Here is a 63,974-nt window from a genome sequence, read left to right as displayed (position 1 = left end):
AGTCAGAGGTGTGCAAAACCCACCCCCCAACCAAATTGTGAAGCTGGCAAAAAAGCCCATGTCGACACAGCTCTGTTGATGGAAGATTGCTTACGTCGTTTGGGCTGGTGGTGTTCCTACACCAACCGCCTATGCCCTTCTGTCGGTGTAGGTGGCATCTACACTAGCTATGCCATATAGTCTCAGTAGCGTACACATACCCGGTGAGTTCGAGGGTCTTTCAAATAGCCTCTTCTGTCCATCTGACCCACCCAGTTCAAAGGGATGTCAGCTGGAGCCATTGAGAAGGCTACGGTCTCTGACAGTGTCTCATAAAGCCTCATTCAGTTTCAGTGGCTCGTAATCGCTCCTCTCAGGACTATGGTTTTGTCTTCACTGCCCAAGAAAGGTGTGTTTTTACTGTCTAATGTGTATTAGCTCCTCTGCTGCAAAATCCTAGTGTAGACAAGGCCCTGTCGTGTTTACCACAAAGTAGCAAGCTGAGGGCAACCACGCGCAGGGTGGGCCCCTCATGGCAAAAACCACAGGTGCCTTGTTTCCACTAGGATTTTACTGCTAGAGCGTGAATGCACGTGAGTTATACCGTGTAACCCCTCCCTGCATCCACCTCTTATGCAGTGAAGTCCTTGCCTGTCTCTGCCTGTGGGATCAGGTGTTGCAACTGTCTGCTCCCCTCTGCTAGTCTAACATGCTGTCTTAGAAGTTAAATCCATCAATCACAGGTTGGGGTACAGGTCAGTAATCCTCACTGAGGAAGCCCACAATTGTCCCACCGTCACTATAGAAACAGCCGTGTCCCCTGGGAAAATATCCAAGATCTTGTCTACACGCACAAATTGCACCCCTTTAGTAGAGTGATAGAGTTAAAGCACAACTCCCCTGAGTGTGGACACACTACTAGCAGAACTAGTTGGACTGGTGTAAAATCTGAGTGTAGACCAGGCCCAACTCAATTACTCTCCCACCCTCCCTTCCACAGAATATGGGAAGCAGCAAGGCGGTTTAAAGCCACTCCCATCCAGCTCCCCGCCATGCCCTGGAACAGGGGTACTGAGAATCAGGTCCCAAGTGTCTCAAATTACACTGCCTATATCTACCTGGGTCTGAGTGAAATCTCTCCCCAAATCTATCATAATTAATTAGGATAAAAAGTTCAGAAGGGATATTAAACCTCAGGCTTCAGGGCTTAAGCCAGTTTCTAACTATTAGGGGACAGGATAAGATCCAATGAGGGGGCCAGATTATCCCAGATCTGCTACTGTGGGGTTCTTACACCTTCCTCTACAGCAGTGGCTCTCAATCTTTCCAGACTACTATACCCCCTTCAGGAGTCTGATTTGTCTTGCTTACCCCAAGTTTCACCTCACTTAAAATGGCTTGCTGATAAAATCAGACATAAAAATACAAAAGTGTCACAGCCCACTAGTAGTGAAAACTTGCTGACTTCCTCATTTTTACCATATAATTATATGATACATCAATTGGAATATAAATACTGAACTTATATTTCAGCATATAGTGTAGAGAGCTGTATAAACAAGTGATTGTCTGTATGAAATTTTTTAGTTTGTCCTGACTTCACTAGTGCTTTTTATGTAGCCTGTTGTAAAATTAGGCAGATATCTAGATGAGTTGACGTACGCCCTGGAAGACCTCTGCGTATCACCTGGAGGTACGTATCCTCCGGTTGAGAACCATTACTCTATGGCATCTGGGGCTGGTCACTGTCAGAGATGGGATACTGAACCAGATGGACCTTGGGTCTGATCCAGCCTGGCAATTCCTGTGTGCGCACTCTGTCTGGCTCTGTCCCCTTAGGATCTCCAGGATTTGATCTGCTGGGAATTCCTCAGCCAGTAAACCCATGCCAAGCTTATCGATTATTTCCAGAGATAATTCACACCTAGACACTGATCATTTTCATGCATTTGCTAAACGCTGGAGCTGTTTTTCTCAGCCTTCTGTATTTTATGCAGCCAGCCCCCTGAATGATTAGACTTTAGCTGTGAAATACAGCTCTCAGCTCCCCTTGTTACCTAGCAGTTCCATGGTACCAGCTGTACTATTCACCCTGGCTTTATAGGGATGTTCAAAGTCTACTCTGCATCCCACGCAGCCCCCCTACTGATGTGCGGCTGGCGAAGTTCGCTAGTCATGTGTGGTTGGAAATTAGCAGAGTGTCAACTTCCGGGCATGGCAGTTCGTGTGGCTGCCTCTGTCACCTGCCAGCCTTTCTTCTGATAGAAGTTCTAGGTAAAGCGGGGCACCAATACACAACTAATTCTAGAGGCCCAAAGCTCGCGTTGGGAGAGCAGCCGTCTGGACAGAACCATGGGCCACTGTTAAGGCTCAGGAAACTCTGCAAAGTAAAGTCTAGCTGAGCCTTTCCCTTTTGTGGTCCGAGTGCCTACAAAATGTTGGGATCTGTCCATAAACTCTACATCAGGTGGGAAATGCTTAAGAATCTCTTCTCACCTGTCTGTTTTCTCTGCTCTGCCTTTACAGCCCATGCAGAACAGGTCCCACCCCTCTCGGGTTCCAGTCAGAAGTGGTAGATGTGGGACGGGGATTGTTTCTGCAGTGGGTATCTTCATCCCTGCAGAACACAGTGGAGTCCAAGGGAATTAACTGTTGTTGAGTTGCCCATGTGGTGGAAGGAGGGGACACTGGATCGTGGACAACAGACCCTAACTTGAGAGGAATTGCCCTAAAAGTGGGCTGGAGGCCCAGCATGGCTGGGACTTAGGAGAGCCTGAGTTGTTAGCACCAGGCAGTACAACCCAGGAGCCAGGGAGCAATCTGGCGTCAGTCTGTGTCCAGCAGCCTCTGTAAAGAATCCTTTGTCACAGGGCTGGTCCTTTAAGAGGAGATGGGGCTCAACCCCACCTGTGACATTCTAAATCTGCCTCTCTGGATCATGTGACTCAATCAGCCCTCTGGGATAGATAAGGGAGCAGACTGGGGAGTGCAATAGAGACTTTAGCAGAGAGCAGGCAGGCTCCTGCTGTGGGAGACCCTTTGGATAAGTTTACACTGCATTAAACCTGGATCTGTTGGAGCTGGGTTCGTAGAGCTGGTATTTCCAAGCCTGTGCTTGAGCATTCACACTGCATTGTAAACCTGGGCTTACCGCTGCTGGACCCGTCTCTCACAGCCGTGCCAAGGCATCCACTCTGCACTGCATGGCCCTTCTGACTCAGGTCTGTGGCTTGAGCTGTAGCCACACTGCAAAATGACAGGGCTTGGACACAGCAAGACACAGCAAGACTCGGGCTCTGACCCCTGCCCCCAAGCAGGGTCCTAGGACCCAGGTCCTGAGTGCTTGCTGACCCAAGTCAGACTGAGTTGTGTGTGGATGGAAGCGGGGGGGCTTGGGCTCAAATCTGAGTCTAACCCGAGCTTAGTGTGCAGTGTAGACACAGCCAGGCGGACAGGACTCGCTGAATAGTGGGGAAGGACGAAGGGCTGAATGCTGAGGGCTTTGTTTTGAAGGGCTGTGATAACCCAGGGCTTTATTGGCCAAGCGGGTGGCATTTATGGAGGAGCTTTGAGGAGAGGGAACTGCAGGTGGGGCACCAGCTGGGCTGCCCCATACCAGGAGGGAGGTGCTCTGGAAGTGGCTTGGCTACCCCCTGTATAATCACTACAGCTGAGACCCAGGGACCAGGCGCGCTCTGTGGATAGATGGGGCGAAGGCCGTGAGGGTGGAAACAGCTTTGCACACTGCACTGGGACCACTTCCCCCACCTCGGAGGCAGAGGGGGGAACAGCTGTTTAAGGCCCTGAATTGAACACTAGGGGTCGGCCGGTCATCCCCAAACTCTGGGCAAGGTCAGATCCAAATCCAACCTTTGCAGCTGAACCCTCGTCATCCCAGAATGGGCTGACCCAAAGCCTGGGACAAAGACAGCGCTGATCTGCACAGGGGGTTGGATATGGAGCCCAGTGACGTGCTTGTCCCGAACGGCTTAGGCCAGGAAGGGAAGGAAACTCCTGTGTCCAGCTCAGCCCCCTGGGAGCAATTCAGGAGAGGTCGGGGTAATGAGGCCGTTGGGAGTCTGGCCAGGATGCAGCTCTGGTTCCCTGGGAAGTGGGATCAGAGCCTGTAAGAGGGAGCTAACTACCTGCCCTTCTGTGGTGTTCGCAGGACAGACGAGAGGAAAAAGCACCTGGCGGCTGCAGAGCACAACTCCGGAGCGTGGGCGGCTCTCCCCCAACCTGGGCTGTGCCCGGGTTGCGCAAACCCAGGAAGCTGCTCGGTGATGCTCAGCAGAAGAAATTGCTCATCCCTGGTAGTCTCCTCCTCTTTATATTGATTGGTCGGGGCCGAGATTTACTCCCCACCCTCGCACCCAGCCCTGCTGCTTTAAACCTATAGTCTGAGAAGCCCCCTCCTCACTGTCCCCTGTGGGCTGCATGTGGGGGTATTTATAGAGGGAGCCCGGCAGCCCCAGCTCAGGGGCTGCAATCTCCTCTGTTGGGGGGACACTGACAACTCTACCCAGAGAGCAGCAAAGGTAAGTGCTGCCTTTAAACCGACACTGTCCACAGAAGAAAGTGTTGGCAGATCCAGGGTGTGAGGGATGCAGAGCTCGGGGCTAGGAGCTCTGGGCTGCACCTGCCAGGAGAGTGTGCAAATGTCTTGGTGGCTGCTAGAAAACGGAATGAATGTAGCAAAGTCTGTGAATGGGTGAGGAGGAGAAGCGAGGGAGAGAGTGTGTGTGTGTGTGTGAGAGAGAGAATATGGGTCTCTGTTAGGCACAGACATCCATTTCTCTTATTAGAAGTGTGGGTTACACTTAAGTTAAGGCTAAACCTCCATTCCTAAAAGGGTTGTTAAGGGATTCATCGCTCTTATAAATATGTAGCCAACAGAAGTCGGCTGTGGTCTAGCTGCTTATTGCCACATCAATAGAAAGTGTTATAGGCAGTTCTAAGCTGCGGTTATAAACAACAGGCTGGACTCCAGAACAGTTGAATTTATTAACCCTTCATGAACTATTTGTAAATGGCATGTCAATATCCAGTGTGACTGAGAGGGGGGTGTATTTTGGGAGCTGTAGGTGTGTATTAGGTGGAATGTGTGTCTCTAGTAGGAGAAGTATGGGGGGGTGTTAGAAGAGGAGGAAATGATCTGAAACTTAGTGGTTTGGAGTTTAATTAGAAAGAAAGAAAGAAAGAAAGAAAGAAAGAAACAAACCCACCGTTGAATCTGGCCGCCTCCCTGCCCCTCCCAAGTGCCCGTGGCCCTTCAATCTCTGATGTTTGCTAAAATGTGACTTTTGCTGGTTTGTTTCTCTGATTTCCCTCTGGCTGCGATCAGGGCTGCTGGGAGGTTTTCCTAGCACCGCATCCCATCCAGGCAAAGAGCACCAGACTCTCCCGAGGAATCTGTGCCCATCAGCCCCCATCTCCTCCCCAAAGAGCTCTGCCTCACTTAGAGACGCATTTGAATCAGCCCCCTCTGAATCTGCCCAATTCACCCACCCTTGTATACACCCAACTCCAAGCTACGTCTTCCCCAGATTGCCATGCCCCCAGGACCCCCATCCTCTGGATCCCCAAAGCTGATGGCCAGGGTCATTCTGCCATTAAGAATTACATTAGGTGCGGTTTATTGAGTAGGCACAGTAAGTCCCACCCTCTGGGGTAGTTATCTGACCCCCCCCCCCACCATAGTACCTGAGCGTCTCACAATATTTATCCTCCCAATATCCCTGTGAGGTAGGGCAGTGATCTCCCCATCATGGTACAGATGGGGAAACTGAAGCACAGAAAGGCTAAGTGGCCTGCCCAAGGTCACACAGGGAGTGTCTGTGCTGTTGAAGGACAGGGTTGTGGACAGCTGCTGCCCGTCGACTGCTAGGGTGGGTCTAGGTCGGATTTCTCAGTGGCTGATCATTGCTGTGAAGTGGGTGATGGTGTTTAAGGCTGCATCCCAAGGTTGAACTGCAGCCCCTGCCACCCCAACGGGGTTACCCAGGTATAACTGTGGGCAGAATTTGGCCCTGGCAATTCACCTATCTTGGGGTCTTACTCTGGCACCCATCACCGTGGTATCTGAGCGCCTTTCATGTAAAATCAATAGGGGGAGTTAGCATAGTGCAGCAGTTTCCTGCCACCTCTGAATCCCAGGGGGGCACCTAATGCTTCTGCTCATCTCAATGGGAATCCCAGGGGCTCAGCTCCTGTACACATTAGTCCTCAGCCGACACAAACTTCTGCGGGAGGAATAACATTAGGACAGAAACATCTCTCCATTCTCCTGCATAATATCCCTGTAATGTGCCTTCCCGGGCTCCGTAACCCCAGTCCCCGCCACCAGCGCTCCACATCTGCCCCCAGCCCACAGAAGTTTTAAACAGGGAGCATCGTTACCAGCCACGATTATCCGTTTGTCACAAAGCTGCGGATCCCAGCAGAGTGACTGAGCCGCCTTGTGCTTCTCATCAAGCTGCTGCCTTTGTAGCTTTATGGCTTCCGCTGAAGACTTAATCTTTGATTGGGGACTAGGTAATATCCTGCCCCAATCCTTGGTGGATGTTTAAAATTCGCTCCTCGCGCCGCCGCGTTTTAATTGACGGGGCTTTGTTATTGCCTGTCGTTCTAATTGTAAGTGATTTGTCTCTCCCCCCCCCTCCCCGGGCGGGATAGAAATATCAGAGTAGTTATTTCCTGGGGTTTGTATTGTTCTTTGTTGTGTGCTTTTCTTTCCCCCATAAAGAGGGAGGTTTGCTCATAAAAATGTAAGAAGCGAAATAAAGGGCAGAAAAGTAGCTTTAAAATCATCAGCAGTAGAATTGCTTCCACTGGACCTGGGGGCGAGAGCTCAGCTGTGTCACTGGACCAGATTCAGAGGGGATGTGAAGTAGCTCTTGGTGTGCTAACAGGCTGGTCTTGTGGTTAGGGCCCTGGGATGGGCTTCAGCCTGCTGGGGTTCAGTTCCCAGCTGTGCTACTGACGATGTGCCAGACCTTGGGCAAGTCATTTGATCTCTCGGGGGTGGGGGCTCAGTCCTCTATCTGCAAAATGAGGGACACCAATCTGTGCCTTCTGTTTTGACCATAAACTCTTCAGGGCAGGAGCTGTGTCTATACGGTGCCTAGTGCAATGGGGTTCGGCACTTGGCCTGGAACCTTGAGATGCTGGTATAATTCAAATAATGATCAGCTATGAGCTGTCCCTTGCATTAGGACTAGCTTGGCCATACTGACACCTGTCTGCCCATCCCCTCTGAATTCGTCCCTTTGCGTCTCCAGTGTAAGGCTCATCTGTGCAGCGCCTTTCTTTCCAAAGGATCCCAAAGCACTTTACCGAGCTGGTTCTGAGCAGCCTTTGATTGAGGGCTGGTCTCTTTGCACAGGGGCAAGGGCACACCCCTCGCTGGTAATGTCTAGCCGGTGAGGCCGCTCATTTGACATTTAATTTGTCTATGTCTAACTCTGGGGCCCGGCCAAGATGATATGTGCGTGGATTAGCCAGTTCTCATGTTACATGGCGTGTGCATCCCATTTCTTTTAATTTCCAGCAGCAAACCAGAGGGAAAAGTGCATTTGGTACCTGATGCTGTAGGATAATGATGGGAAAGCACCGGTTTTAGGAAGAACCCCTCCTCTCACTGATCCTGACTGTTCCTAGCAGGTAACCCCATTGGAATGGGCTATGGGAGAGATCCCACTTCTCAAAAATCAACCTTCCCCCAGTGGGAGGTCGGTGCAGGGAAAGATGCAAGAGCATTGGCTGGGGGGAGGGGGGGAGGCAGATATTCTGGTGCCATAAGGAGGGGCAGTAAGGAATGGCCTGGGAGTGCTAGCTATGGGGGAGCAACCAGCTGCTCCAACCCCAGCTTTACCCACCAGGTGGTGGTGTAGGAGGTGGGGCAGGATGCTGGCTGTGGGAGCGGTTAGAGCTTTTCCAGGCCCAACCCTAGGGAGGCTCGCTGGCGGGAAGGGAGCGGGAGCAGTGCTGTGGGGGTGAGGTAAGAGCGCTGGCTGCATCGGAGGGTGGGAGAGCACAGGGCGTTGCTGCTCCTCTCGGGACCGGTGAGTGAGCCTGTTGCAGAGCTGAGCGGCTGGGTCACGTCGCCGTGATGCGGAGGGGACGGCAGAGGGGCCTGGTGACCTGCAGTCATCTGGACAAACAGAATGAACCCAGGGCTTCCCCCTCCCTGGGGCTGCTCACTTGGGGCCTGATTCAAAACCCACTGAAGCCAGCTGGGGTCTCGTCTGCACTGGAATTTTCCTCTTTGAACCTCAGACAACGGCAGAAACGTTCCGGTTTGGGTCCCCCAAGGAAAGCCCCTCGCTCTGTGTTTAAATCGTCTCCGTTTTCCCTGGGTTCCTAAATCGCGTTTAGGAGCCTGATGTGGGGCTGAAAAGGCTGGCGAATGTTCTTAAGCATCCTGGAAGGGATACAAGGTGGTCTGGGGCTGTGGAGCGGCTGGGGCTGGGCTCCAGGGGCTTTGGGGTTTTATTCCTACCTCTGCCACTGACTCAACAAGCATCCTTGGACAAGTCACTTCCCCCTACTCTGGGCTTCCGCTTCCTTGTCTAAGAATGGAGTAATAATATTTCCCTAGTTCCCAGGGTGTGCGGGGGTGGGCAGTGAGTCTGTAATTAGTGTCTGAAGTGCTCTCCTTGGCAGAAAGGAGCCATGTGAGTGCAAACTATTATCATGACTACAGCTTCAATAGACGTCTGGGCTTAGTTGCCCATAAAACTCTCCTCTGTAATCACTCTTAAAATCATTGAAGAGCTAGTAACTTGCTGTACTAACTGGAGTTTGCCATTCAGTCAAATCTCCCATCTTCACAGAGCTTCCTTCTAATTAGAATTTAATTCCTGCAAGGAGCAGGAGAGCTCTTGCTTTTGGACTTGGATTTTAATCCCCTTCCCCCCCCCCCAGCTTTAGCACCCAAGGGCCAGTGCATTTCCTCTGCTTCCTGTTGGAGTCTGAAACTGAGTTTTATTACCGGCGGAGGGGAAAGAATCGACCCCAAATACCTCTCTGGGAAGAGACGCGTGAGCAGATCTTGTAGTGCAAAGAGACCAGAAGCCCAACGACGAGGCTCTCATCCCGAGCGTAGATCTGGTTTTCTGACGTCCCAGCTCTTGGTGGGATCTAGTCCCCGTGCAAGCTGCTGGAAGACCAAAGGCACTGAAGCGCCCAGGGGCTTGCTAAGCTAAGGGTGGCTTCAGTCCAGCCTTTGGTCTGTCAGTGCCAGTAGGAGAGACGCAGCCGCAGCATTTCATCTCCTCGGGCAGTGCTTGGAAGAGGCTAAGGGTGTTTCCAGCACTCCAGCCACGTTCTGCAGCTGCCTGCTATTCAGTGAAGGGAGGTTTAAACCCGTTGCTGTCTGAGCTGGGGATGTTAGTGATTCATTTAATTACAATAGGGATCCTGAAGGCATATGCACATCCCGGTGCAGGGTGTCAGGAGACCCGCTCCAGGCTTCGTTAGCCTGAGGGGAGCCGTCCCAGCACCATGGAAATGCCTCCTTGGCTGGCACCCAATTCCACGTGGCTGGTGGATCGAGGCAGCTGTGAAATCACTGTCCCTGCTTCCCCAACCCCCAAGCCCACCCTGCGAGACGGTGAGCAAGGAGCATCCCATGGGCCTGCGCTCCCCACTGCTGAGGAGTTCTGTATACTCCAGGGATCTCAAACTCGAATCACCACAAGGGCCACATGAGGACTAGTACATTGGCCCCAGGGCCACATCACTGAACCCGCCCGCCCCCGCTCTGCCCCCGGCCCTGCCCCCACTTCACCCCTTCCATGAGGCCCTGCCCCTGCCCTGCCTCTTCCCACCCCTTCCCCAAATCCCCGCCCCTTCCCTGCCTCTTCTCCGCCTCCTCCTCTGGGTGCACGGCTCCCTGCTCCTCCCCACTCCCTCCTGGAAAGCACTAAGTGCGTCCAAACAGCTGTTTGGCGGCGGAAAGCGCCTGCAGGTAGGCAGAGGAATGGGGACATGGCATGCTGGCGGGAGGGGGAGCAGGGGGAGGGGAGCCTGGCGGGCCACAGGAAATAACTCTGGGGGCGCGGGGAGCTTGGCAGGCCACAGGAAATAACAGCCGCGTGTTTGAGACCCCTGGTATACTCTAGATGTATTCCGGTAACACCCAGAGGCCCTAGTCAAGATCAGGGCCCCTTTGTACAAACACACAGTGAGAGACAGTCCCTGCCCCTAAGCACTTACAATCGAAACAGCCCAGAGAGACACAGGGTGTGAGAGAGGGAGGATTAGCCCCATTTTACAGGGGAAGAACTGAGGCAGACAGAAAGTGGCTATTGGATTTATTTAGGCTTATACCATGCCCATCATAATGGTATCTGGGTGATCCCTACAGGTTCGTGGCATTAAAGCTGCTTCTGTGTGTAACTTTCTAGCCCAGCTTATCCCAGAGCTGGGAGGCAATTCTTGCTGAAACCTGTTGCCTTGCTGATACGTCTGAAGCTTTCTGAGGGCCAAGGTCTCCTCTTACACTGGTGTGAAAGGGCGATAAGTTAACTGGCTTCCGTGGTGTTACTCCTGATTCACACTGGGCTAAGGGAGATCAGGATCAGACCCCCCAGGTCTCCTTTATCCTCTTTCTCTGCCCGACCCCCATTTATTTTTTTTTAAAGGTTTTCCACCAAAGCTGTAATTCACAAGAATGTGGCTGAATCTGATGCTGTCCTGGATCTTCTCACTTGGCATCTCCAGGTCCGGTAAGAAAGAGAGAAGGGAGGAGGCAAGTGGGGGGGAGGGGAAAATGGGAAGCAGAGTGTAAATTAAAGCAGCCCAGAGGTTGCTCTAACTCACACCGGCGGCCAAGCAACAAGCCCAAGGATACAGTAGGTGCAAAGGTGGCTTAAGGTTGTGTTTCTAGTGCCCTGGCAGTACGCAGAGGTCTTCCGGGGGTCCATCAACTCATCTACACATTTGCCTAGTTTTACAATAGCGTATATAAAAAGCACTAGCAAAGTTAGTACAAACTACAATTTCATACAGACGATCACTTGTTTATACAGCTCTATGTACTATACACTGAAATGTAAGTACAATATTTATATTCCAACTCATTTATTTTACAATTATATGGTAAAGATGAGAAAGTCAGCAATCTTTCAGAGTAACAGTGTGCTGTGTCACTTTTGTATTTCTATGTCTGATTTTTGTAAGCACGTAGTTTTTAAGTGGGGTGAAACTTGGAGTATGCCAGACAAATCAGGCTCCTGAAAGGGGGACAGTCATCTGGAAAAGTTGAGAGCCACTGGCTTAAGGCCACCTTATCTTTTGCATCCCCATCCCTTTCCCAAGTGCAGGAGTGGAGTCACTGAGACTCACATCCAAAGCATGGCTCAGGGAGACTGAGAAATACTCAGAGGAGCGCAAATATCTTGAACACAGGGAGCAATGAAGGAGGCTGAACCGGATGGACCAGGTCACCTCTGGCCCTAACACCTACTGACAGCCCCGTGAAGCTTGTTTTTCCTAGCTCAAGATACTTTAGTAATGTGATGGCTATTCTTCCACAGATCACTGCTATTTCCAGGACCTCCCTTTGCTGCTGATGTGTTGTTTCTCTTGGCCAATTCTGCTGTTTTGTTACATATTTTAAGCCCCCCCCTCCCCCCATGTCTTTCTAAACAAGAAGGTACATTGTGTACGTTACTGGCCTAGGGCCAGCCCTGCTCTATGGCTCTACAGGGATTTGCTTTTGATTAGCGCTGAAAGGTTTCTTCTTTTGTGGAAAAAATATGCTGGGATTATCATGCGGACCGGAGGTGGCATCCCAATGGCACCAGATTGGCCCTGACGGTGGGCAAATGAAGTCTGCCTTACCACAGAAGTCAGTTCTTCCCCATTAGGCCATATTGACATGTTTCCTGGGGGAAGGAATGCCATTCCCACCTACCCAGCAACGCATGGGATTTGTTTAAGCAATCACAATATTTCAGGAGATTTAAGTTCATGGTTCCATGCTCCATTGAAAGGAGGGGGGCAAATCCTGAGAGGGTGGAAATTGGTCTAGTTTGGATGTACCCAGGCTGAGAGTCCATGTGTCACTTGCAGAAGGTGGCCCACACCCTGTGCAGATGGCCATCACCAAGCTTCTGCCCCTCGTAAGTCCCGCAGGAGGGACGTAGATGATGCTGGAGCTTATGCCGGCCCTCTGCACAGGGTGAATATCGCCCCATAGTGCTTTACCTCTTCCAAGGCCAATCTCACAGTGCCCTTGTGAGTTAGACAAGTGGCCCTTGTACCTCACTTGTATAACGAAAAGTGTGCCTCATTCCAAATCCCATGAATGCTGAAGTGTCTGATGCGATCTGTTTTATGACTTCTTCATAATGTTAGGGCAGGTGCTGCTGTTACAGAGTCTTCCAAGTTCTTCACGTGCGAGCAAGGTTTTAGTCTTGGAAGAAATGTTTGTGCTGTTTTGATTACACACAGTGGAAGTGGAAGGAGCTGAGTGGGAGTTTGCTTTCAGCCGTGGGCTCTGGTTAACAGTCAACGCTTGAGGCAGAGTTACTCCCCGGGAACCTGTCCCTGGGGTTGGGCTAAGATGCCTGGAAGAATCTAAGCTGGGCTGGAGATCTCCACAGAAAACATGGGTGGTGCTTTTCTTTGGCGTTGGTACTGAACCCTGGGAGGATGCCATAGGAGGCTCTGTGCAGCCGGAGGGCTCTCTCAGACGAGAGGTAAAAGTACGGCCTGGACCATTTGTGCTCATTACAGATCCTGCAGGTCTTTTTGCAGCAGAGGGCAAATCTTCCCTCGTGTTGTGTCTTGTCCCTGCAGCCTCTTGATGTCAAAGGCAAAGCGCATGTCAGAACCTCCTCCTTCCTGTTCCTGGTCAGTGCTTGGGATGTTCCCACCTGCACTAGGAGTTCCTGGCTTCCTCCACCTCTGCAGGAGGCTGTGGTGAGTCCCTGATCCCGCTCTGGAGTCGTGTGGCGCTTTGGGGAACAGGCTCCTACCCCCATCGCTACCCATCCCTGGCAGCAGGTTGTCTCCAGTCTGTTGCTGTTACCCCTGCTCATTGTTGATGGCTGTTTCCCATTCCAATCCTACCCTCGTAGAGCTCACAGAACATCCTGCACTGCTGTGAAATTCTCTCATCCAGGTGAGATGATGAGCCTTGAATCCAGCCGGCTGTCTGCGCCCAGGCAGGCTCGGCCTACCGAGGAGCAGGGATGTGCGTGGCAGGACCTGGCATCCTCTCTCCATGCTGAGATCAGCCCCACTCCCACACGGCCGGCTAATCCTTTCTCCTACCCGCTTGAGAGGCCGGGCACTCGCTGGGAGCCACAGGCAGCTGCCGTGAAGATGGACGGCAGCCTGGCTGTCATGGACACTGACGCCTGCTCTTGCTGGAGACAGGGTAGGGGAGCTGGCTGTCTCTGCCCCTTTGTGCCGCCAGGTGCAGTGGGGTCCCTTTGCCTTCTCTCCGCGTGACACCGTGGGAGCTGCCACTGTTCTCGATTCCCTACTGAAGGCTGGAGCGGATTGGCTGAAGTGAACAGTGCAGAGAGAGGAAAGAACGCCATTGTTGTTTCAGGGCCAGGGAACGCATCCAAACCACTCGGGCGCCGGGGATGTGTCTGGCTGAGGGTTACATTGCTCTGGCAGGCTGCGGGAATAGTCTATTTGTAGGCTCTGAAGGCCAGAAGGGACCATTATGACCATCTAATCTGAGCTCCTCTTCGAGCTAGATTCTTACACCATCCCCATCACTGCAGAGTCTGAGCGCCTTCCAGTCATGTCGTAAGCGACATCAATAATGGGGTTTGTTGTCTCTCTCATCCGCTCCCCAGGGGTGGATTGTGTGTGGGGGGCAGGGTTTTGTTTTGAGAGGCAGGGAAGCTTTTACACACCATCTATATCCCTTTGTACTATTACACACTCAAAAAAATTACAGTCAGGGAGTGTTATGAAGGTTACAGAGCCAAGCACGCAGAAATCAGGAAACACCAGAATTCAGGCCGCCTTAATTCAGCCCCCCGTGTGTGCGCTTTATTGGCCACACTTGGAAGGCCCGTCCACTCAACTGGATGACGTTGCTGTGTCGGTTTGGACGCGACCCAATAACTTTTCCACAACGCAGCTGATCAATTCCAAAGTTTCAGAGAATGAGCAGAATTCTGTTTATTTTGGGGGAAATGAGAAAAACCAAAAGAGGGAAGTGGGGGGACACTGGGAGCCCCTTGCATCTGGTTAACAGAGCCACAGCGTCAAACACCTCCGTAATTCCCTGTAGGCCAAAGAATGGGGTCGTGGCAGAAATGGACGCATTCCAGAATAACAGTAGCTCGGACCAGGCCACAGTTGAGCCGTTCTCTGGCCTATCCCTCACTGCTGCACACCTTCCAACTTCCTCAACAAATGAGACCGGCTCCTGCAGACAACAGCCTCTTTCACAATCCTGTGCACTGCATCCTGGGGCCTGCTGGGGGGGAAATATGATTGTTTAATTAAAGACTGTATCATATTACACGCAAGGGGGGCAAACTAAGGTTGCATTGGGTTAATGCTCTATTCTTGTATGACCTGCTTGGGATCTTTAATAAGGGCACGTGGTCACCCCCTTGGTTCTCCATGTCATCCAAACACTGGTTGCTTGTGAAACGGATGACTGCGCAAAAGAGAGCTGGGTGACTGTCGGCTGGGGTGAACAGACTAGCTCCATGGACTTCAACAGAGCTGTGCCATTTACAGCCGCTCGGGATCTGGCCCTGCTGACTTGAGTGGAGCCAGGCTATTGACACCAGTTTGCCCCCGGAAACTTTTTTCACGTGGTACACGCATGAGTCGGGGAGATCCCGGGCTTCGCCGCCAAGTGGTCCCATCCCAGCACTTCGCCCTCCACGTCCGCACCTCACTCAGCCCCGGCTGGGTTGGAGAGCGAGCCCACCCCGCGCTGACCCCGCTGTGGTGACTCCTGTCCTGTGGGGCTGAGCCTGGCTCCCCACTCTGGGCTCTGCAACTTGGCGAACTGGGTCACAGCACCACTCAGGTTCAGCTCGTCTGCTCCTCTGGGCAGGCCAAAGCGGAGTGGCGCTGCGACCCCCATGCTCCAGGTTGCAATGCCGCTCCCTTTGGGGGCCCTCTCAAATGGGAAAAAATTGTCCCTCCCCTGCCCCACAGTGCGCCTATTAGACATATGGCTGCAAGTGCCACTGGCTGGGGATCTGGCCCTCAATCTTGTTTCTTTTTCCTCAATTCAATTCACCCCCCTCCTGCCTCTCCCTCTCCCAGACGGCCTTGGTTGGAAAGATGGCACGCGTTAGCGGTTTGATATTGGACTTTGCTGAGCATCCTTTTGTGACGTGCTCCAAGACAGATGTTTTGGTAGCTCCGTGGCAGCACTGTTATTAAAGGCTTGACCGTGTGTCCTCTGTCCAGCCTTCTGCTCTCTGCCTTCCCCAGGCTAGGCGCATGCAAAGCAGGATGCAAATTTGCCTGACTCTTTGCTCTTGTAAATGGGTGGCTGATGCTTGGTGCAGGGGAGCTGGAACAATTTGCATAGCGGGGGTGCTGCTAAGAGCCATTGAACCAAACTGTAAACCCTGCATATGATGGAAACCGCTTCCAGCCAGGGGGGCAGCAGTACCCCTAGTTCCAGCGCCTATAGAATGATCAAAGCAAATATGTAGCATTCTTGAGCAAGGGTGTAGACATGATTTCACCAGCTTTTAGGCCAGTGGTTCTCAACCAGGGATCTGGGGGCCACAAGCAGGTTTCAGGGGGGCTGCCAAACAAGACCAGCGTTAGACTCTCTGGGGCCCAGGGCGGAAAGTTGAAGTCCTGAGCCCTGCCACCTGGGGCTGAAGCAGAAGCCTGAGAAACTTAGCTTCTTGGTGCCCCCTGTGGTTTGGGGCCCCGGGCAATTGCCCTGCTTGCTACCTCTTAACGCCAGCCCTGGCTTTTATATGCAGAAAACAAGATGTGGCACAGGGGAGCTGTGGAGTTTTTATAGCATGTCGGGGCAGGGGGCCCTTCAGAAAGAAGAAGGTTGAGAACCCCTGTTACAGGCCATAAACTGCCTCCATTTGGACAAATGCCCTCTTGAAAGTGAAAAGTTTCAGAGTAACAGCCGTGTTAGTCTGTATTCGCAAAAAGAAAAGGAGGACTTGTGGCACCTTAGAGACTAACCAATTTATTAGAGCATAAGCTTTCGTGAGCTACAGCTCACTTCTTCAGATGCATATCGTGGAAACTGCAGCAGGCTTTATATATACACAGAGAATATGAAACAATACCTATTCCCACCCCACTGTCCTGCTGGTAATAGCTTATCTAAAGTGATTTCCAGCACAAATCCAGGTTTTCTCACCCTCCACCCCCCCACACAAATTCACTCTCCTGCTGGTGATAGCCCATCCAAAGTGATAACTCTTTACACAATGTGCATGACAATTAAGCTGGGCTATTTCCTGCATAAATCCAGGTTCTCAAAGCAGGTCCTTGTACTTTGATTGGAGTAAGCAGCTGCTAGGATTTAATGAGAGCCTCAATGAAGCAAATTCACAAAAAAAGCTTATTGAGGCCTCTCTGGATTCTTCCCCCTGGCCCCACCTAGTGCCCACAAGCGGGTTCTGCATCTAGTAACTTCTGCTCTGTCCACACTGTTTAATAGAGTTGGCCGGATACTTCTCAGTGGAGCAGTTTTCACTCGGAAATGCCATTTTATTGAAATGTTTTGCAATGTGATTTCAAGGAAGTTTTCGAAGAACAAGGTAAAAAATCACTGATTGGAAACAAGCTTTTGACACTTGCAGACCGTCAGCTTCTGAGCAGTGAACAGACTGTTTCAGATCAGCAGGGAGGACGGTTTCAGTGGGCAGTCCTAGAGATGAGTATTTTATAATGTGAACTTTAAAGAGGGGGGAAACTGTGGCACCGATTCCCTATGCTGGAAACCTGTTGCAGGGAGCAGAATATACCCTGTCAGTTTCACCTCCTGTCCCAGTACAGTTTTGGTCCTAGCTTAACTCAACTATGGTAATCGGGGAAACCGACCGGCTTATCTGGTTTTAGGTTTAATAAGGGGTGGTGATTGCATTGGTCAGGGCAAGCACTGAGCATATCCCCACTGTTTTGGAGCTCCAGGCAGCCAGCCACTGCAGGTTCAGCATCCTAGAAACGGGGAGGAGGCTAAACTTAGCCAAGAACAAAGCCCAAGACAGGCACATTCTGGCTCCTCGGGGTCAGAGGACCCCCAGACAAAGTGCGTCTGCATGAGAGAGACCCCAGCTCCCCCCTTTTGAGCTGTTCTGCGTCTCTCCCCAGGAGCGAACAGCCCGAGGCCTGGCCCTGGCAGCAGAGTCCCTACACCGCAGCCCAGCTGTGGCATGCTAAGCCTGCACCCCACAGTGGCCTGTCTTGGCACCCCGTTGAGGGCCTCCTGCACCCTCAACCCCAGCTGCCTGCAGATCGGCCAGGCCCACCCGGGCGATATTGTCTGGAGACTGAATGGAGAGACTAGGCAGCTGCCACTGAACCAGAGCATTGTGGGAAACGGCACGGTCACTGTTGTCACCGTTCTCCAGGCAGAGCGGCCCCATGGGGAGCTGAGCTGTTACCTGTCTCACTGGAGCAATCTGCGCCTGCTGGGTATGGCTGAATACCAGGCTGGAGGTGGGTGCAGTTCCCTTACCTCCCTGGCTAGGGAAGGAGGTGCACTAGGCTTGACATTCACGAGGACTGGGTAGGGGCCCATCCTGGAAAGCCCGGAGGGTGCTCGGCTCCCATTGGGGGCAGTGGGAGGGAGGGGGGCACTGAGCCCCTGCCAAGCCCATTGGATCGTGCTGCAGTTGTGGGCTGGGCTGGTTGGATTTTTTCCATCCAAACGTTTTTTCCGCTGATGGGTCGTCAAAAGCAAAATGTTCCGGGGCAATGTCGGGGGGGGGGGGGGGGGGGAGAGGAATGCTCTGTTCCGGTGCCTTTTCAGGATGTGATGTTTCAATTTGTCATCTCAAAACCACGCTGAGTTTCAAGTTTTCAGTGTTACATTTAAGTTGAAATCCGAGTGAAATGTTTTGATCGACCCAAAACTCGCTTTTTCTGGGATTTCATTAGAGGTGTCAAGTTTTGCTTTGTTTTTATTCTGTTTTGGGATGGGGGTGGGGCGGGAATGGAAGCCACGGAGCTTCCCATGAAACGAAAAATCCAGTTTGCGCCCAGCTCTGAGGGTGCTCTGGGATCAGCACCGTCCCCTCCAGCACTGAACTCTGGTTCTATTGGCTGTTTCTCTTCTCGTTCTGAAGTCCCACCAACAAATCTGCAGGTGAAACATTGCGTCAGCTTCTGGGGCGGGAACATCACCTGCTACTGGGACCCCGGGCCGGAGACCTACCTTCCAACCACCTACACCCTCCACGTCACCGAGTGAGTTCTCCACCTGGCCGTAAGCGTGAGGGGGCAGGGGCGGGAGCGGGAGAGGATTGACTTCCCAACACCTGACAATTAAAAGGGACTGTCCCTATAGATGTAGCAATTGATTTTCTCCCTCCTCCCCCTGATGTCCCCGCTTAGAGCTGTCCAATGCTGGCAGGTGCGAGGGTGGGGTTTGATCTCCGCCACTCGTGTTCCTAGACCCGGCAGCTGCTAACCTGGGCTCTCTCCCTCTCAGAGAAGCAGGCCGCTGCCTCTGGAAGTTCAGAGACGCCGGGACGTGCGTCTCCAGCCGGGAGAGCCGTTCCTGCACCATCCCTGTGGAGAACCTCTTTGCCTCTTTCCAAGTCAGGCTAACGGCCGTGAATCTGCTGGGCCAGGCCAGCGCCACAGACAAGTGCCTGCATGGGATGAGCGTTGGTAAGACCCGCTCGCCAGGGGAGGGGAACAGTGGCACTGACATAAACTGAGCCTGAGCAGGTGTGTCTGCTGGACCAGGACCACAGGTGGGGGGGTTCTCAGGTCCGACTGGGTTCCAAGCTCGTCGGGCCAGCCAAACTGAGCTCGCCCAGCTTTGCCCAGGTGGATTTCCGGGCTGAGCTGGAGGTATCACGAGACTGACCTTCCCTGCGACGTGGCCTGGTGGCTCGCACTGGGCTCTCCTTCAGAAGATCTGGGAGCTAGTTCTGGCTCTTTCCCTGACTCTCCATGTGCCCCTAGGCCTATTGCCTCCTGCTCTGTGCTTCTGAGAGGGGGCTGAGTGAGGCTGCTTGTCTCTGGGCTTTGCAGGAGGGGCATGCAGAAATGCTGCCCACGCTTGTAGCTTTCCTTTCCCAGTGAAGCTGAGCCCGCCCGAGGTCAGTGCCACGGCGGACAGGAGCGACTGCTTCCACATGGCGTGGCGACAGCCCAACGAGGAGCTGCTGCGTGTGACGGACGCGCGGTATGAGATCCGGTACCGTGAGGTGGACGGGGCATCCTGGACGCAGGTGGGTGGCTGTTGGTGGGAGGAGTTAGTAACAGGACTGACACCTGCTTCATAGGTGTATCCCCTCCCGCCCCCCTTCTGGGGATGTGGAGGGTGTTAGGGATGCTGGCTGGCTTTGCCGTCTCTCTCTCCATCCTAACCACGCAGTTATGCAGTTATCTGTTCGTCCATCTAATCTGTGCACCTGGCCCAGAGCTCTTGGGCACGCGTGTGACACTTCCTGAGAACAGATCCATATGCTTGAAGCAGTTGGCCCAATGGCCAAAACGTGACCTCTTTAGTTCTACCCCGTACCCCTAGTGAAGGTCCCCCCCACCCCCCCGCACCTTCTGCTCAGCTCTCCCCACCCAGAAGAAACCTGGCTCATCCTCTGCTCTCCATCAGCAGCGGAGCAAGGCTAACGTACACCAGCAAAGGGGCTGGCCCAGAAGTCTCAGGCTCAGTAAGTCTGGGCTCAGAGAGATCAAGAGAGGGGAGGCAAGTTCCAACGGCAAGGAGACCCTGGCTGAAATACCCCTGTATTTCGCCACCTCCTGCTTAAGCTGGGGGGGCTAGTGTAACTCACTGGTGCTTGTTTCACAAATCCCAGCCCCATGGCTGACCCACAGAGGGATGAGCCTGTTACAGGCCTGCTTAGGGAGGCTTGACTCTTTAGCTCAAGCTATAGCAGCTCCTCCATTTAGCTTTGGAGGTCCCTGGTTCAGTCCCCAATGTGTCAGACAGGATGGCGGCCATCACATTGGCTCAGGTCAGCTTCTCTCAAGTGTCCTGTGAGAACAGAGCTGGTTTCTGCTGAACCCGGTTCCTGTGTCAGGGGGAAGCAGTCTCCTGTCATGCCCCTTGGCTGGGGTTACTGGGGAGGAGAGAGCCCAGCTTGAAGAGCCTCTAGCTGGTTTGAGCTGAGGTGGAGAGCCCCTGAGCCGCCCGCTCGGCTCAGCAAATCGGTGCTTTAAGGCAGAATCGGGGCGAGCTGCCAAGACAAGAGCTAAAAGGGACCCCGTCCCGCCCCCCATGAAGGTGAATGTTACAGCTGCGGAGGACGTGCCCGCGTCGAAGGACATCTGTGGCGTCTCGCCGTTCACCAACTACTCCATCCAGGTGCGAGCGCTATACCAGAGCGACGCCTCCCGCTGGAGCGACGGGGACCCCTCCTGGAGCGCCTGGAGCCACGAGAGATTTGTGAAGACTCTGCCTGCGGGTAGGGAGCCATGCTCACCTGTCCAGCCCCCTCCTGCCTTCACCCCAAGGCTGCTGCCCACCCTGCCATGGCAGGTCCTGTCCTCCTCCTCCCTCCTGTCTCCAGTAGACTGGCCATGAGCTGGGGAAGCATGGACAGGGAGGGAGACAGAACAGGATGGCAGGACCATCCACCACACCCACCTCAGACCCAAATTTCAGGAGCAGCAGCCCCACTCTGCCCTGAGGTCTCTCCCATGGGCCTCCTCCTCGTCCCCTGTGCACGTGCATAAATGTGAGTAACCCTGATTGTGCCATCTGCCTGCTGTCACCCCAATCTCTCCCAGCTTGTATGTTGCCCCTCTTCCCGCCACCCTGTGGGTGCCATCAGCCGTCCGCTCTTCAAGGCAGGGAGTGTGTGTCTCTGTGGGGCTGTGCAGGTCCAAGCTGAGCGCTCCTGTAATACGAATGGTATTCACCACGAAGGGTTAAACAAACTCCTCTGGCGCTGATGGCTGTGAGAGTAGCAGCGGTGGGTCTGGTACGGTCTCCCCCAGGTAGCGGCACAGAGCAATCGACACCCTCTTGTGAGGGGCTGGATCACAGAAACCCCCTGGGAGCTGCCACCTGATGTGCCAAGACTGCTTCTGCTCCTGCTTTCCTGCCCTGCCAGCTTAGGACTCCAGCACCCTGCCTGGCTTGAGCCAGACCCACTAGCCTGCTGCAAACCCAGACCCAGGTCTGAACCACATCCCCTAACAGCCGTAGGCTCAACTGAAAGCAGCTTACAGAAGTGTTCCCATCTTTAACACTCAGATGCCCAACTTCCAATGGGGTCCAAACCCCAAATAAATCTGTTTTACCCTGTATAAAGCTTATACAAGGTAAACTCATAAATTGTTCACCATCTATAACACTGACAGAGAGATATGTACAGCTGTTTGCCCCCCCCCCAAGTATTAATACATACTCTGGGTTAATTAATAAGTAAAAAGTGATTTGTATTAAGTACAGAAAGTAGAATTTAAGTGGTTCCAAGTAGTAACAGACAGAACAAAGTGAATTACCAAGCAAAATAAAACCCACAAATCTATGCTAATACAGTAAAAAGCTGAATACAGATAAAATCTCACCCTCAGAGATGTTTCAATAAATTTCTTTACAGCCTGGACGCCTTCCTAGTCTGGGCACCATCCTTTCTCCTGGTACAGTCCTTGTTCCAGCTCAGGTGGTAGCGAGGGGATTCCTCATGAGGGCTCCCCCCTTGTTCTGTTCCACCCACTGATATCTCTTTTGCATAAGGCAGGAATCCTTTGTCCCTCTGGGTTCCCACCCCTCCTTCTCAGTGGAAAAGCACCAGGTTAAAGATGGGTTCCAGTTCAGGTGACATGATCACAGGTCACTGTGAGACCCCAAGCCTTCATTCCTCCCGGCCTGACGCACAGGAAGGCCTGTCTGCTAACCAAGCCATCCACAGTCAATTGTCCTGGCTGATGGGAGCCAGCAAGATTCCAAACCACCATGAAAGACCCACACTTTGCATAACTACAGTAGGTCCTCAGAGTTATATTTCATATTTCTAGTTTCAGATACAAGAGTGATACATTTATACAAATAGGATGACCACACTCAGTAGATTATAAACTTTGTAATGATACCTTACAAGAGACCTTTTGCATGAAGCATATTTTAGTTACATTATATTCACACTCTATGTATAGGTGTGTCACACTTCTGCTGTCAGCTCCCTCCCTGCAGGACCCTCTCTCAATGACTTCATTTTCTCTCCTTTGCATCTCCCGCATTGCCCTTGCCTGCCCACGGCCACCTCCTAGCCCCATCCAGAGGGCCGGCTCTTTGGAGGCGAATAGCCACGTCCAACTCTGACGAGAGGAATGAGATCATTCTGATGTGGAAGGTAAGGGGCCAAGCAAGGATCCAGCGCAGACACACCACCTGGGAAGGGGTTGCGATAAAGAGTTGGGTTATAGTCCTTCATTGCACGTGTCATGGGTGACTCCAGGCCTGACTCCTTGTGGTTGCCCCTGCAGCAGTTAATGATCAAAAAAAAAAAGAACAAGAAGTACAATTAACAAGAACCATCTGCCGGAGAGTCCCTGACTGAGAATCCCCAGCTTTTAGGGCTCGGTCTAAGGCTTAATTCTGCTGGCAAAGCCATATTGACATCAATGGGCCTGACTTCTCCCCATTACTTGTTTCACTCTGATTTTAAGCAGAGCTGCTCCTGATTCATGCCGGCATGAGCTATTCATGCCAGACATGAGTAGCATCGGAACCAGGGACAAGCCCCAAGGGATAGACAAAGTTCTGCAAATACGATCAGGCCAGCCCCAAGAGAGATTGGATGATGCAGGGCACATTTGGCCTTTTCATTCTCAGATCGTTACTTGTTTGCCTGGGAAGGGTTGGGAAAGGATTTAGGAGCTGGGCTGTATGTGGGTTTGTGTCCCAGCTAGGGCTGGGTGGAAAACAAGATTTCCGGTTTTTGGTAAAACAAAAAAAATTTGAGGGTTTGAAGTTTGTTTTCATTCCACATCAGGAGTAAGCCACGACCTTTTGAAACTTTTCAAGAGAGACCCCCACCCACGATAGCCCCTGCTCTGCCTGAGTTAGGACGTGGGTCACACCTCCCAGCTGAGGGCCCTAATCAATTAGCTATTCTGGAGTGGGCACCCAACAACCCCATTGGTGAGGGGGACCAGGCACTTGTTACCTAGAGACGTCTCATAGGGCAACTCTCCCTGCCCCTAGTGGAAGCCCGAACAACCAGTCCATTGACTAGTCACTCGCATTCTCTCTCTCTCTCTCTGGTTTTGACTGAAGGGTTCATTGAACCATCCCACTGAAAAGTTTTGTTTTCAACAAATTGACATTTTCCGACTGGAGGAAAAAAGTTTCAGCAGCTATTTCTCCACCAGCAGTAGCCCCAGCCTGGACGCGTGGATATCTCCTGTCTCTTCAAGCATTATGCAAACAGGCACATTGGTGACACAGTACTGAAGCAGCATGGTGTGTAACTGCGGGGGTGTCGACACTGCACACTAAGCCTGCATCTCTCTGTCACCCAAGCGTGTGGACTTCAGTGTCCACGCTGCGTTGTAAACCTGGCTTTACGGTTACTGGATCCAGGTCTCACAGCTGTGCTTAACCTGTCCACACTCCACTACGCAGCCCTTCTGACTCAGGTCAGTGGGTTGAGTGGTGTGTCCACACTGCAAAATGACAGGGCTTGAACCTGAGTGACAGCAGGACTTGTGCTCTCACCCAACCTGTCCCCAGCAGGGTTCTAGGACCCAGATCCTGAGTTGCTTGTGGACTCAAGTTAGACTGATTTTGTGTGTGAACAGAGGGGAGCTTGGGCTCAAACCTGAGTCAGACTGTGGGCTTAGTGGGCAGTGTAGACGTACTGAGAGGGGCCATTGCCCTGATGCAGACTGCTCCATAGGAACAGGGACATCAGCATAGCTGATTCTCTCTCTGAGTCACTCGGACTTTCCATCTCCTCCTCAATCACGCTTTCTGTTGGCCTGTCTTGGTCCCTTGTTCTCTCCTGAACTTGCTCACATTCTTTCACTCACACTTTCTGGTTCTCTCTCTTTAACACTCACCTGTTCTTTCTCTCCTGTGTTTTCTGTGTATCCGATGCTTAGATTCCAAGGGCAGCAGGGACCGTTGTGATCACCTAGTCTGACCTCCTGCATGGCCCAGGCCACAGAACTGCCCCCAAATAATTCCTGTTTGAACTAGAGCCCATCTTTTTTTTTAAAAAAAAATCCACCTTTGATTTAAAAATTGTCACTGATGGAGAATGCCCCATGACCCTTGGTAATTGTTCCAGTGCTTAATTAACCTCATTGTTAAAAATTTACACCTTATGTTCAGTCTGAATCTGTCCAGTTTCAACGTGGAGCCATTGGATCTGGTTACACTTGTATCTGCGAGACTGATAATGGGCTCGTCAAATATCTGTTCCGCGTGTAGATATTTATAGCCTGTGGTCAAGTCACCCCTTCACCTTCTCTTTGTTAAGCTAACTAGATAGACTCAAGGAGCTCAGTCGCTATCAGGCGGGTTTTCTAATCCTTTAATCATTTTTGTGGTTCTTTGCTGAACCTGCTTGGATTTATCATTATCCTTCTTCAGTTGTGGACTCCGGAACTGGACACACTGTTCCTGGAGCAGTCACACCAGTGCCAGTAGAGGTAAATCTGACTCTCTGCTCCCTTTCTAGGTTCCCCTGTTTATGCGTCCAAGGGTCTCATTAGCCCTTCTGGGCACAGCATCAACCGGGAGCGCAGGTTCAGTCGGTTATCAGCCATGACCTCTAAATCTCTTTCAGAGTCCCTGCTCCCTGGGATAGAGCCTGTTGTAAGTTGGGCCGACATCCTTTGTTCCTAGGTGTAGACGTTTACATGTAGCCGTATTAAAACGCATATTGTTTGCTTGCGTCCTGCTTACCAACCTATCTAGATTGCTCAATATCAGTGATCTGCTCTCTTCATTATTGACCACTCCCGCAGTCTTATAGTCAGCTGCAAACTTCATCAGTGATGATTTTATGTTCTTGTCCAGGTCATCGACAAAAGTGTTTAAAGAGCATCGGGCCAAGGACCGATCCCTGCAGGACCCCACTAGAAACACACCCACTTGGTGGTGATTTCCTGTTTGCAATGGTGTTGGAACTGCTAGGAAATTAAACATCAGAGTGTTTTGTTTGGGACTGGTTTGTTTGTTCTCTCCAGAAAAAAGGGTTTGTCTTGATAAAATTTCCATTTTTGTCCAAAAAAATAATAATGGCGGCTTTTCATGGAGACTCTGAGAAGCAAGAGGGTTATTTAATGAAAACGTGTTTCATGGGGAAAGTCATTTCTCAGTCAGTTCTACTGCGTCCTTCCTTCAGTCCAGTCCTAGCAGGAGAGCTCAGCCATCCACCTAACTCCTGCACCGCCGTGAGGCTCGGCCTGATGCGGCTTTTTCCTCCCAGCCCCTGCAGCCAAAGGAAGCCAACGGCAGGATCCTGACCTACACCCTCCGCTGGCAGCGAATTGGGCAGCCGGCTGTCGTGGCATGCCTCACCCTCTCCCTGCAGTGCGCACTGGAGCTGCCGGCCTCCGAGGAACACACCTTCTTCCTCACCGCCAGCAACTCAGTGGGCCAGTCCCCCGCGACCAAGCTGTCGATCCCGGCGGGGCAGGCCCCAGCAGGTGACGCCCAGCCTGATCTCCGCGCTCCAGGCCTGGGTCTCGCTCCCGAGGCAGCGTTCAGCAGGGTGGGGTGGTGGCCGGCCCGGCCCTTGGTTGTGCCGTTGAGCTCATCCTGCAGGGGAATGTGGGAGGGGTTCTGTGCCTGGCGGGGTGAGGGGGGGTCAGGCACTTATCACTATGTGGGGGTGGCTCCCACCAGACGGGCCAGGAGCCCTGGGGCGTTGGGCTCCCATGGGGAGGGGAGGTGAAGCCCATAATGGGACCCCAGCTGGGGAAGTCTCAGCTGCACCCCCGGCAGGGGCTGATACAATGGGGAGCCCCACTAGTGCACTGCCCTCTTGGAGCACGTGTGGACAGCGCGGGGCCCTCAGCGCAACGGATGCTTGGGAGCCCCCAGGGACCCTGTCGGCTCCATCTCTCCCCGCCCAGGCAGAGGGACCACCGGGGGGGGGACATTGCACCACCTGACCTGAGTTCCCCTTCAGCACCGGGTCTGGGGGGAGACAGGCAAATGGTCCTTCCCCCCGCAGAAACGTGAGCACCTGAAGCCCAGCCCTGGGCATGCCTCCCTCTCTGCTATCCATGTGTTCCTTTCAGTGCCGCGGCTGCCCGTCCTAGTCTCTCCGGCGAGCGACTGCAGCCTCCTTCTGCGGTGGGATCCCCCTGGCTTTGCTGCAGTGGCCTATGTCGTCGAGTGGGGCCGGGCGTCGGAGAACCGGGGGCAGAGCAGCAGCTGGCGCTATGAGCCGACGAACATCAGCAGGGTGGTCCTGGCAGGTGACTGGCGGGTGGGGGAGTGATTCCAGAAGTGACAGAGCAGGGGGAGGGAGAGGGGGAAACAGAGGCAGGACCCTCCTCCACATCCTAGCTAGGACTTCACATCAGAGGTAGTGTCATGAATAAGCCCCTGCAGAGCACTGTCAATGCCCGCAGCACCGAGCCAGTGAGAGGCGGGTCTTTGTCCTCCTCTAGTAACAGACGAGGAGAAGAACCCACTCCTGCTCCTAGCTTGCAGAGTTACTCCTCTAGCTCCGGTGTTACGGCCTCAGGCTTTTAGTACTACTGCAGGTCCCAAGTTCAAACCCTGTCGTCAGCCCACGTCCCCCAGGCTGGGTGTGAGGTTGGATAGCCAGGCAAGGCAGGAGTATAGGAATTACCAGCGGGGAACAAGCAAGTCCAACAATAGGTGATGCTGACAGCTTCATGGGGCGGGGGGTGGATTCCTTCCTGATCCAGTATGGTGATCAGTGGATACCCTGAAGCATGTGGGCTGAGTCTTCTTGTCAGATGTGCTCCAGCTTAGAGAAGTGTCCATTCGTTTGTTTGGACCCACTTTGCCCCAAAGCTCTCCTGCAGCCTCCCACCCCATGGGGGACTGAAGCGGGAAGCAGGGAGGCTATGCTCTGGGGTGCACGTCCCCTGGGGCTATGATGTGGAAGAGACGGGAGGTTTCACCATCACTTGTCGTTGTCATGTCCCCGCAGAGGCAATTGAGCCGGGGTATCTCTACAGCCTGACAATCTTTGCCCTGAGCGATGGAGCCGTCCAGGCTGCAGGCTCTACAAGTGCTTACTCAAAGCAGATGGGTAGGTGCTGAGTGTTCGGGGCAGACGCGGCCAGATCCCTTCCACCCCTAAGAGAAACCCAGCAGCACTCCAGCCAGTGATGTGGGAAAAGGTGCAGGGGCCACTGGGGAAGCATTAGTCTTGTGTCTCCTGCTGAGCTCATATCTTCCCCTCCCTCCCGGCAGCCAGAGGATGGTTTGGGGAGCTCCTAGGAGACATGGAGTTGGTTTCTGTAAGTCTGGAACCCCTCATTCCTGCAAGGAGGAGGGAGCGGTGTCTAGTGGTTAGGGTGGGACTCCTGGGCTCTATTCCCAGTTCTGCTACTGACCTGCTGCATGGCCTTGGACAAGTCACATAGTTGCTCTATGCCTCCATTTCCCCATCTGTAAAATGGGCATTAATGGAGTTGTGGGGAGGGGATGGAAAGAGTTAATATTTGTGGCAGGCTTTGAGATCCTGCTGATGAAAAGCCTGAAATACCACAGCTGGGAATGAAGGGAGAGGGGATCTCGGCTTTGGGTGCCTGGGATGGGGCTGGTTAACCCTTTCCTCGCCACCCCCTATGTGGTTGCAGCTCCATTCCGTGCCCCAACTCTGCATCCCACCCGGGTCTGGCCATCCCAGGTGGAGGTGCAGTGGGAGGAGGTCCCACTGGAGGAGCAAGGTGGCTTCATCCGGAACTACACCATCTCCTACGAGGAGCAGGGGAAAGACGCCCAGGGTAAGGCACCAACCGGCTTTGTGACCCATGCTGGCTGGGCCTGGGCTCACCAGCTGGGACTGAGCAGCGGCATCTCCTGTCTTACAGCCGTGGTGGTGAACGGCTCCGTCCGTCGCTATCTCATCGTGGGCCTGGCTCCCAACTCCGTGGTGAGGGTGGGCATCTCCGCCAGCACCGACGGGGGAAGCACCCAGGGCTCTGTCCTCTCTATCCGTACCAGCAGCTTTGGTGAGGAAAGTGGAGAACCGGGTGCTATGCCCTAGACTGGGGGTGCTGGGAGGGGTCAGCAGGCACTGAAATGAGGTGGCAGAGACCTGCTTGGGCACATGTAGCTTGTCCCTTGGCCAAGGTAGGATGGATTCCTACCAGCATCTGCTCCAACCAAGCTATGGGGCTTCCACCGCTTCCCTGGGGCAGATGATTCCTTCGCTGGATCGCTCTCGATTCTGCACTTCCGCCTACATTTTCCCCTTTGCCCAGCTCCATCCCATTGCTCCTGTTTCCATCCCCGTACTGGTCCTCTCCCCCTTGGGGTGAGCATCTCCCCCGGAGCCCCTCCCCATAAGCTAGAGTTTCCAGGCTTCCTAAGGCTTGAGATTGGTCACTCCATTTTGCATCAGGTACATTCACAAGGCCTTTGTCCCCACTGCCGCCAAGTGTCCCCCAGCCAGAATGTTCACATCTTACACCCACCTTGCATGGGTGCAAAGGATCATGCGGGGCAGCAGAGAATGGGAGACAGTCTCTGTGGACTGCCGTTGGTCTTGGGCTTTGTGCTGTCCCTGGGCAAATCCCTAGCATGTCAGCTCATGCACCGTGGGGGGGGGGCTGCAATGCAGGCTCCCAAGGGCTCTTGCTCGTTGGTCCCCAGTGGCTTTACACCTAAAGCTTTTCCCTGCTTTCTTTACAGACAATGGGAAGGTTGAACTGTTGCTGTCCTCTTTGTGCATGGGGCTAGTTGTCCTGCTCATCACGGCTGCTCTGGCCTGCGTCCTCAAGCACCCCCTGTACGTATGTTTGTGAGTCCCATCCGGCCACCCGTCTGAGTGTCTGTGGGTGAGGGTGATTTCCCTCCCCCAACCCTCCCGTTGGATCCTGTAAGCTAAGGAGGGTCAGGCCTGGTTAGTGCTTGGTTGGGGGACCACCAAGGAACAGCCAGGTACTATGCTGCAAGGAAGTGGCGTTCGAGAAGTGAGTGCCCTCTACCACGTTGCTGAGTCAGCGTGGGGCTGGGGAGGGTGGTGGGTAACTCAGCGGAGGATGCTCTTCATGCTGAGACGGCACTAAGCCCCGTACCCCAGCATGGTGCTAGGGCAGGGGTCGGCAACCTTTGGCACGTGGCCGCGGGGGCTGCGGGAAGCGGCGCGGGCCAAGGGAGATGCTGGCCGCCACTTCCAGCAGCCCCCAGTGGCCTGGAACGGTGAACCACAGCCAGTGGGAGCTGCGATTGGCCGAACCTGCAGATGCAGCAGGTAAACAAACTGGGCCAGCCCGCCAGGGACTTTCCCTGGCATGCCACGAGCCAAAGGTTGCTGATCCCTGTGCGAGGGAATGCTGTGCTGCCACAGGATCCGTCCTGTAGCTGAGAACTTACACTCCACCCGCAGAGGGCTTTTGGCCATGAACGATCTCGTGGCACTTCCTGCCAAGGAGATTTTAGCCCTGGTGTCCTACGTGCCCTTCCACCTCCTTAATTGTTCCTGAAGTTCTAGGTGGACACAATGTTCCCCTCCACTCCTTGTCCTGAGCGGCAGGATAGGGGTGCCGGGTGCTGTTAAAAAGCCGCCACGTTCCCCTAGCAGGGACTCGCAGAATCCTAGAAGTCAGAGCTGGAAGAGACCTACGAGGTCCCACCCCGTCCATCCCCCAGCCAGGGCAGGATTCGTCCCCTCAGGGCAGGTTGCCAAGCCCCGGGATCTGCAACTCCGTGGTGGGTCCAAGAATCCCTGTGCAGAGTTTGCCGAGCCCTCTGGGATGGGAAGTGCTCCGATAGGAATGTGGGCTCTCATCGTTATTTTCCTATCTACAAAAGGGCCTTCATCTTTCCCTTTAAAACATTTAGTGTTCCTGTGATCTTAGCGTTCCCTTCAGGACTCTTGTCAGAGCTTTGGAGCAGCCAAAGAGAGTCCGTTCCCAGAATCCTTCACCCTGAGCCTGGTGCATCCTGGGACAGGACTTTGGGAGGTTAGTCAATGCCGTAGGCATCCCTAGGCAATGCAGACATAATCAGCAAAGCTCAGAGGGCCTGCTCCAAAGCCCACTCAAGCCTGTCGTTGATTTCAGTGAGTGCTGGACCAGCCCCCTAGTCTGGTACCTCTGGATCCAGTGTCAGGGCCCTAGCTAATGGAGCCTCCAATCCCTGGGGAGACCATGCTAGTCACAAGAATGTAGAGAGGCCTTTCCCTCCTCGATGTGGTCATCTCCCTACCAATGCAGGGTGTTGTCCTCCACAGAATACAGGGCTGCCTGTGGCCGCACGTCCCTGACCCCGCTAAAAGCCACCTGGCCAGCTGGCTGCCACCGAAGCTGTGGCTGGTGAGTACACGTTTTTCTGCAGAGATGTGGTGGGTGCTGTTCGGTTCGCTGCCTCTCTGCTCCTCTCTGCTCTGCAGGAAGTTGCTAATTAACCAAAAGTTGCCAGTAAGAGGAAGGCCCCTGCAGTGTGGGGCAGTCCTGGGGAGTTGCGGTGCCGTACAGCAGCAAGGAGAGGGTTTACCGCTGGACGCCAGGCTTTTCCCCAGGGAGCCGGGGCACGGGGAGGCCATAGGGCTGCATGGTACCTCCCCGTGCTCTCCAGGCTGCACCCTGGTCTGGCACCAGGCTCTGGTGCACATTCCAGTGCTTCCTTCCCTGGCTGCAGCCCCACAAGCCTGCCTGCGGTTGGGGCTTTCCACAAGGAGCTGGGTGCTGGGGGCCTGCAGGGCTGCAACTAACAAAAAATAGTGTCAGGAAGTGGCCAGGCAGGTGCTAATATCCAGATCCCTTGAACTTGAAAGCCAGGGGGTTGGGCTCTGTCCCCAGACAAATGTTGCTAATAACTGAAAATGGTCAATGTGAGGAGTGCTAATAGCTGGCTCCGCCTGCCTGAGGGTTTCCTGCGCCCTATTCTGGGAATTGGTCGCCGTCTCTGGCAAATGTACGAGGAGCAGACTGTGAGCTTCTCCCTCCCCCGGCCCCCCCAGGCTGTTTTCCCAGTGCCGTAAGATCTGGAGGTCATGTCTCCAAGGAGCACAGAGAGAAGGCGGGAGTGGAAGGGAAAGAGGCTACCCAGGCTGGGAGATCTCCGAGTCTCTGCCAGGTCCCCTGTCACACCGAGCCACCCTCCCCACAGGACAAGAAAACACCCTTCCCCAATGACTTGACATCTCTCAGTGCTGAGCTTCCAGGCACGACGCCCATTGTCTGACTGCTCCACCACTGCTCTCTCACTGCGTTAAGTCCCTTAAACGTAGCAATATGTCTCCTGTCCCTGCAAGGTCTTAAAGGCGCGGGTCTCTGTTTTTCTTCAGCCACGGGCACCCGGTGGGTTTTCTCTGCAGGGATGCGCCAAGTTCAGCTGCTTGCCAGCCACCCATTCCCTGGGCCCTTCCTTTGTGCACCATTGGCTGGCACCATCATGTTATGGGGGGGATGGGAGGGACACATGTAATTTGCCCGCTGGCTGTCGCAGTCATAGGTCACCAGCGGCTGTGTGCATTACTCGAGCTAGGGGGCATGTTTTTGGCAGATAGTAAAGTCACGGAAAAAATGCATTTGGGAGGCAGCGAAATGACGAGTGAATTTCAGTTGAATTCGGCAAATAGTTTTGGCCGGAAAAACAAAATGAAGCGGGAGTGCGGGAGGCAGTAGTGGAATTGAAAAAGTCAAAACAGTTTGGCCATTTTGAAATGAAATGTTTTGGCTTCTTGTTTCCAAACGGCATTTTTCTTTTGAAATGTTGGTACCCTTTTTTTTTTTAAAAGGTGGGTGAAAAATACCCCAAAATGACCTGCCCCAAAAAACTTGGGGGGGGGCGAAATTCATCAGAGTCAAACAGAACATTTTAGTTCAACCCAAAATGAATGTGTTTATTTCAGTGAGAAAACCCCCAAATAATTCAGTTTCAATTCAAACCAAACCATTTACTTTCTTTGAAGGGTGGGGGGGGGCATCTGCCCGTAAACCAAAAAAATCAATAATTCGTTCAGCTCTCCATGTAACCTCCTCACCCTTGCAGGACTTGGGGAACTTCCCAGTGGAGCCGAGCAAAAAGCAGAGAGCGGGGTATCCCGACTTTCCGTTCCATGGGGTCTCGGGAGTCATCTGTGGCCAGCGGGAGGAGATGATAATGTGCAAGTCCTTCCTGGAAAGCACCTGGCCAGCAGAGGCCTCCAGCGCCGGGGAAAAATACAGTCAGCCCCTCCAGACCATCCTCCGTGGAGACGTGACCACCCCAGACCAAACTCAGGCAAGACGCCAAAGCAAGGTGGAGTATTCCACAGTGATCGTCTGGGCATATCCCAGTGGCGCACCACCAAGATCTAGTGCTCCCTGGTCCCAACCTACCCCTCAGAGCCCAGAGAGCTCTGGTCCCAGCCATGAGCCTGGCTTGAGGATCTGCTCCCAAAGCCCATCCTGTGAGCCCCTGGATGGGTCATGCTGGCAATGCGGCCAACAGCCAGATGGAGGGCTAGCTTCCTTGGGGGCATTTCCGCTCCTGAGGACCCTGGTTGTGGAGGGATCTGGAGACCTCCAGCCTAATGGAGATCACCCTGCGGGCGCACTCAGCCCAGTGACGCCCTAACGGCCTCTGGAGAGAGACCTCCGCTCCCAGGGCAGGTGTACGAATGAGGGAGGGTGATAAGGCCATCTCGGTGGACTCTTACCCCACCAGGCAGAGGAGTGGGGCATCAAGCAGAGCCCAGCTCCTCCAGGGGTGGGAGTGAGAGCCCTGCTGATCAAAACACGGCCTTAATGATACCAGGGAGGGCTGAAAATGGGGCCGGAAGGAGCTTTATGGGGCTGGATCTCCATGCAATAGTCACGGGCGCAGGGAGGTGTTCCTCTTCCCCCGCCTCTGCCGGCTTTTCCCCATGCTTCGTGCTTAGCCAGTCAGGGCCAATCCTTTCCCACTAACGCAGCCTGCTGATCCGTGTGTGCCGTGTCGCTCTCTTTGCCTGAGCCTTGGACAAGCTGAGCATTTCCCAGACCCTGTCTTCGGAGCCTGGCTCCTGCTCTTGATTCACGCTCAGTCCAGTCCCCCGTGATGTCAAGCAAGACAGCGACCGTCCAGCTAGCAAGTCCTGCCAGTGTGTTTAAAGGCCTCCCCTCCCTCTTGCTACATGCTCCTGGGTCCTGTTAGCAATGATCGTAGGCGTTGGAGCTGTGGGGATTGTTATCCATTCCCTCCGCCTGTCTGGGTTTGTTCCCCGCAGTACGTTGTTGGGTCCCAAATAACTTTGTTTACTAAATGTATCCCTCCCCCCACAAAAAAAAATAGAAAAGCCAGGTCAAGCTCCATATGCTGCTGCTCTGGCAGCTTCTGCAACACAGAACACGGTGAGCGCCCCTGGAGGGCCTACAAACTATTTAAAGGGATACGCCTCTATTTCTATACATTCCGTGTCTTAAATAACCCACAATTAATTGAACTGCCACCGCTTGGCTTGGAAGCCCAGCAAACCTCACTGGCGGGGAGCATTTGCCAAAGTAGCTGACTGACACAGGATTAAACTGGATTCCTTTATGGAGCTTTCTCTCCGAATTTCACATGAGCTTTGCTATTTGTGGGTACTTAAGACTTACTGATTTCCCACCCCACCCTCAACCGGGCGTGCATTCTGCATTTAAAACCGAGTGCGCATCACGCAGATATAAGTGCTGTGGAACAATGAAGCCATGCGTGTTTGCTGATCTGTGTTCTGTCTGGTTTTGATAGGGATTGGATTGTGTCTTATTGTAACTGTTTGCTCAGCACCAGAGTCTTTGGCAATGGGGGGCATGTGTAATAATTTTACCCCCCAGTTATTAAACATCCAGAGGAAGCCAATCTTTTGCATTTTTCCCCCCTCCTGTTTTCTAGGAGGCCGTGGGTTTCAAATCCCACCTTAGACCTCCCCTCTGCCAGGCCGTGACTGCTACTTATCCCATTGTCCTCTCAGTGCGACCTTGTGTTGTTTATAGACACCTGTTGTCTCATCCTCTCCTGCCCTTGTGAGCGCTGCAGGGCAGGGAGCGTCTCTTGGTTATGTATGTACAGCGCCTAGCGCAAAGGGGCTGGGGCCTCTAGGTCTATGCCAATACAAGGAATTACAATGGGCGGCTGGTCTTAGGTGCAGAGACATCCTCTCTGATTAAGCCTCTGTCTGCGGCATCCTTTGAAACCCAGTAGAGCCTGGAGTTACCCCCTTCCCTTGCAGCTTGTGTCACCGCTCACACCCGTGCAAAGTTGCTGTAAATTGTGAGTGTGGGTGGAGAACGCTGAGCGTGGGGTGTTATGCACCTGCCTTGCCCGGGTGTTGGTGACAACACAAATTGCCGGGCCCAGGACGAGTTTGTTCTCACATGGTGGGTGGGGAAACTGCTCCCGGGGAGATGAGCCATCAGCTTCAACCCTCTGAGTATGTCTACGCTGCAAAGAACACACCCTCCCGCCCCATCCCGGTGTCCAGGTCAACTGCCTCTGGCTCAGACTACAAAGAGCAGCGTAGACATTCCCGCTTGGGCTGCAGCCTGGGCTCTGCAACCTCAGGAGATGGGGTGGAGCCTTGGCACCCAGGCTGTGGCCTGAGCGGGAACGTCTACACTACTGTTAGCCTCGCTGCATGTCAGTCAAGCTGGGCTCTGAGCCTTGGGGGTGGGGGGTTCTTTGCAGTGTAAATATACCCCACATGGCAGAGCTGGGAATAAAATTGGAGTGTCCCAATGTGATGAACCGGGACTGTTCTTAATGTTTCCTCTGAATACTGTGGGGGTGCCTCAGTTTCCCCTAGGCAGTTCTTAAGTCTCTAGGGGGTGGGATGAGGGGGTGTAATTGGTGCAGAGCAAAGGGCCAGGGTACATAAATGGCTGACACTCTGTCTCCTGGCAACGGATGGCCTGGGCCCTTCCCCGCTGCAAGGTGAGAGCTAAAGGGGTTGGAGAACAAAGGAATCCGGTGACCTCCTGGCCAGGGAAAGGGACAAAGCCCAGAGGAGTGGGGGGGGGGCTGGAGAGTGAGTCAGTTTGGGGCTGGCTGGGGACGAGGAGTGAAGTGCAGAACTGGTTGTCTGGCTCACTGCTCCCCAAAATGGACTCGGCTGAGGGGGTCCTGTTCTCTGTACCTACAAGCTCTGTTTTAGACCGTGTTCCTGTCATCTAATAAACCTGTTTTACTGGCTGGCTAAGAGTCGCGTCTGATTGCGAAGTTGGGGGGCAGGACTCTCTGGCTTCCCCAGGACCCTGCATAGGCAGACTCGCTGCGGGAAGCACACGGAGGGGTAGAGGATGCTGAATGCTCCAAGGTCAGACCCAGGAAGGTGGAAGCCGTGTGAGCTTCTTGCCCTGAAGACAGTCTGCTCACAGAGAGGAGACTTCCCCAGAGTCCTGACTGGCTTCGTAGGGAGCAGTTCCCGAGCATCGCCTTAAGACTTAAGAAATGCATAGGGGAAACTGAGGCACCCCTACAGTATTCAGAGGAAACATTAAGAACAGTCCCACTTCGTCACATCCGACTCCCAGGCCTGCGTGTCAGTGACGAAGCAGAACTGCCCCATTGAGAGGAATGTAAATGTGCATCAGTCATTGTAAGGGGCAGGGGGAGGCTGGAAGGCCTGGGGCTAAGCCAACCTTACCCCAGGAGGATCCCGCCTTTGGGGAATCGGGCGATGCCCTCAGACAGAGCTGCACTTAAAGGGGAACCCCAGGAAACTGCAGCTAAGTCTGCAGCTACTGCAGGGAGCAAGAAGGGTCTTGAGGAACTAGCTCTCCAGGCAGTGGGTGGCCTGGCAGAGACCCTGCCCAAGCAGGAGAGAAACGGTAAAGGCCAGCTGGGCTGAAGACTGACCTTTTCGTATAGGTCACTGGCCGCAATGAGGGAGAATGTTTGAACCACCCTTGCGCTGTGGATTTTTAAAAGGCCCTAAGGGGGGGGGGAACAGGAGCAGGGTGCCATAGAGCGGCCCCTGCCCGCAAGGGGGTACATGGGAGGCAGCTGCCCCTGTTACAGTCCCACCAGAAGCAGAGCAGGACCTTCCTTAGATGGAAGGGCTGGTCTTGGGATTACGATAATGGCCCAGGCTGCAGGAACTCTTTCTTCAGGCCCCAGCTCTGACACTGACTCTGTGACCTTGGGCAAGTCACTTCAACAGGAGAGAATAAATAAAAAACGTGCTGGCCCCCTTCACCAGGAGCCATCTGACACATGCCAGTGTTTTTAAGAACACGTTAGCCATTAACCATGGGTCAGGAGTGGTCTAAACATACTTAATCCTGCCTCAGGCTGGCGGATGGACGGCTTGAGCTCCCTTTCAGCCCTCCTCCGTTTGTGTGACTCTATGTGCCAACACACTGGGCCAGCGCTCTCTGCCTCAGTTTCCCCATCTGTAAAACAGGGTCAACCAGCCCTCCTTTCCCCCACCCTTTGTTGGTCTTGTCTATTTTGAGTCTCAGCTCTTTGGGGCAGGGACTGTACCTTGCTCTGTGGCTGTGCTGTCCCGATCTTGGATGGGACCTCGTAACTCTACCATAACACAACTCACGAACCGCAAAGAATTCTGTTAGCTAAATGGAGGAAGGTCAGAGCGGAGTTGATAACAATCTAGAGTCACTTGTTTAAACACAAATCCCGCACTTCCTCCCACCCCATGCAAATGAATTATTTAGAAAAGCCCTAAATATAAACCCCAAAGAAAAGAAAGTTGGGGGGATGCAAACAAAGGGATGACTCACTTCCCCAAAGGCCGGGCGGGAGACACTGCTGTGGAGGGAAAAGGACAGACAATTGCCTCCGGTTACAACAATCCTTGTGGCCCTGCATTGTGCGAGAGCAAAGAATCAAGGCTTTCGAGCCAGGAACCTCAGCTGTGAAGGCCTTTGGCAGGGACAAGGCCGAGCGAACAGGGAAACAATTGAATAGGGGAACAAAACCGCTCTGAAGAGGAAATTAATTAAAAGGCATTGTGGGGAGAGAGAAAGAGCATATAGACTGATGTTTCAATTCAATGGGCTTTATAAGAAGGGTGAAAATTGGTCCCCCACAGCTGTGCTACAGAAACTCTATGGGTCCCGGCGGCCGTGACTTGCACTGCTCGGGTGCTTTTCCCCTGAGGAGCACTAGTACGTAGGAGTTGTTACAGTAGCACTGAAGGGATCAGGGCCCAGTTGTGCTAGGTGCGGTACGTCTGTATTAAGGGTCTGTCTACGCTTGGAGTGGAGCATGTGACTCCCGGCCCACGGAGGCGTAGTCCCACTCACTCTCAGCCAGCTAGCTTGCTAAAAGCCAAGCCTAGCCACCCACTGTCCGTGCTATATGCTGTTTTGATGCATCACTCCTAGAGCTGGGACTCGCACCCCTAGCTTCATGGGTAGACCCCCAGCAAGCCCGTTCCAGCACCAGACACAGGCTTGGAGAAGGGGGTAGGGATCTTCCCTGTTTTACAGATCGGGGACCGAGGCGGCCGTGTAGGGAGAAGGTGGCTGATTGTAGGTGTGGCTGCATCCCCTTTGCTCATGCCAATGGGTACACGAAGTCGCGTGGGTGAAGTTGGTGGATGTGACAAGGAACGGTGCAGGTAGCAGAGCTGCTCAGCAAGGAAGCATTGTAACAAAGCGAGCACTAGCTGGGAACTTGACAGCTGTTAGCATGCAGCATACCACAGCAGCAGTGGGAATAGAACTGACCCTTCTGGTCCAAAAAGCCCAGGTGCTAATCGTTTGAGCTAACAGAGAATCGTCATGAGCTGCTCGCAGTATAGGGCTTATGACACACTCAGTTCAGATTACATACAGCAGAGGGCAGTAGTGTAAATGGACACACCAATGCAGTTATTATAATATTTAATATTATAATATTATAAAGGTCTGTAGGTTTGTAGCCGAAGGTCATTCTTCAGATGAGCGATGTGATATAAACCTGTTGGTCTGGGAATCAAAGCTTTGCAGGTTCCCTGGTAAGGCAGAGCTGCAAACCGGCTAATGGCAGGAAATGCAAGAAGCGCGCTCTCGGATTTTCCATCCTCGCTTCGCTCCAGCGTTCGTTTTCACCCACCTGCCCTTTGTGGAGTTAATTTTCGAACCGCATTGGTGCTACAAAGCCCTTTCTGTCCAGATTTCCCCGTGGGACAGACTCCTGTTTCTTTTGTCAAGAGCGAGTGCATTAGCGCAGCTATAAAAGGAGGTGGGTATTTTCCAGGAGCTCAGCGCAATCTGGAAGCTGCTTTTCCATTCTCTCTCCACGCCGGGCGTTGGAATGGGTGCTGGCTCACTCCGGGGTGTTTACCAAAGAGCTGGGACTGGCTTTCACTGTCACTGTCTGTTTAGAACGGGCCAATGCACATGCCCACAGGCCTACGTTTTCAAAAGGCACTAGAGACACTTGAATGGGCTTGGTCTGTCGGAGGAGCGGGTGCTTGGCCCTTTCTGAAAATGAGGCCCCTTGCAGGTGGCTCACGGTGGGAACTCAAAATCACTAGTCTGGTTTGAAAATCGTGGCCCTGCTTTTCTACCTAACTTTTAGCACCGGCATAATCCCGTTTAAACGCCATCCTGTGCTTAAGCCCCTTGTTGAGTCAGGTCCATAGGAACGTTGTGGGAAGAGCGGCTTTGCCAGCAGGCGCTTTGTGAAGGATGGCTCGAGCTGTAGGGGCAGCGGAGGACCCGGTCTGTGTTACTTGCCCCTTGATGTCGGTAACACTCACCGTTTGGCGAGGCTCCTAGTCACCTGGCCGCACAAAGCACACCAAGAGCTACCTTTTCCAAGGGCCTCTTGCAAATATTTGAGGGTTTGCAGGCAAAAAAGGGGGGTGTGCGTGCCAACCAGAGACCTGCTTTGTGCCCACAGTTCTCCAGTGGGTGCAGGGCTAAGGCCATTTTGCATGTCTTTAAAAAAACCCATCCGTGCTTAGCAAGAGTACACTGCATTTCCTGACAGGATGTTCTTGGATATCGGCCTTGTGTATTATTTTGAATCCGGCAACCGGAGGGTTAATCACATCTGCGCCTGGAGCACGAGGGACAGTTTGCTTCACGGGCGCCTGCTGCCTTTCTCGTCGCAGTCCCGAGGAAACAGACAAAACGCGACACTTCGTTCCAGTGAAACAAAGTACGACACATTGTTCCAGCAAATGTTCTAGCCTGGACTTGTGGCTAATTATTCTAGAGAACAGCTTGCGACCCGCTGCTAACGGGAAGGGTAGGGATGCGTCAGGACGCAGCAGCTGTCATGGTGGCTGCGAGGAGAATGTGTAGGAGAAATTCTCAGCCTAGGAAATCAGAGATGTTTTCTGCAGAAAGAAATTGCCTGCAGTTTTTGGTTCTTAACCTTCCCCAAGGCCCGGGGGCCCTGTCTGGGCCTGGCTTATGGCTCTGTATCTGTAAGGGCCTCCGGCATGGTAGCCTGCAGGAAAGGGTTCTAACATTCACTGTGTATTTTGACAGTAAGCTCTTTGGGGGCAGGGGCTGTCTCTCATGATGCGTGTCTGCAGCACCTAGCCGTGTGGGGCCCTGAGATTGGTTTGGTCCTATAGAGCAGTGGTTCTCAACTAGGGGTAAGCGTCCTCCTGGGGGTATGCAGAGGTCTCCAGGGGGGTACATCAACTCATCTAGATCAGTGTTTCTCAACCGGGCATGGGGGGTGGAACAGGTTTAGGGGGGTCACAAGTGCAAGGCCGGCCTTAGGGGGTTGCAAGCAGGGCAATTGCTCAGGGCCCCACTCACAGAGGCCCCCTGAAGCGAAGTTACATGCTTCAGTCCCGGTCGGCTCAGGCTTCAGACGAGGCTCACAAGTATCACACTGAAGTGCAAGCACAATATGTGTATTCCAGTCGATTTATTTTATAATGATATGGTGAACCTGGGAAAGTCAGCCATTGTTCAGGGCTAATGTAGTTGTGACACTTTTTATTCTTAAGTCCGATTTTGTCAGCAAGTCGTTCTGAAGTGAGGTGGAAGTTGGGGTACGCGAGACAAATCAGACTCCTGAAATGGGGACAGTCATCTGGAAAGATTGAGAACCCCTGCTCTAGAAGCTACTCCACTACACATAATAAGGATGAAACTGACCTAGATTACTTTACACACACAAATTGTTCCCAGCCCTGCATCGGCCATATGCCAGCCTGGCATAGATTTCGTGCACGGCTGGAGAGGTTTGTAACCGAAATGCAACCGCAGCAGCAATAACTCACTATGCTCCAGTCACCAGGTCAGGTTTTTTATCCTGTTTCATTCAGTGCCCCAATGAAACCCAGCATTACGCAGCCATTCAGTGCCAGAGGGTAGCCTTTCCAAAGTTCCTAAGTCTCACGGAAATGGGATGTAGACGTCAGAGAGCCACAGGGTACATCTAACACTGCAAAACCAGCACCCGTGGCAGCAAGTCTCAGAGCTCGGGTCAACTGATTTGAGCTCACGGGGCTTGCGCTCTGGGAGTGAAAACAGCAGTGTACACATTCAGGCTTGGGCTGGATTCTGGGCGCTGAGACCCTCCACTCTCACTGGGTTTCAGAACCCAGGCTCCAGCGGGAGCCCAAACGGCTACCCCACTATTTTTACCCTCCATGGTGTGAGCTTGAGTCAGCTGACCTGGGCTCTGAGACTCACGGCTGTGAGTGTGCTGTGGGTCCCCGAATGGGACTTAGCCTCCCAAGTCATTGAAGGGCTTTTTCAAATTTTCCCCATAGTGCCTTTCATTTGTAGATGCCAAACTGCTTGGCTAACTCGCAGATGGCAAAGTGTTTATGCAATGCAAGAATCCCCTGTGCCTGTCAAATCCAGGCCCCGCTGGGGCAAAACAGGGCACATAGCCACAACACAAGACAGAAAGTGAAGAACGCAAAGGCTATCACGTCCATTTGAAACTGCGGGCCAGTCGTACAGCCCAGTTAGCCTTGGCTACAGCCATCACGCACCCGGTAGCCAAAACACACACCCTCCCCTACTATGATCATAAGTCAGCAATGCAGCAGAGCGCATCCTGCAATGCTGGTAGCCGGGAGACAGGTGAGCAGAGGTGACTGGGGGCGGGCCTCATGCTTTCTTTCATAGGGTCTTGCCTTACCATTCATGAAAATGGAATGGCCAGTGGTTTGATTCCAGTCCTGGACTGGTTTCTCCCGCTGCCGTTCTGCTGTTCTGACACCGGAGGGCAACAGAGCTTCAGCTTCTCATTGCTCTCAACTCAAAACCCCAAAGTGAACCTACCTCGTCCTGCTAGTTCTGATCCTTTCCTGGGCCTTTGTGCCTAGACCTGCCCTGCTCCATTCGAACAATTAAAGCCCTGCCTGGGTTCCACAGTGCCATCCCCTTTTGGCCAGTCTCGTTCTAGGGCCTGTCTCAAAAAAGCCCGAGTTTTCCACTGCGAATGGGATTTCTCGTCATTAACCCATACGGATTGTTTAACATTCTCGCTCCCTGGACACCTGCCCCTCCGCCCCTCCTTTTGCCAACCCCCCCAGCCATTAGCTGCACTAACCCTTTTAGATTGAAGTATTAAGGTCAGACGTGACCTTTTTTACCTACTATTACAAGAAACACTGAAGACGACGCTAATGGGGAAGAAATTCGTTTCAAACATAATGATTTCTCGCCCTTTGCTTTGTGCGTCTGAGAGCCCTATGTGTAGCATCAGTTTCACTGAATCTCCAGTATCCATGCTTAGTTTCTGGGGTTCCCCTCTCCCCTGGGAGGGGCCGGGGGGGAGGGGGAGGTTCACAGAGCAACCGAAGGAGCAAAAGCTTGATTGAAAATTGGAGACTGTGCCTGTCGAATCACCAGAAGTGGCAGGTGGTCTCCGGGGCAGAATGGGGGCATTCCACACAGGTGGAAGTGCAAACCACTGGACCTCGTGCGTTAGGGGTCCCGCACCCACAGCAGGTGTAAGCCTATTCCAGCTGCAGCCAGAGGCTGGATCTTTAGCTTAGCCAGGAGAGACTCATGCTTTCAACAGACCCAGCTTTGAAATGGACTTCCCCCAGGGCAGACCCCTGGGCCACACAGCCCTGTCTGCTTAATTATTAATTAAAATGGACAAGGCCGGAAAGAAAACATCTTGGGGCAAAACCCTCCCTGGTGTAAGTCAAAGGCATAACTGGCTCCACAGCAGGGATGAATTTGGCTTATTAAGTGCGGCATTTCTGAGCAGCTGCTTCCGCCTTCGACTGGCTGTTGTATCCAGCTGCCAGGCAATAAGATGTGGCCACTCAGAATGACTAGGCTGATGAGTTCTGTTTCAGGATCTGTTACGGATCCCAGCTCATGGCCCCTCTGTCTGCATCAACAAACAATGGCCAGTACCTGCGGGGCTCCTTTGGATTGTAAATGCTCTGATAGGGCAAATATTTAAGACCTCGCTCCTGCAGTGAGCTCTCTGCAAATGGGCGCCAGGTGGGTGCAGTGGGCTGCCAGTGCAGAGTTCATTGCAGGCCTGGGGCTGGGGGTGCCAGGCCTCTGGTTTTCGACTGGAAAGCCTGGTCGAAAAGGGACCCTGGCGGCTCTGGTCGTCAGCGCAGTGGAGGCCCGGGGCTAAGGCAGTCTCCATGCCTGCCCTAGCTCCACGCAGCTCCCGGAAGTGGCCACTATGTCCCTGCAGCCCCTAGGCACATGGGCAGCCACGGAGGTTCCGCACGCTGCCCTTGCTCCAAGTGCCGGCTCCGCAGCTGCCATTGGCTGGGAACCACAACCAATGGGAGCTGCGGGGGTGGCGCCTGCAAGCGCGAGGGCAGCGCACAGTGACCTGGCGGCCGCTTCCCAGGAGCCACAGTAAGTGCTGCTGGGACCCCAACCCACTGCCCCAAGCCGGAGCCCTTTCCCGTACTCAAACTCCTTCCCGGAGCCCGCACCCCCAGTCAGAGCCTTCACCCCCCTCCTGCACCGCAACCCACTGTCCCAGCTTGGAGTCCCTTCCTGGAGCCTGCACCCCCAGCCAGAGCCCTCACCCCCCTTCTGCACTCCTACCCCATCCCGGAGCCCCCTCGTTCACCCCAAACCCCTCATCCCCAGCCCCACCCCAGAACCCACACTGCCAGCTGGAGCCCTCACCCCCCTGCACACACCCCAACCCCCCTGCCCCAGCCCAGTGAAAGTGAGTGAGGGTGGGGGATGGAACAAGCGGGGGCGGGCTGTCAGAGGAGAGGCAGGGCGGGGCGGGACAGGGGTGTTCGGTTTTGTGTGATTAGAAAGGTGGCAACCCTACCTGGGGCCTGAGTCACTAGAATGGAAACACCCCTTCGAAATAAGGCTGGGGTTCTCCAAGGACCCGCGAGACTCACCCGCAACATCCTGACTGGAGGGACAGATTTACAGGCAGGGCCTCTCGTGGCTAGGTCCACCCTTTGCAGCTCTCCGCCCACCCCTCCACCGGCATTGGTTGCAACCTGTGAGCACCCCGTTCTGGGCAGGTTCTCGGACGCACCACCTCCCTCTAGGCAAATCAGCTCATTGCTGGGAAGAAAAGCTGCACTATTTTGGTTGTTTAACTGCAGCCAGGCTAAGCAAACAAGCCAGGGCCCTGGCAGGATCCACTTCATTTCCAGTAGAAAACAGGGCTGCTAGCTAGAGAATTTAGCAGGAGCACGTCAGGTTTCAGTATGTTACAGCCCCGATTCTGCTCCCGGCAAGGGCCTGTTAGCAATTCCGATGCCAATTAGGGCTGCTAGGTGGCTTAGTAGTAATTGACGTGTACACGGTGCCTTTTCTGCCAAAGGACCCTTCCCCGCAAGCCCCTTCGCGGGCAGAGCTCCTGCTGGAGCTCCGCTCATCATGCCCTGCAAAGAGACCATGCCGCTCCGCCGTAGCACCTCCGGGACAGAGGCCACCAGCTTGCACATTGTACCACACGTGGGTGTGGGGAAAGGTTTGGGCTGAGGAGAGCAGGGGAACCCCCCCGTCCTCATGAAAGTGATGTTGGATCTTCACTATCTGCACAGAGCCGGCAGAGAGCTCGGTGGCTTCTTAGAATAAGGGGCGTGATGCTCACTTTACCAGCCTTGGAAGGATCAGCTGGGTGAGTCTGGTGGGGTTTGATCCTGTCTTTCCAGGGAGTCTAGAGATTTCAGGGCTGCTCAGATCACGGAACCACGGTCCAGTCATTTCAAATGTCGCAGGGCACTGGAGGAGCTGGGGGAACCAGTACTAGGGGAGGGGATTACAGGGTTAGTACCAGAGCCCGATGGGGACCTAAGGCCTAGCAGAGCCGCAAGAGCGATCTCGGGGAGCTTAGTGTCAGATGAGTGGGAGAGAAAGGGTTAGTTTAAATACACAGGAAACATTCCCCCACCTCCCAAAATGCCTCCCTGTTGAAAACGTCTCCTTTTCACCTCCCCCCCACCCCTCCTCCTAGGCCATACATGGCATCCTGCTAGCTGGAGATGCTGCCCCAGCCGGAGCTGGATCAGGGGCTGGAGAAAGCACTGACCACGGGGACACCAGGCCAGCTCAGAAACTGCCCTTTAAAGAAGCGGCGAGGAGAGCAGCCATGTTGGAATCACTGCCCCTCTGGGGGGGTGGGGGGGGGAGACTTGGCTGCCCACTGGAGGCACCCAGGGTGTGTCTACACTGCAGCTGGCAGCGAGCCCCAGCCACCCTGCCACCTGCTCCTAGATGCAGCGTAGACATCCCCACAGGCATCTGGGTAACCACCCCGCCCTGTCCTGTGTGCTGACTTCCGAGGCATTCAGAGGGAGGCACGGCTGTTACATGCTTGGGAGCACATGTTACACCCCACCAAGGAAAGAAACACGGCATGGTTACCTAACGAACGCCCTGGGCCAGCTGCCAGCTAAGTGGCCCTGCCTCTCCCAGGGGCTCTATGGATCAGCTCCTCCCACAGAAAGACCTCAAGCGAGAAAAGCAAATAGGCAAGAATCTAAACTCTTAGCAGCTGGCAGGGGGTAGTTAAACACCTAGAGAGATGGAAAGGCTTTGTAGCTGGGGGTCCATGCCCCTGGGAAGGGCAGCAGGGAGTCTCCAACGAAAGGGGGCACTGCTATCGACTTGGTACTAGCCAGGGTTGTGGCACTAGAGAACCAACAGCTGGAAGTGCAAAGTCCTCCGTGACACTCCTGCTTTGTGCCACCCCCGCCAGTGGGGACGCAGAGCACGCAGCCGGATACGCTGCTGACCTGCTGGCTGGGGAAGGCTACGAGGAGTCCGGCGGCACCTTAAAGACTAACAGATTTGTTTGGGCACAAGCTTTCGTGGGTAAAAAACCCCACTTCTTCAGATGCATCTCGTGCAGCTGAAGAAGCGGATTGCAGGATCCCTTGACTCGGGTTGCAGGCTTGAGGCCTAAAGGTAGTGGGCCTGATTCTGCAGTGCACTGAATCTTGTGCAGCCATTCCCACTAGTGCAACATGGGTGCAAAACACAACGGGCACGTCTTACACCTGCTGTGCACCCACTTTGCCCGGTGGGAATGACTGCGCAGAGTGCAGGGCTCTGCAGAATCAGGCCCACTACCTTTCGGTCTCAAGCCTGCAACCCGAGTCAATGGTCCCTGCAACCAGCCCCTTGCGCCCCCATGGGTTTGCACTATAATCAACGGGGTTCCTTCTGCCCAGGTGGATCACATTGTGCGTGTTGAGTGAATGGGACCTTCCAGGATGGCCGTGAGGAGTGATACTTCTCTCCTTAAACCCTGGGGCATCCTGCAAGAGTTTCCAGGCCTGCTGGCTTCCCACAGTGACCCTGAGCATCTTTTACAAGCCAGCCATGAAGTATGTAAACAAACTGGATTGGTAGCTATCATCTGGGTGGTTTCTACATTATTATTACATTTCCTTCAGTTTCTAACCAAGGATCAGTCCTGGGGTCTGGGACTCTCCTGCAAGGCTGAAGCAAACAAAATGCAACTGATGAGAGAAATGCAATATAGACAACCATCACCATAAGAATCAAATGTTTTATGGAGCCCCGGCATGCTAGCCTTTTACCTTCACTGTTTTAACCTTTGCATTGTTTGAGTTTTCCATTGCAGACTTTGTCCCCATCTCTAGGCTAACTTCTGTGCTCTGCTACCTAGATTCAAAGAATTTAGATTCATAGATTTTAAGGCCTGAAGAGACTTTAGATCATCTAATCTTGTATAACACAGGCCATAGATTTTCTCCCAGTTATCCCCGCACTGACCCCTAACATCTCTTCCTGGCATCCAGTCTTGATTTGAAGACATCAAGAGGCGGCAAATCCATCATTTCCCTTGGAAGTTTGTTCCAGTGGTTAGTCACCCGCACTGTTCAAAATTCATGCCTCAGTTCCGATTTGAATTTGTCTGGCTTTAACTTCCAGCCCTCGCTTCTTGTTATGCCTTTCTCTGCTAGGTGAAAGATCTCTTTAGTACCCAGTAATTTACTTCCCTGACGGTCCTTAGACACGGTAATCAAGTCACTTCTCAGTCATCTTTGTGGTAAGCTAAACAGATGGAGGTCCGTCAATCTCTCTGCATCAGGCGTTTGCTCCAGCCCTTGGATAATTTTTGTGGCTCTTCTCTGCCCCCTCTCCAATTTTTCAACCTCTGTTTCGAACTGAGGAGACCAGAACTGAATACGGCATTCCTGCCTCGGTTTCACCAGCGCTGTGTACAAAGGGCAAATCATCTCCCACCTCACTATTCCCATCTGTATCCCGCCAAGGATGGCAGGAGCTCTTTTAGCCACAGCAGTTTAGAGCTGGGAAAGACCCATTATAAGAACATAAGAATGGCCACAATGAGTCAGACCAAAGGTCCATCTAGCCCAGTGTCCTGTCTTCTGTCAGTGGCCAATGTCAGGTGCCCCAGAGGGAATGAACAGAACAGGGAATCACCGAGTGATCCATCCTCTGTCACCCATTCCCAGCTCCTGGCAAACAGAGTTTAGGAACACCAGCCAAGTGGATGTCACCAGGAGTCATGGGATGAAATTGAGCACAGGGAAAGATGAGACACAGGAAAAAAATGTCCTAATGCTGAAATCTATCAGGCAGCAGAATCATCTCCCAAGGGAAGCGTCAAGACTCCCATCGCTGGAGTCATTTAACATTTCTCTGGACAGAGCGCTCTGGAATACAGTACTCCGGAGGGAATGGTCCTGCACAGGCCCAGGGGTCAGGCATGATGGGATTTGCCCTCCCAGATCAAGCGGATGGCCCATCAAGTCTACGATCTTGCATATTCGCGATGCTTCTTTTCCATCTCCAGTTTCTGTGAGGTCATCTCATCCTCCCTTTCGCAGCCCCTGGCAGGGACACAGGAAAGTTTAAACAAACAGTTCCCTTTCTTTGGCCCGGATTTACAGCTGGCGCAATGGAGGTTGTGTCTCTCCCAGCCTCGGGTTGAAGGCCCCACTGCCTGCCTGGCTGGTTTGGTTTCTCCGTGCAGGGGTCAAGCCTTGCACAACTGGCTGGGGACAGGAGAGTTTGCTTTGCCGCAGGTACAGGGCACTCTAGGAGGCAGGATACCAGAGTGAGGGGCCAGTAGCGTGTCCCGCACAGCACAGCAGGGGAAGTGGAAATGGGAGCCATCCTAGAGCAGGAGAGGAGGGATTTCAAACCACTGTGATGGGCAGCCAGGGAAAGCATGAGTGCTAAGCAGAGCTGGGATTACGACTCAGGAGTACTAGGTAACCGGTCTGAAGCTTTCCCCTTCCCCATGTGACCAGAAACATTCTCGCCTACCCCTGCCCCCATCTTCTGCCCCATAACCCCCCCTGCCTCCCATCTCCCATCCTAAAAGCCCTTACCCCTCATCTCCTGCCCCATCATTCCCTGCGCCCCATCTCCAGCCTCATAACACGCCTGTGCCCTGTCTTCGGTCCCATCAACAGTCCGTCAGCCCCTGCCCCCAACCTCTACCCCACAATCCCCCAGTCTCATCTCCTGCCCTATCTTCTACATCATAACCCCCACCTCTTATCCCTGCCCCATAACCCCCCTCCCCTCTCCTGCCCCACCGCTCCCTGCCCCATCTCCTACCCTATTACCCCCACCTCTTGTTCCTGCCCCATAAACCCCCTCCCCATTGCCTCCTGATCCCATCACCTATCCTATAACCCCCCTCTCATCGCTGCCACCTTCTCCTGCCCCTCTATTCTCCTGCCCCATCACTCCCTGCTCCCATTTTCTACCCTATAACCCCCCACCTCTTATCCCTGTCCCATAACCCCCTTCCCCTGCTACTCCATCACCCCCTGCCCCATCTCCTATCCTAAAACCCCCTCCCTTCTCCTGCCCCATCGTTCCCTTCCCCCATCTCCTGTCCTATAACCCCCCCCATCGCTGCCCCATAACCCCCCTCCCTTCTCCTGCCCCAGCGCTCCCTGCCCCCATCTCCTACCCCATAACCCCCACCTCTTATCCCTGCCCCATAACCCCCCTCCCTTCTCCTGCCCCAGCGCTCCCTGCCCCCATCTCCTACCCCATAACCCCCACCTCTTATCCCTGCCCCATAACCCCCCTCCCTTCTCCTGCCCCAGCGCTCCCTGCCTCCATCTCTCCCGTGCTCCCCGGGGGGCGGCGCTGCCCCCTGGCGGCTGCAGGCGGCAGGGGAGGGCGGTCCGCTCCCAGCCCGGCCCGGCCCAGCCCAGCGCGGCTCCGCCCCCGCTCCCGCAAGCCCCGGACTTTAACTCCTCGCCAGTCGCTCGCCCTTCTCGTGCGGTGCCCGCTGCCGGGGGCCATGTGAGCCGGCTGGGGCCGAGCGGCGGGCGCACGGGGGCCGGGGCAGACGGTGCCGCAGCCAGCATGGAGCGCAGGAAAGTCTTCGTGGTGCTCGATGTGCTCTGCGTGGTGGTCGGTGAGGGACCCCCCCCCCCCGTCCGGTCCGGTCCTGGAGCCAGCTGCCCGGTTCGGAGCCAGCTGGGAAACTTCCCCCCGGTCCTGGACTGGTACCAGCTGGGCAGCCCCCCCCTTCCACCAGCGCCAGCTGGGCAGCATGTCGTCCCCCCCCCGGCTCCAGCTGAGCATTGCTCGCCGCTTTCCGAGCCAGGGCCGGGCCCGGCTCCTCTCCGTCCCCGGCCCCAGCCGAGAGAGGAAGAAACTTCTCCTCCGCCCGGCCCAGCTCCAGCTGGCTTCGTTTCTGTCCGTGCAGGGCTGGGCGCGGGGCGGGCCTGGAAGGGGGTTGGAATTGGGAATGGGGAGCAGTGGGGCTGGCGTGGGACGCTAGGAAGGGGGGCTGGTGTGGATGGGGGGGCAGGTTAAGAGAGTCTCTCATAACCCCTACTTGTGTCTCGTCTCATTTCCGACCTCCTCCTATGGCGGGAGTTGTCCCTACTTCCCCAGAGCAGACCCCACCCCTTATGATCCCCCTTTACTCCCTGGGGCTTCAGGGGGAGCTGGGGCTAGTGGGCTGCACCGTGCCCAGTGCGGGAACCTGCATTGCAGGAGGGAGTCCTGCTGCCCTCCTCACCTGGGGGCACGACCCCCATGGAAGCAGCTCCCCTGCAGGTGGGCTGGGGGTGGAAGCCAGCTGCGTGGGAGGTTGTGAGCAGGTTCTTTGCTGGGTGAGTGCACCTGACCTGCCACCCAGTTAGCCTTTGTTCCCAAAGGCCATTAGCCAGCTCGTAAGGGTACAGGACGAGTTTATGGCTCAATAAGGAAGTGGTTTCCCTCAGCTCCACCAGCCTGGAGCCACTGTGCAGGGAAGGGGTGATAAGAATGAAGGTCTGTGGCCTTTGCATCCGTGAGGACCATTTGCACAGGTGGGCACCCTGCCACCCCGAGAGCTTTTTTGGTGCCAGATGCTGGGAAAAGCAGGCAGCGTCTGTATGGATCACAGCTCTGTGCACTTGCATGGGGGTGGGGAGAGATGGCTGTGGATCCTGCTCCAAAGAATTGGACAGCTGGGCCTTTAAAGAAATCCACGTGGAGGGGAAGGTCCAAAGGTAGACCAAAGGCACGGGCCTTGATTTAGGCAGTTGCCAGACACTAATTCTGTTCTTAAATGGGCATTTTTTGGGGTTGTTAGCCAGGGAAGTGGTTTGCTAGGGCAAGGTGCTGACCTGCCAGCAAATACAGGGTTAAATTAGAGCAAAGCTGGGAGCCGTTTTTGTCCGTAAACAACAAAGTCAGGCCCATCCAAACTTCTCTGGACACAGCGGCACCAAGGGGCAGCTAGGCCAATGCAGCACTGGCGTGCTGTCTCGCGGCGCTGGCAGGGCTGGGGAGTTTACAACATGCCTCTGAGGAGAGGTGCGGGGCATGGAATTGGTGGGCTGCAAAGTAACTGACTTTCCCCTTCGCCCTCACTCTTTCCCAGCAGAAAGCTGGCACTGCCAGCCAGTGCACGGGTGAGGGATGCTCTCCCCTTTGAGTGTAGGCTGCTGCCGGGGGCTGGATTGCCCTGGCTGAACCAACCGCCTCGCTCTGTGTCCCTGTCCCATTGTGGCTCAGAATGGTGGGCCGCTGGCTAGCATCCTTCTTGCTGTGATTTGCACGCCGGCAGATGCAAGAGCCAGGTCTGGACGAGGCTGGCATCGCGCTGGATTTTGAGGCGTGTGTGCGTCTCCCCCCAGCGCACGCGTCTCCCCCCAGATCTCTCATGAGGATCCAGTGCTGGTGGAAGGTGCTGGATCATAGACACCTTATCCTCAGACCAGCTACAGCATTGGGACGCTGCCCAGCCAATGCACCTCAACCGTGCCCCAGAGGGAGAGGGACCAAGATCTCCTCTGGTGACCCGGACACTGTGAAGAACTAGATAGAGACCCACCAATCTCCTGTCGCCCAATGGCCATTGGACGGTGGTAACTTCCCTTTGCTACCAGTCTGGTCTTTGACCCAGGGTCTTGGTGCTGTCTTCCCCGTGGGGGAATGGGTTAACCGATGGGTTAAAAATATTGAACATGCCCAAGCCGGTTTTAGCTCCCTCCCGTGCCCTTTTCACTCCCTGAGCAGACAAATGCTGCCTCTAAAATAGCCATCTACAAGTCCATAATTAAAATACCCTTAAAGTAAAGGAACAGGTCTTAATTTCAGCTTGGACCTCCTCTGGGATCCGTGTAAACCACAGGTGGAAGGGACCGAGGTTCCGGGGTTTGTTTAGGTCTCTCTCTTGCGTGGCTCTTTTATTTTTAGTGGCTGTGGATTAAATTATCCTGTGAGAAAATTGGTGCCTAATTTGAGCTGCAAATGAACGTCTTGCAGATATTTTTAAGAAGCTGCTGTGTGTGCAGTTCACCTGGAAGCCCTGTGCAGCTGGGGAGGGTGTCAGGCACAGCGGGCCTGTTGCTGTTTTGTCCCTCCCCCCCGACCATTGTTTCCGCCAGAGACAGTTGCAAGGGAGAATTTTGCATGTTGCTGGAACCAGCAGGGTGAGTTTTTCACCTGGGCAGGAGGCTGCACCATGCACGCAAGGGGCTGGCTCAAAGGAAGGTGGCGGTGACTCTTCCCCACCTCCTTGATTTTGCCTTTGTGCAGCAGGGAGAAGACCAAGGTGGCCTGTTTACCCACAGAGGCCTATTAAACAATGGACTGGATGGACATTTTTTTAAAGGTGGAACTTGGGAGATAGGTCCCTTTTAAGGCAGCCCAGAGGCTCCCGGCCTTGGTTTCTCGTGCAGACACCTTGGCTTGCTGGCGCTCAAGCGTTGGTGGAGGGCTGGGATCCTGTGTTCAGACACGGCAGGAGCAGATGACTGCCGGCTGCCTCGGGCTGGGCTGGAGGTAGGAGCGGTGTACTGGGATTCTCTGCGGGGATTGCTAACCAGGAGGCAAATGAATGTCTGGTGGTGGTTTCAGTGATGGGATTGCCTGCCCTGCGGGGGGCTGGGCAGTGCCCCTCTCCACCAAATCCACGCAGCCGTGGGATGGTAACAGCCTGGTTGAGGGTTTGAGCTCCAGAGGCCTAGATGGGAAACGCTCCCTGCTCAGTAACTGGGCCATCCAGTCCCATGAAGTCTGTTCTCTAGCCCAGAGTTGACCTCTTTCCTCTTCCTCCAGTGCTGGCCTTGCTTCTTCACCCTTGAGGGCCCATGGCATGGGGTGGATTAGAACTGATGCTAGGAGAGGCTGCAGATCAGAATGCAACCTCTGTAATGCTTTAAAACAAACCTGCTTAACCTTCTGCAGTTCCCCAGCTCTGCCTCCGATGCACCTGGTGCTGGGTCCCATGGCCAGGAAGGCTCCTGCAGCTGAAGGGGAGTGTGGATGATCCTGCAGCCTGTCTATGCTAGGGTAATTTGCACTGGGGTAACTTCACCAGTGCAGCTAGGCCCGTGCAAGCCCCCAATGCAGACACCCCCCCGGTGCAAAATGGGGCTTGCACAAGTGCAATGTATGCTGGTAATTTACAAGGTAAGTCTCACCAGTGCAAGCCCCACCCTGCACCAGGGCAGCACATCCACTCTGGGGGTTTGCACTGGTGAAAACACAAACAAGCCACTCACCCCAGTATAGACAGATCCCTAGTGTTAAACCAGATGGCTACTGCTGCCTTGTCTGCATTGGGATCTCAGCCACCAGCACAGCTGCATCAGCGCAAACATCTAGTCAAGACACTCCTTACGCTGGAGCCACGTGAGGGGTACAACTTATCCTTGTCTGAAACCAGTGTAAGCTCTACCGGTGCAAATTGTGTTTCCACGAGGGGTTTGCACTGGTGCGGCTGCACCACTGACTGAAATCCTAGGGCTGACAAGGCCTGGCTTGCCGCCTCCAGGTTGCTCTGCAATCTTTGCTTGGACAGGGAAACCTCTCTGCTTTCCAAGTGCTTATAAACCACCCTGCAAAGCCCTGGCTGATTCCAGGGACCGGGCACAACAAGTTGTCGTTAAGAATGCAGCTGACTGGAAAGTTTCAGTTAACTTGGAAATGGAATTTTTTCTGATTTTTTTTCCCCCTCCCTCTTTTCCTCTCCCCCCTTCCCATTATCTGACCAGCTCTGTTAACTGTGCTCTGTGCATGGCAGTGGTCGCTCCAGGCCTAGACAGTCCTTGTGGCCCTATACGGCTAGAACCAACCCATTAGCCACAGCCCCTGCAGTCTCCCCTATATGACAGCAGACGCTGAGCTCCTAGCTGGCTTCCCCACTCGCTGCAATGTGTACGGGCCAGGAAGGGGTCAGGTAGGAGAGATGCCAGTTGTCAGAGCGCCTCTTAGATCAGTTGCAGAAGGTGGCGGGTGCATCCTCAAGGGGTTAAGTTGCCTGTGTGGATAGAGGAGCTTGACACCAGGGGGCGCCACTCCCACAAGTGGGAAGGCACTGGGGAGGCTGGCTCCCAGAACAGCACTTGGGTCCACGAAGGTGGCCGTTGTAGTGGGGGGTAGGGCTGGGTGGGCTCCTCCAGCACATGCAGGGGCTGCCCTTGGTCTGGTCCTGTTGCTGAATCCTTCCTTTCCCGGGTATCTCCCAGCACCGCCAGCTTTCTCCTGCCCCTGTGTCGCCATAGGGTCACCACTGGGAAAGCGCCGTCCCTTGCTGGGGCAAAGCATCTGCAGAGTAAAGGGGGGCGCGGGAGAGCCCTGTCTCCCAGGTGTCACTGCAGGGCTGGAGCTGTTCTGAGAATGAGGTTCGAGCCCCTTGCGGAGTTGGGGGGAGAGAGGGGATCCCCCAGTGTACCGGGCAGGGGGATGTGTGTACCCGCAACTGCCTGGCTAGGGCTAGTTCTGCTGTGACCCAGCCAGCTCTGGAGCACGTCTGCTCGTGGCTTTGCTCTGGGCTCACGTCCTGCCCCACTGGAGTGCCCCTGCTGCCCCTCCTGGGAACCCCTCCCCTTGCTCTCGGGCTCCATCGCACCAGGGCTGTTGTGTGCCAAGCCGGGGCTGGTGCTCCCCCGTGCCGCAGCCTGGTGACTTTTTCCACTGCACTTCGGTGGCAGCAGGCAGGGTTCAAACCGTTTGGGTGGGGTGACCGTCTCTTCATGCCCCACCCCAGCACCGACTGGCAGGCTGCCCATTGGACCGGGGAGCTGGCATGGCGGCATGTGTTGTGTGCGGGAAGGTGGGGAAGCTGCGGCCTGGTACCTGTGATGTGGAGATGCCGTGTGAGACAAAGACCTGCAGGGCCTGTGTCAATATCGATCCGGCCCAGCTCGGCTTTGCTGGTCCGGAAGCAAGCACAGAGCGTGATCTCCGTGGGGAACGGCTCTGCTGCGGGGCGGGGCTTTGGGGCGGCGCAGGGAGCAGCACGTCTGATCTGGGGGGCTCCTGCTGTGCCCCACGCGGGGCGCAGAGTGGGGAACGTTGCAGCAGGGTCTGAGCTGGGGGATGGCGTGCAGGGGGTAGACAGGATTGGGATGAGTGATTTTATTGACACTGCCCCGGCACTCAGCGCCTGCAGGGCACGCACCGTGGCACCATCTATAAGGCAGAGCACGGCTAGTGAAAACGGCTCCTCGGCACACGCTCCTTATCCCCCTCCAGATTCCGGCAGCCACAGGTAATTGCTGAGAGGCTGCAAGCTGTCACGCTAACGACCGCTTGCTCGTCCGGCCAACGCAGGCGCCGGGGCTGCTATTTTGGGTAAAACCTCTGGGGCTGAAAATTGCCGTCTTAATTGACGTGAATGAGCCAGCTGGCCGAGGGGACGACGTGGGGGGTGGGGTGGAGCCTCAGCTTGGGGACAGAGACGCCGGGGGCTCGTTATGTTCATCCTCACCCGGGGGCTCGTTACCTTCATCCTGATCCAGGGGCTGGTCCCGTTGCAGGCAGAGGGAGCCTTCTGCCTTTGGCTCGGAAGAGCGCAAAGTTAGGTTGGGACTCCTCTCCCTGTCGGTCGAGAGAGGCTATCAGATCCTGGGAAAAGCGGCTCTGTAGGAGGGCGACAGGGTCTTTGGGGGCAGCCCCAGGGATGTGCTGTCTGCCCAGGGACTGTGGGGTCTGGGACCCCATTTCCAAGAGCACTGCGCTGAAGGGAAGCAGGTCGACTGGCCAGGAGAGAGGGTCACTGCCCTGCTCGTCCAGCTGTGGACAGGAGACAGAGGGACTGGGGCAGCTGGAGGATTGAAGAAGGCAAAGATACGGGCGACCAGCTGTGTTGATTGAGGGGGGTTGGGGCGGGGGGTCCCCCAGAGTCTTGGCCCTGTGTGGGGGAGCCTGAGTCTGGCTGACTGCATGTCAGAGCGAGGCTTTGGTGTCTGCTGGTAAGAGGCCGCACACCATCCTGCTTCTGAGATGCAGAAGGCGCGAGGTGGCATTGGCCTGGGGGCAGCTCTAGGGGATGATACCCTGTCCCTGGGTGCAGGCCTGTCGAGAGAAATCTGGGGGGCCTGGTATGTCACATTCGCTGGGGCCCCTCTTGTTTTGCTGTATGTACGCAGGTGTTACAGATGTTTTGGGGAGGCCCTGAGCTCGGGGGCCCTAGAACGATTGTCCTCCCTTTTCCTCCCCTCTCGTCAGCCCCGCCTGGGTGGGTCTATAGGGTGTAGGAGGAAGGTGCAGATGAAGCCAGCCCCCACGGGGAGCTGGCAGGGCCAGCTTTCTCTGAGGCCCCCTGGGCCCAAGGGGAGCTGGCAGCACGTTGGCTCTGGGGATGGCTGAGTTTTGAAATCACCGGCCCCACCTCCTTGGGCTCTGTGCCCGGCCCAGGCATCGGCCTGTCCTTAGTCAGCACCTCGACTCCCCAGTTGAGAGGATGGGGACCTGTGGATGCCTCGTCCCGCTGGATGCTGTAGCGGTGGGAAGAGGAAGAGCCCGGATGGGACGATAGGGAAATCCCCAGCACGGCCACCTTCAGCCTCGTGGCTTTGACTATTTGCTAAGAGTCCTCTGTGCCCCTGATCCTGACTACAGTAGCAGAGTGGGGATAGGCTGCCACCCCCTGTAGTGGTGTAGGTTGGGGGGCAGTATAGTCTGGTGGTTAGAGCAAGGGGCTGTGACTCCAGAGATGTGGGTTCAATTCCTGGCTCTGCATAACTATGGGCAGTTACATTAAAAGCTTTCTGGGACGGGCACGTGGGGGGCCTCATTCCTGGTTGGGGCCGTGATATAAGCACAGGGCTGGCCATCAAAAACTCTAACCGCAGCTCCTGCCACTGACCTGCTGGGTGACCATGGGAAAGCCACGTCCCTGTTTTGTGCCTCAGTTTCCCCATCTGTAAAGGGGAAACATTTACAGGGGGAACTGTGAGGATTGACTACTGTCTGTGGAGCATTTGGAGAATAGCAAGTGTCGGACGTCTCTCTGTCTATTCCAGTAGCACCTAAAGGCCTTAGCGCAGATCCGGGCCCGATTGTGCGAGGTGGTGTACGTACACAGAGTAGAAGACAGCTCCTGCCCCAAAGACCTTGCAGTCTAGGCAAGACAGGGAGAAAAGTATGACCCCGATTTTTACAGGTGGGGAAACTGAGGCAGAACCAAAGTGGCTCGCCCAGGGCCATGCAGGGCATCTGTGGCAGGGCTGGGCCCTGAACCCAGATCTCCTGAGTGCCAGTGTGGGGCCTTAGTCACAAGACCACCCTTCCTACCTAAATATGGCTGCTTGACTTCTGCACTGACCCAGGGTTGGTGGCTTTCTCCGGTTTAGACCATTCTGCTGTGGTGGCTGAATCCGGAGCCGCAGGTGAGGGACATGCGGATCCGTGGGGGGGGGGGGGGGGCTAGTGCCGAGCGGCAGATGGGAGAGACGATCCTTGCAGCTGAGTTGCAATTCCCGCTCTGCAGGTGGTTGTGTTTACAGCAGCGTGGCAGCTGCCAGGGCCTGATAACGGGGCTCTGCTAATCAGCAGCAGCCAGGGAGTGGACGGGAGGGCCCAGGGGGGGCCAAGCTCCTACACCAGTTGCCTTGGCATCCCTGGAAGGCAGAGTCCTGTGAATCAGGGCAGCTGTGACTGAAGTCGTGACCTCCCCGGGGGACGGTGGGTGCCTGGGAGTGATCGGGCCCATCCATGCCGTCCTGCCGGGGACCCCAACCCAGGGCTAGAGAGATCCTTGAGAACAGCCGTACTGGGTCAGACTGACGGTTCTTCTGGCCCAGGATCCTGTCTCCGAACTTGGCCAGGGGCTGGGTAGTTCGGGGTCCTTCCCTGGCATCTGCCCCAGCCTAGAGGCGCGTCTGCATTGAATTAGACCCCGGCTACCCCCCTCCGTGAGTGACACGCGGGCATGTGGGGGAGGGGGCATGGGTCAGGGTTGTAAGTGACTCTAGTGCGAGCCGGAGGGGCTGCCTTGTCCCCTCTGGATTCGGGAGCCCCCTCTAGGCAGAGAATAGGTGCTGTGTGGGCAGTGACGAAGCAGCCTTCCCCCGTGCGCTGCCCTCTGCCGATGCCCCTCAGCCTCGCCGTTGAGGGGCCCCACGTCTGGTTCCTTCCAACCAGGAGCCGGCTGCCTAGGGGTGAGGATGCTCCGAATCCCACCGCAGATCCAGGCAGGGGCGGCTGCTCTGCTGGGTCTGGTGCTGTCTGGGTTTGGTCTGTGGCCCCGCAAGCCCAGGTGAATGGGGGCGGCTGGGCCGGGAGCCGGCAAATCTCGGAAGCAGCAAAAGGGACTTCAGTTCAACCCGTGCCAGGCAGGGTGGGACATGGAGCCCAGTGCGGGTATCTCCCTGCTCTCCGGGGGGAGGAGAAGGGGAGTGAGGGAGACATACCCCTGGAGGGGGACTGTGCCCCCTCCTGCAGAGAGAGCCTCCCTGACACCCCTCCCCGCTCTGCCTTCAGCCTCCCTGCCCTTCGTCATCCTCACTCTGGTGAACTCTCCGTACAAGCGTGGATTCTACTGCAACGATGACTCCATCCGCTACCCCTACAGGCCGGACACCATCACCCACGGGCTCATGGCGGGGGTCACCATCACCTGCACCGTCCTCATTGTAAGGAAACCTGGGGGGCTCCCCCTTTCACTTCCCCCTTCCTCCGCACCTTCTTAGACAGCCTTGCTCCACCCCATCCCGAAACACCTCGACCTGGCTGGTCTGGACAGCAGATCCCTTCGCTGACTCCCGCTCCAACCAGCCAGCCCTGCTGGGGCTCAGAGGGCATCTCTGGTCCCATCGATCTGAGCGAGCGGCCGGCTCCCTGCGGGGAGAGGCTAGGGCAGGGATAACTCTCAGGGCCTCCCTGTCCACTGCTGGGAGCTTCCCCCAGAGCCAGCAGCTCCCTTCACCAGCACCCCGCAGCAATACTCTGGCCGCTCCGGCTGGGATTGGCTCAGCCATCCTGGCCGCCCACGACTTCAAGAGCAGAGCCGGCATCGGGACCGCTCCTCTCGGGCGGCCGCTCACTGGCTCTCCCTTGGCTTCCGCAGGTCTCCGTGGGCGAGGCCTACCTGGTGTACACCGAGCACCTCCACTCCAAGTCAGAGTACAACAACTACCTCGCCGCCCTCTACAAGGTGGTGGGGACGTTCCTGTTCGGCGGGGCCATCAGCCAGTCCCTGACCGACCTGGCCAAGTACATGATCGGCCGGCTCCGGCCCAACTTCTTGGCCGTCTGCAACCCCGACTGGTCCAAGGTGAACTGCTCCGTCTACGTGCAGCTGGAGAATGTGTGCCGGGGAGGCGCCAGGAACATCACCGAGTCCAGGTGACACGAGGGGCTTCACGGGGGGGGGGGGGACCTTCTCTGGGGTGCTGGGGGTGGGGGAGGGCAGCTTGAGACCAGACCAGACCCTGAGAAATGCCCCACCAGACTGAGATCCATTGGTGGGGAGCGCTGGAGGCTGGGCAAGGAGACATGGACCCTCCTGGCCGCTGGATGACGGAGATGAGGTTGGGAGAGAAGGTCCAATGGCCGGTGAGGAGTTGGGAACGCAGCTCACTGAGGCTATATGGGGTGGGAGGGCAGAGTCGGAAGGAGCGTGCAGAGGTGGAGGGAAAGCATTGCTCGGCGTCCTGATCCAGGGACCTATCCACAGGGGATTGAGAGCGTGAGAGATGCCTTAGGGCGGGCGAGAGGGGTCCCGTGGGCTTATTTGAGGGCAGGGTTGAGGTCTCTCATCCTGATCCTGGTCTTTGTTCTTCCAGGTTATCCTTCTATTCCGGACACTCCTCCTTCGGGATGTACTGCATGGTGTTCCTGGCAGTGAGTAGTTCTCGCTAGGTTTGCGTGCGCTGTGTCACAGCAGGGAAAGGGGGCAGTGGGGTCCAGTGGGTAGAGCCAAGGAGAGGTGGGAGTCCAGACTCCTGGTTTCTATTCCTAGCTCTGGAGGGAGGTGGGAGTCAGGACTCCTGGGTTCTATTCCTCGCTCTGGAGGGAGGTGTGGTCCAGTGGGTAGAGCCGGGGAGAGGTGGGGGTCAGGACTCCTGGGTTCTGTTCCCAGTTATGCCCCCGATTGTGTGAACTTGGGTTAATCCCTTTGCCTGTCTGAGTTCTGGGGGCAGAATTGAACGGTATGCCCACCATCACTGTTGCCCCCCCCAGCAGGGTCGCACTGCCCCACACGTTTCTCGCCCTGCGTTCTGAGGCCCCTGTGTGTGCTCCACGTGGCGATCCCCGGGTGGGAATATCTGGGTAAAACGACCCTGCCGGCACTGGGCTGGGGGGCAGCGCCGGGGAGACTGACTGACCGACCCTTCTCTCCCCAGCTGTATGTCCAGGCCCGGCTGATCGGAAAATGGGCCCGGCTGCTGCGCCCCACGATCCAGTTCTTCCTGATCACCTTCGCCATCTTCGTGGGCTACACCCGGGTGTCCGACTACAAGCACCACTGGAGTGATGTGCTGGTGGGGCTCCTCCAGGGGGCGCTCATCGCCATCCTCACTGTAAGCGCACGGGGGCATCCCCACCCCTCCCTCCATGCTCACCGGGTGCTCTCTGGCTCTGCCTTGGGGGCCGCCTGCTGGCGGATGGATCCTAGCACCCCCCCCAACCTTGCAGCCCTGTGTCCACCCCCCTCCTCACAATCTTGCACCCCTGGCAGCTTTGCTCTGGATGGTGGTTTTGACCTCATCCAGTATCCTCCCTCTGTATCGGCCTTGCCCAAATCCAGGTAACTGCAGGTGCCTGATGCTTGAGGAAGGCGACCTACCCATTCTGCCATCACATTAGCACCTGGTCTGTTGTGCCCTCCCCCCGTCCCCCAACTGATCGCCCCAGGGGTCAGCGGGAATGGCCTAAAGATCTGGGTTGGATGATCTCCGGTCTTGGTCTAGCTCTGAATTCCTGCCCCCAGATCAGAGTCTCGGGTGCTGCTTGGCTCCCAGCAGAGGCTGCTGAGGAGGAACTAAGAAGCTAAGCTGGCAGCACCTGTTCGGGATGCTCTACGACATTGCTTCACACCCTCCTCCTCTTCCTCCCTCGCCCCGTGTGGCAGAGCAGGACGTCATGGTCCCAAAGCACGAAGAGTCTGGACTCCTGGGCTCTGTTCCCAGTTCTGCCACTGACTCGCTGCGTGACCTTGGGCAAGTCACTCGGACCAAAATTTTACCGAGGCTGCTGGACGCAGCCAGACCCCATGGCCCTCTCTCGGCCTGTGTCGCCACACAGGATCTCCCTGAGACCTGGCCTGGATCCACTGAGAGATGTTCCCTCGATGGAATTATCCCCTAAAGCCTCATTCTTTTCTCTCTTCTTCCCTCCCCTGCCCCCCAGGTCCGCTACGTCTCTGACTTCTTCAAGCAGCGTCCGCCTCCCCAGTGTGATGAAAAGGACCCGGAGCGCAAGCCCAGCTTACCGCTGACCAGGAGCGAGCCCGATCGCAACCACTACAGCTATCCGGGAGCTCCCTGAGCTGCGGGAGCTGGGGGGGCAGCGCTGCTGGACAGCTGATGGCAAATCCCAGGCCCCACCAGGCTGCCTACCAGGGCTTTGGGGGGAAGAGCAGCTTATCTTGTTAATTGGTTCCACGGCTAATGAGTTCCTTATTACTGCATGGCGCCATGGCACCCGAGGGACCCCCTCCAGGGGGAGCCAAGCGAAGACTTTTAACGCTCATATGGAGTGCTGCGTGCTGGCCGATGCCAGAAAAACCTGCCCTCCTGCCTCTCAGGTCCAGGGGCTCAGATCTCTCACTGAGTGGGTGGGTGCGTCTCGTGCTTCTGAGGGTAGCTTTCCAGCCCTCTGCGTGGAAGAGGCAGAGGGCAATGGCACAGGGGTGGGACTGCTTGTGAAGCAAAGAGTAAACTCCATGTGAAGCCTGAGGTGGTGTGGTGCCGAGAGCGTCAAATTGTATTCGTGTTGACAACTACGGATCCTCGCCGGGACAAAACCAAAAGGACAATGCCATCGAAGCATTGCCCGGCTAACGATTTCAACCCGTGTTCTTCTCTGCAGCTTGATCACCTTAAAATATTCCCAGTAACCAGCAGCCGATGCAAATGATCAATGCACGGGGAGGGTCTGCTCCCGTCTCCCCGCCACGCCGGAGTGAACTGCCACCCGAGTTTGTGACGAGCCCGCATGGGGGTGAACTGGACGCTCCATAGGAAACGCTTTGCAGCCGTCTCGGCTCGTTCTTTAATGGGGGGATGGGGATGGGTGGGAATCTTCTGTGGTAAAGGAAACAAATTGCTGTCTGGAGACTGACACGGATTCTTGCCCTTTGAGAGCGCATGTTACCTGGTCCATCTCCTGCTAACAACCTCGCCTCCACTGCACAGCAGCGTCTGGCACCAAGGATTTTGGGCCTCCTTTTAAACTACATAAATTTTCATGATGATGTGTTTTTTGTATTCAATGTGTTTTTATTTTTAAATTAGATCATCCTTAAAGAATGGCAGTGTCAGGTCTATTCTTTTACTCCATAGATGTTTGTGGCCTCTAAATACATAGGTTTAAATGTTTTGTTTCGTTTTTTTTTAAAAACGGGGGATTTTTATGAAACCCCAAATTAATAGACATGTTTGCCTCAAATTATATATTTTTAACATTTCAGTGGGAATGGGGGTTGGGTTCTTGACATCAATACCCTCCCCCCATCCCTTTCTTTGGTGGCTTTGCAAGGCAAGCCCCAGGAAATTGGGCAAGGCTATATGAAAATGACTAAAAGCAAGAGTGAGTGAAACTGACCAGTTCTGACTTTCAGCAGCCCCCCAGCGATCCTAGAGGAGTGACATGTGAAAGGAAAACAAACGGGAGGAATGGTGGAAAGCAAACACGGGCACGGATTCTGCGGTTGGCTCTGTGTTATGTGCTAGCTGCTCGGATTGCACGATCCATGCCTCAGATTCTGTAAACTGCATTCACTCGCCGTGTATCAATTTTCTTTTCTTTTTTAATTAGGATTTTTAACCTGGCTGCCCTTTTAAACAGGAGGTGGACTGATGGGGAAACTGCCGCCGACACTGAGAGGAAGCATGGTCCAGTGGTCAGTGCCCTAGGCTGAGACTTAGACCAGAGTTCAATTCTGTGCTCTGCAACTGACTTCCTGTGTGGCCTTGATGGAGTCACTTAGCCTCTCTGGGCTTCAGCTTTCCATCGGTACAATGGCAATAATAGCACTAGCCTCCCTCACAAGGGTGTTGTGGGGACCAGTACATTAAAAATTGTGAGATGCTCAGATACTGCAGTGATGGGGGACCATGTACCTAAGAGATCAGGGAAGTTTAGCAGGTTTCTAGATGGCTGTTAACTTCTTGTGCCTTAATGGTTGCTAGAGCAGAGAGGTGCCATAGGCCCCTTGCTAGGCAAAGGCAGTAACCATTCAAGTTTCTTGGCTCTGTGTCATGGGACTAGGGTAGGATTATTATTTTTATATCGATGTTAAAAAAAGGCCTAAAAGCTCGCTGAATGAGAACTGTTTTTCTTGCATTCCCCCGTAAGTCAGAGCTGAGTGACTCTTTCCAAGCAATCTTTCCCTTTTGGCATTCAGGTCTGCCACGGAAAAGAAATCTCAGTCCAAATGCTGTGGTCAGGGGCGGAAAGTAGGGCTTGCTTTCGGGTTTCTTAGCGTGTTGTAATTGGCAAGGCAATCGGTGGTTTAGAAACAGAAGGGGGTGATATGCTGGGCACTTGGAAGAGGGTTGAAATGCATGGGGCAGCAAGCATAAAAATGCTCCTCTGATGATAAACTTGGAGTCGTGGAAAGCAGTGCTCAGTAATGGTTAGTGCGCTGGGGAGTTGAGAAACCAGTTCAGTTCCCAGCCCTGCCACTGATTTGCCATGTTACCATGGTCATGTCATTTTAAGCCCAGGCATCCAGCACAGAACAGCTCTTGTCAATGAGGAGAGAGGCGCTTTTAACTGTCTTGGAAAACCTGGGCCTGAATATCCATGCGTTGAGCTTCACCTGTCTAGAAACCAGAGATGGTGCTGCTCACCTACATCCAAAAGGTGCAGCTGCTCAATTAGTGCTCGCAAAGAGCGTGGAGATCCCACCGGTGCCCTCCAGCAGTAAATCGTTGGCCCTCGAATGATACGTGCCTGGCCTAGGTGAGATCATAGGAGGGATAGATGGTGATGTCTTGGCTGGCATCGGGAATGCTAACGAGACCCTCAGGTGGGTAAACACCTGCTCCTCCATTACGCATGCACACCAAGGAGTTCAAAGGGTGCAAGGAATGCAGGATCCTGTATGGAATGGTGTGCAAGTCTGTCCTTAGCTGGACACCATCCTCTGGGCCTGATCCTTGCACGTCCACCCCTGTGGAGCTGGGCTTCAGGAAAGTGAACAAATCCCCTGTGTAAAGCCTTCCTCACGTCACAGCTGGGATGCTGCAAGATGACGGCTGGGGCAGGCATGACATTGGCCCCTTGGAGTGGCAGGCTGAGACGGGATTTGGCTTATGGGCCATGAGAGCTTGATTCTGAGCTGTGTTACACCGGACCAAATCAGGAGTTCAGGCCATGTGAGATCAGAACAGGGCACGTGGGAGGGGCCAAGCTGTGCAAAGCACTCCCCCTGGAGCCCTCTGCAACCCGCAGCGAAGCGTAGCTGTTTGTGTTTCGTTTCAGGCGTTCGTCTGACC

At 54.8% G+C, this 63,974-nt stretch overlaps 2 protein-coding genes across 13 annotated transcripts; both read left to right on the top strand.

The window, feature by feature from the left end:
- Positions 1-4,298: 4,298 nt before the first annotated feature.
- Positions 4,299-40,051, top strand: LOC140903277 (interleukin-6 receptor subunit beta). Of its 11 annotated transcripts, none has more exons than XM_073324291.2 (17): positions 4,299-4,517; positions 7,532-7,641; positions 10,626-10,709; positions 17,278-17,625; positions 18,255-18,375; positions 18,620-18,801; positions 19,219-19,370; positions 20,387-20,567; positions 22,381-22,463; positions 25,551-25,770; positions 26,368-26,547; positions 27,255-27,356; positions 27,910-28,056; positions 28,144-28,284; positions 28,967-29,063; positions 30,510-30,591; positions 32,273-33,269. In XM_073324291.2, exons 3-17 carry the CDS (start codon positions 10,655-10,657, stop codon positions 32,837-32,839), a joined length of 2,658 nt encoding a protein of 885 aa, XP_073180392.2. In that variant the 5' UTR covers positions 4,299-4,517; positions 7,532-7,641; positions 10,626-10,654; the 3' UTR covers positions 32,840-33,269. The 11 variants fall into 11 exon arrangements, with proteins under 11 accessions (XP_073180392.2, XP_073180391.2, XP_073180393.2 ...); XM_073324290.2 differs by having other exon boundaries at positions 7,529-7,641; XM_073324292.2 differs by lacking the exon at positions 7,532-7,641.
- An 8,745-nt stretch (positions 40,052-48,796) lies between these two features.
- On the top strand, positions 48,797-61,781 carry PLPP2 (phospholipid phosphatase 2). 2 transcript variants are annotated; one of them, XM_073324304.2, is made up of 6 exons: positions 48,797-48,994; positions 57,790-57,941; positions 58,376-58,653; positions 59,094-59,151; positions 59,655-59,831; positions 60,661-61,781. In XM_073324304.2, exons 1-6 carry the CDS (start codon positions 48,943-48,945, stop codon positions 60,796-60,798), a joined length of 855 nt encoding a protein of 284 aa, XP_073180405.2. In that variant the 5' UTR covers positions 48,797-48,942; the 3' UTR covers positions 60,799-61,781. The 2 variants fall into 2 exon arrangements, with proteins under 2 accessions (XP_073180405.2, XP_073180406.2); XM_073324305.2 differs by lacking the exon at positions 48,797-48,994 and adding an exon at positions 56,748-57,221.
- Positions 61,782-63,974: the final 2,193 nt, after the last annotated feature.

The sequence above is a fragment of the Lepidochelys kempii genome, chromosome 25, assembly GCF_965140285.1.
Source record: "Lepidochelys kempii isolate rLepKem1 chromosome 25, rLepKem1.hap1, whole genome shotgun sequence".
In the NCBI taxonomy this organism is placed as follows: domain Eukaryota; kingdom Metazoa; phylum Chordata; order Testudines; family Cheloniidae; genus Lepidochelys; species Lepidochelys kempii.
Note: the sequence above shows the minus strand (reverse complement) of the source record. Positions and strands in the feature narration are given on the sequence as shown.

Bases quoted from the DNA above. Each gene is read 5' to 3' on its own strand.
- PLPP2 (XM_073324304.2), top strand. From the start codon at position 48,943: ATGGAGCGCAGGAAAGTCTTCGTGGTGCTCGATGTGCTCTGCGTGGTG. The intron at 48,995-57,789 runs GTGAGGGACCCC...CTCTGCCTTCAG, and splicing joins TGTGCTCTGCGTGGTGGTCG to CCTCCCTGCCCTTCGTCATC. The intron at 58,654-59,093 runs GTGACACGAGGG...TTGTTCTTCCAG, and splicing joins AGGAACATCACCGAGTCCAG to GTTATCCTTCTATTCCGGAC.
- LOC140903277 (XM_073324288.2), top strand. From the start codon at position 13,117: ATGATGAGCCTTGAATCCAGCCGGCTGTCTGCGCCCAGGCAGGCTCGG. The intron at 29,064-30,509 runs GTACGTATGTTT...TGTCCTCCACAG, and splicing joins TGCGTCCTCAAGCACCCCCT to AATACAGGGCTGCCTGTGGC. The intron at 30,592-32,272 runs GTGAGTACACGT...TCACCCTTGCAG, and splicing joins TGCCACCGAAGCTGTGGCTG to GACTTGGGGAACTTCCCAGT.